The 72089-nt window shown below is 39.9% G+C and overlaps 1 protein-coding gene across 1 annotated transcript; it reads left to right on the forward strand.

Moving 5' to 3' along the window:
• Positions 1-15268: 15268 nt before the first annotated feature.
• On the forward strand, positions 15269-46266 carry LOC138902778 (uncharacterized). The gene is made up of 10 exons (XM_070190676.1): positions 15269-15448; positions 35680-35742; positions 35836-36241; positions 36326-36649; positions 38243-38307; positions 38434-38604; positions 39078-39135; positions 39237-39427; positions 44423-44486; positions 46163-46266. Exons 1-10 carry the CDS (start codon positions 15269-15271, stop codon positions 46264-46266), a joined length of 1626 nt encoding a protein of 541 aa, XP_070046777.1.
• The last annotated feature ends 25823 nt before the right edge of the window (positions 46267-72089 follow it).

Here is a 72089-nt window from a genome sequence, read left to right on the forward strand (position 1 = left end):
ATGCATGCCACACATGGCCAATGTTTATAAATAGCAACACTTTGCCTCACCAACCGTAAATCATAAATACTAAAAGTGAAAAATAAAAGCTTACCTGCTGACCTGCTAGCCTGAATAGAGCTGTGTTGTAGCATCCCATCTCGAGCCATATCTTCAGTTTGAAATAGGTGGGGGTATTTAGACTTTATTTCTTCCTCCGATTCCCATGTCATCTCTTCTACATTCTTGCTCCTCCATAAAACCTTTACGGAAGCTACCTCCTTATTTCGTAGATTGCGGATTTGTCGGTCTAGGATGGCAACTGGAATTTCCTCGTATGACAAGTCCTCTGTAATCTGTACATCATCCGTGGGCACCACTCGGGTAGGATCGCCAATGCACTTCCGTAGCATAGATACGTGAAAAACCGGATGGACAGACTCCAATTCTGAGGGCAACTCTAACTCATAAGCTACTTGGCCCACTCTCCGAATGATCCTATAAGGCCCAATATACCGTGGGCTAAGCTTGCCTTTCTTGCCAAACCTCATCACGCCCTTCATAGGTGATACCTTTAAGAATACCCAGTCATTAATCCTGAACTCTAAGTCTCGTCGCCGCACGTCAGAATATGACTTCTGACGACTCTGAGCTGTCAACAGTCGCTCCCGGATAAGCTTTACTTTCTCTATGGCCTGTTGAACCAGGTCTGGCCCATATAACCCAGATTCCCCAACATCAAACCACCCTATAGGAGATCTGCACTTATGCCCATACAAAGCCTCGTACGGAGCCATCTGAATACTGGAGTGGTAACTGTTATTATATGCAAACTCGATAAGAGGTAGATGTTCATCCCAACTTCTTTTAAAATCCAACACACATACTCGTAACATATCCTCGAGCATCTGAATTGTGCGCTCGGCTTGTCCATCAGTCTGTGGATGAAAAGCTGTGCTGAGATTCACCTGAGTCCCTAGACCTCTCTGAAATGACCTCCAAAAATGTGCTGTAAACTGAGCCCCACGGTCAGATATAATAGAAACTGGTACTCCGTGTAGCCGCACTATCTCCTTAATATATAACTTTGCATAATCTTCTGCTGTATATGTAGATCTGACCGGTAGGAAGTGAGCTGATTTCATGAGCCTATCGACTATCACCCATATGGAATCGAACTTACGATTAGAACGAGGTAAACCCGTGATAAAGTCCATGTTTATCGCCTCCCATTTCCATGTCGGGATCTCTATAGTCTGCATTAGCCCTCCAGGCTTCTGGTGCTCTATCTTCACTTGCTGGCAACTAGTACATTGGGCGACAAACTCAGCAATGTTCTTCTTCATATCATTCCACCAGTACACATCCTTAATGTCATGATACATCTTCGTTGACCCAGGATGGATGGAATACCATGAATAATGTGCCTCTGACATAATCCTGTCTCGTAGCCCTGCTACATCTGGAACACACAAACGACCCCTATATCTGAGAACCCCATCTCCCTTTAGCTCTAACAGTGGCTTCTTCTGCTGCGGAACTCGCTCTCTCAGCTCGACCAACTCTGGGTCCTCGTACTGCCTTTCCTTGACTTCCGCTATGAGGGATGATTTTGTAGTGTTTTGGAGTACAACTCCACCATCCTCAGAATCTACTAACCGAACCCCCAATGAAGACAATTGATGAATCTCTCTAGCTAATTGTCTTTTCTTGGGCTCTACATGTGCTAAGCTACCCATAGATCGGCGACTTAAGGCATCTGCTACAACATTAGCTTTCCCTGGATGGTAGAGAATGTTAACATCGTAATCTTTCAATAACTCAAGCCATCGCCTCTGTCGCAAATTCAACTCTTTCTGCTTGAAGATATATTGTAGGCTTTTATGATTAGTAAATACATCAACATGAACACCATATAAATAATGCCGCCATATCTTAAGTGCATGGACAACCGCAGCTAACTCGAGGTCGTGGGTCGGATAATTCCTCTCGTGCTTCCTCAACTACCTTGAAGCATACGCAATTACCTTCCCATGTTGCATCAGGACACATCCTAACCCGACACCTGATGCATCACAATACACGGCATAACCCTCTAGACCCTCTGGAAGTGTTAGAACTGGAGCTGAGGTCAACTTGTTCTTAAGCTCTTGGAAACTCCGCTCGCAAGCCTCTATCCATTGAAACTTAGTTTCTTTCTGTGTCAACTTCGTCAATGGTGCCGAAAGGGAAGAAAAACCCTCTACGAACCTCCGATAGTATCCTGCTAAGCCTAGAAAGCTACGAACCTCTGTCGGAGTGGTAGGTCTAGGCCAAGATTTCACGGCCTCAATCTTCTGAGTGTCCACCTTTATCCCTTCATCTGATACAATATGCCCCAAGAATGCTACAGACTTCAACCAGAACTCACATTTAGAAAACTTAGCATACAACTTACGATCACGGAGGGTTTGGAGTACCGCTCGCAGGTGGTCCGCATGCTCATCCTCTGAACGGGAATAAACCAAAATATCATCAATAAATACTATCACGAACAGATCTAAAAATGGTCGGAATAGGCTATTCATCAAGTCCATAAATACAGCGGGTGCATTAGTCAACCCGAAGGACATGACAAGGAACTCGAAGTGGCCATATCGGGTCCTGAAGGCTGTCTTCGGAATATCTTTTTCCCGAACTCTGACTTGGTGGTACCCCGACCTCAAATCTATCTTTGAAAAGCATCTAGCCCCCTGCAACTGATCAAACAAGTCATCGATCCTTGGAAGTGGATACTTATTCTTAATAGTTACCTTGTTCAGCTGCCTATAATCGATACACATCCTCAGCGAGCCGTCTTTCTTCCGCACAAATAGTACTGGTGCACCCCAAGGTGAGGTACTGGGCCTGATGTAACCTTTCTCCAACAAATCTTTTAACTGCTCCTTCAACTCCTTCAATTCGCCAGGTGCCATTCTATACGGAGGGACGGATATTGGTTGAGTTCCTGGAAGCAAATCGATGCTAAAATCAATCTCTCGCTCTGGAGGAATACCTGGAAGCTCATCTGGAAACACATCTGCATACTCTTTGACTACGGGAATAGACTGAAGTGTAGGTATCTCAGCATCTGCATCTCTAACTCGCACAATATGATAAATGCACCCTTTTGCGATCATTTTCCTCGCCTTCAGATAGGAAATAAACCTACCTCTGGGCGTTGGTGTATTACCTACCCATTCAAGGACTGGCCCACCCGGAAAATGAAATCTGGCTGCCTTTGTTCGACAATCAACTGTGGCATAGCAAGCTGCCAACCAGTCCATGCCTATGATAGCATCAAAATCCATCATCTCTAGCTCAACTAGGTCAGCTGAGGTCTGACGACTACAAATTGTCACCGTACAACCTCGGTAAACCCGTCTAGCAATAATCGATTCTCCGACCGGTGTAGATACCGCAAAAGGATCACTTAGTATTTCAGGCACTATACCAAACTTCCTCGCGACAAATGGGGTAATATACGATAAAGTAGATCCTGGGTCTATCAAAGCATAAGCATCGTGAGAGCAAATGGTTAATATACCTGTCACAACGTCTGGTGAAGACTCCTGGTCCTGTCGACCCGCTAAAGCATAGATACGGTTCTGATTACCACTTGAACTGGAACCTCTACCTCTGCCTCGACCTCTACCAGCCGAAGACTGAGACTCACGCCTTGAAGGATGCACGGACATAGACGATCCTGTTGCTGAACTCGCTGGTTGTGCCATTCCCCCAGAATCTCTATTTGGGCAATCTCGCATCATATGCCCCGGACGCCCACATGTATAACAAGCATCAGAACCTGCTCGGCATTGACCCAAGTGTCCTCTACCACAGATGTCACACCGCGGAGGAAATGACCATGTCTGCGCAGAACCTCATTGTCGCTGCAAACCCGACGCCCGTGAGCTCTCACCTGGTCCTGACTGAGTATAGCGGTCATACCTGTAACCCTGTAACTGAGGTGGCGGAGGCCTAGGTGGCCGTCCGAAGTACTGGGTCCTATAACTACACTGATATTTCTCCTGAGACCTGGGAAATCTCATCCTCTTACGTTGCCCTTGCTCAGCCCTCTCTGTACCCTGCTGCCGACGCCTACCCCTTACTATATTCTGGGCGAATGCCTGAATCCGGGAGATATCCATACTATCCTGCAATGCAGCAGTGGCACATGCCTCGGTTAACTCTGGGGCTAACCCTGCTATAAACCTGTGAATCCTGTCCCGCATAGTAGTAACTATGGATGGTGCATATCTGGCCAATGAGTCAAAACGGTGACTATACTCTCGAACACTCATATTACCCTGCTTAAGGGCTAGAAACTGATCGACTCGAGCCTGTCGGATCTCCCGTGGTAAGTACTGGTCAAGGAAGGCATCTGAAAAATTCTCCCAAATAGCTGGAGGTGCATCACGTCCCCTGGACCTCTCCCATCCCTCATACCAAAGGATGGCTATATCTCGGAGTCGAAAAGCTGCTAGCTCAACTGCCTCTTTCTCCGTGGCATGCATAACACGAAAGATCCTGTGAAGCTGATCTATGAAATCCTGCGGGTCCTCCCTCTGATCTATCCCCGTGAACTCTGGGGGACTTAAAGCAATAAACTCTCGGACCCTTGAACTCCCAGACCCCTCAGAAGTTCCTGCACTAGCTGATGCCCTAGCCTGTTGCTGGGTAGCTACCAACTGTGTCAACAAATGCACCGCACTCCTTAAGTCCTGATCTGATGGAAGTGGAGGGGGAACTGGATGTGCGGTTTCCCTAGGAATCTCCGTAGTTGGTGGAGGAGCCGGTAATGGCTGAGTAGGGGTCTCCCCTTGAGCCTCAGACTGGGCCCCATCTACTGGGGGTACCCTGCTGGTCCCCTCACCTACTGCTGTATCTCTCCTCTGGCTAGCCGTAGTCTTCCTAGTCACCGTCATCTGTGCATGCAAACACCAACACATAAGTTTAATTCAAATTTCCTATAACTCAGTTCTGTAGCACGATTTAGATTTCAAAGAAGGGTAACCAACTCCTAAATGCCCTGTAGTGCCCTGCTTATATAATGTGGTGCACAACACATCTATAAACAAGACTCTACTAGACACGGCTTGTAGACTCCCTAGGATAGAACTGCTCTGATACCAAGTTTGTCACGCCCCGAACCTAGGAGCGAGACTGGCACCCGGTGCCTCAACTAACCTAGTGTACCAAATTGAGACTAAGGGACTCTGAACACATAATGTCATACTTTGGCCCTGGGGCCACCTTGCAAGACAATTTGCGAAGCAAAATATAAAATTGAATGGAAACTAGCACTAACTAAACATCAATATAAAGCTAGGCTGAAAAGGCCGTCATAGCTACTACAGCTGACAAACCACCAAATTATACATACCAGGCCTATAAACCCAACATACTGCACTAACCAACAGGATATGTCTACAAGCCTCTACTGATAGATGTACTATGATCGGAACAGGGCCCCGACCTACCCATAACATATATACAGATATACATAAGATGTACACAAAAACTCTAGACCTGGCAACTCCGAAAGACGTGGAGCTTACCGATCAGGCTGAACTCTGGAAACACCTACTGAGGAGGTATACCCGTCTGCCTATCTGAACCTGCATGCATGAAATGCAGCATCCCCAGAAAAGGGACGTCAGTACAAAATAATGTACCGAGTATATAAGGCGATAACATAACTAAAAGTTGGAACTGAACTGATAATATAATAACTGGAAGTAACTGGGAGTCAAAGATGATCTGGAGATATACTTACCTGCTGATACTGACTCAACTCCTTCAATATAGTAAGTAAAATAATTATACGGCCTTATAAGGCTCGGTATATATAACTGCTCTGCCATAGTAGGCTCGCTCATAGGCGCTCGGCCATACTAGGCTATGTATCTCGACCATGCTGGGCTCGCTCATAGGCGCTCGGCCACAGTAGGCTCGGTATATAACTTTCCATCTGATCAGAGGTTGCCCAATAGGGGCCTGCCCATCGATTATAGCTCAATGGTAATGAAAATACTGTAATACTGTATATATAGGCTTGCTGCTCTCTTGACTGGAAGAAGACAATACTAAAATTGAATATAGAGTCTCGATAAGGAATAATATTGTAACTTATGAGACTAGAATAGTGTGAATAAATTCATGAAAATGAACTTCTCTTTTTGTCTCATTACTAACACATGTAGCTACGAGATCATGCCAAAATGAAGGAAGGCTTAGCCTTAACAAACCTTATCACAATCTTTGTAATAACCAAGTTGAACTCACCTCTTCGCACCTTAATCTACAAGAATGATAATAATACTATCGTTAAGTTACGAAAGGTACAACTATCACACAACGAACGACAAACTTATTTTGTATTAAAACGGGCAGCATCTCCCCTATAATCCTTACTTCCTCCAAATTCAAGATAACACCAACAATACAAGAACAGAACAATAACAACATATATACATCATTTTCCAGCCCTATATACACCATCAAATACTACAAAACAGCCCAACACACCCCAATCTCTTCGTACACAAAACGACCACCGTAGTAGTGTCAAACGACCCGAAAATGTTATGACGAATGACCACCCAATCACCCTACATTTATATGGTGTTTATAAACCCCCTTACTCCTCCAAAACTCCACAAAACAGTAGTAAAACACCCAGCCCAACAGCAACACAAAATTGTCCACAAAACAGTCCACTACAAGTGAATAACTCGAACTCACGACTTCCGATCACCGTCCCGTGAGTTCTTACAAGTATAGAACGACTTACCATGAATTTTCAGAAGAAAAACTGGATGAAAGAGAGCAGTAAACTCACCTTATTTGTTGGATAACTCAGCTCCTATCTTGGTTCTTCAAACTCTAGGTTTTACCTCCAATTAGAACTTGAAAGGGAGAGAAAATCAATTAGGGTTTGTGGGAAATTTTTGGGAGGATTCTTTGCAGAGCTTATGTCTGGTTATTATGCTCTATTGTAAGTCTAATATATGAAGAAAATAGGCCCTTAAAAGGCCTCTTTGGACGACCCGAAATGGCCCATTTTTTTGGGCTCTCATTTAAGCAAGTAGGTGACACACCTACTTGTCACCTAGCAGCTTGCGCAGTATCGCACAAATGCCCATATCTTTCTACTCCAATGTCGTATTGACAAACGGTTTAATGCGTTAGAAAATAGACTCATAGATATTTAATTTGATGGGTGGAACACCCCATAACTCTAAGTATATTGGGAGAAAATCGCAGTTATATTTGACCCAAAGTTTCAGTAAAACTTATGAATGTAACTTGTGATGACTTTCATCGACTTTTGTTCCACAACTCTCTTGACTTCAAAACATAACACACGGATGTCATACGACTAATATAAATCATAACTACATGTATTAGTAATGAGACAAAAAGAGAAGTTCATATTCATGAATTTATTCACACTATTCTAGTCTCATAAGTTACAATATTATTCCTTATCGAGACTCTATATTCAATTTTAGTATTGTCTTCTTCTAGTCAAGAGAGCAGCAAGCCTATATATACAGTATTACAGTATTTTCATTACCATCGAGCTATAATCGATGGGCAGGCCCCTATTGGGCAACCTCTGATCAGATGGAAAGTTATATACCGAGCCTACTGTGGCCGAGCGCCTATGAGCGAGCCCAGCATGGTCGAGATACATAGCCTAGTATGGCCGAGCGCCTATGAGCGAGCCTACTACGGCAGAGCAGTTATATATACCGAGCCTTATAAGGCCGGATAATTATTTTACTTACTATATTGAAGGAGTTGAGTCAGTATCAACAGGTAAGTATATCTCCAGATCATCTTTGACTCCCAATTACTTTCAGTTATTATATTATCAGTTCAGTTCCAACTTTCAGTTATGTTATCGCCTTATATACTCGGTACATTATTTTGTACTGACGTCCCTTTTCTGGGGACGCTGCATTTCATGCATGTAGGTTCAGATAGACAGACGTGTATACCTCCTCAGTAGGTGTTTCCAGAGTTCAGCCTGATCGGTAAGCTCCACGTCTTTCGGAGTTGCCAGGTCTAGTGTTTTTGTGTACATCTTATGTATATTTGTATATATGTTATGGGTAGGTCGGGGCCCTGTTCCGATCATAGTACATCTATCAGTAGAGGCTTGTAGACATATCCTGTTGGTTAGTGCAGTATGTTGGGTTTGTAGGCCTGGTATGTATAATTTGGTGGTTTGTCAGCTGTAGTAGCTATGACGGCCTTTTCAGCCTAGCTTTATATTGATGTTTAGTTAGCGCTAGTTTCCATTCAGTTTTATATTTTGCTTCACAAATTGTCTTGCAACGTGGCTCCAGGGCCAAAGTATGACATTATGTGTTCAGAGTCCCTTAGTCTCAATTTGGTACACTAGGTTAGTTGAGGCACCGTGTGCCAGTCTCGCTCCTAGGTTCGGGGCGTGACATTACTAGACTATTGTTGTGGGCAGACAATGTGTTGTTAGTCATATTAGGGGCATATTCCCTAATAACTATGGCCTTGACCTCGATCGGGTCTTCAATAGCTTAGTTGAGGGTACAACAATCTTCAGTGTCATGCCTAACTGTCCCTGTGCGGTACTCGCACCTTGCGGTTCGCTTTGTGTGAGGGGGACTAAAGATTTGCCTGATTCAGGGCTACTTGTTGCAATAAACCCATCCTAGTTTGTTTCTAGAAAAGACTTGAATTATTCTCCAATGGGGTAAAGTGGTTCCTTTTTGGAGGATCTCTTTGGAGAGGGTTGTACTGGGGAGCATTTGGTTGAGGGCGAGGGTTTTATGGTTCTTGATAATGTGTGTTTTGTGAATGGGGGTTTCTGGGAGGTGGTGCTCTTACTTGCTGGTTTTGAGGTCGCGCATAAGGTTGTGCGTTCATCACCACATATTGTGGTGGGGTCATAACATAAGAAATTTTCTGGTGAGGATAGTATTGTTGCGGGGTTATAGGCTGCATTTATGAGTGGTGAAAAACCCTCCGCGTACCCCTTGAATTTGAAGACATCATGGCTCTATTTTCCTTCTTCTTTCGATTTGCTTAGCCTCCAGAACCATTTTGGACAGCCTAAGACATTGAGAGAGCGGCTTGCCGCATGATCCTCCAAGTCTTCAAACCATTCTCGACCATTTCTCCTATCTTTATGGCCTCGAAAAAAGCTTTTCCCATGGCCGGTATCATGTTCTGAAGGTAATCTACCTTTTGGGCTTGAAGAAAAAAGGTTATCATTTTTGTCTCATCCATGGGCGACTCGACTCTTGCCACTTTCTCTCTCTATTTTATAGCATATTTATTGAAGCTTTACGTGGATTTCTTTTTTCAAGTTGGATAAAGAATTCCTGTCAGGTGCAATGTTTACATTGTACCGAATCTGCCAGACGAAGTCTCGGGCCAAATCATCCCAGACGTGCCAGTGCGAGTTTTCTAGATCCATATACCCTTTTGAAGCGCTCCCAATCAGACACTCACTAAAATATGCCTAACCCCGGCCATTCGAGGAACGATCTCTAGGAAACTAGGGCTCTTTCTTCCATTTTCCCATGCCTCACACATTTCCATCATTCGAACTGAGCAGCCTGATATCTTCAGTTGTAGCCGACTCTGGCGGAATGGCCGGTGCCGGGCTATTCTCTAAGTTTATAATAAGAGGGTTCCTCTTAGTTTCTATTGGTATACTTCCTTTTGAGCGTATGAAATACTGGTGAGAGGCGAGATTACCACAAACCAACCATCAAAAATAAACCTCATCTAGTATGCACAACAAAGTTGTTTGTATAGAGCATTTAGCAGATTGGAAATTACACGTAAGGATGCAATGCACCTAACAATTACACACTTCTATCATGCGTTCGAAAGATTGCATGCCTCATCCCAGCTTCATTTATTGTCTCACTTATGTATCTCTTTTCCTTTTCCCTTTTCAAAACCTCTCTTCTTGTTTTATTATGCTCTGTTTTTCTTGTTTTTGCTTCTAAACTCTTACATGGTTTTATTTGCATCCTTTGCGAACTGCTTATGTATCATGACGCCGCATGAATCAAACTATTACATAGTTGAGGGGAACGAAAAGAGGAGAATATTTTTGAGTTTCCGTTACTTTATTAAAACAAAAATATTTTTGGATTTCTCATTACATAACTCAAAGAAAAATCAAAACAAACTCAAAATGGAAAAACAATGCGAAAATAGACTCAAAGCGAAAAATACAAACATACTTGATAAACACAAATGTTAATACAAGGAAAACAAACCCTAGACTCAGAAAGGCAAAAACTTTGAAAACTCTAGTAAGAGCTTCCGGAACAACCTTGTGATTTGTATCCCTTAAGTCTTGGAACAACCTTGTGATTTGTTGCTCTCGGGCTTGCACCAACTGTAAAGCTCTATCTTTCTGATTTTTCAAGTTTACCATATCACCCTCTACTCTATTGAGCATTTTATAGCAATGCTCCCTTTTTGCCTCAAACTCTTAAAACGAAGAGCTCTGCATCGTGGTCCTGCTTTGCTTGACAGGCCAACCTCAAAATATTATCTATATCATCTTTTAATTGTATGATTATCTCTTTGGTTTTGTCCAATATTTTCTTAGTTTTTTCCAAGGCAATGTCATAATCTTGCACCTTTTCTAACATATTTACAATAGTCCTTTTCTCTTTCATACTTCTGACTGTACCTCAGAGGCTTTCTTTATTTGTTGGAGTTGAGCTCGAAGGGCCTCAATCTCCCAAACCAAGCTCTTTGTCATGACCCAGCCGAGGGCCGCGACGGATAACTGACACTAAGTGTTGATCATCACTAAGATTGCTAATAATCTACTAATCATGAATATAAACGGATAAAATGAATAAGCATAATCATGACTGATAAGAATTGTACAATCTAGAAAGTTGACAAGGCTAACACAAGCTGACATATAAAACATACTAACTATATAGGTGCATATCTACAGGCCTCTAGGAGTGTTGAACTGAAAAATTACTGGACGGAACAGGGCCCCATCATACACAAACTATCTGACTGTACACATACCAAAAGATAAGTAACTTCGAGAGTAAGCGGAGTGACTCCAATAGCTGGTGGATGGCCTACTAATATGGCTCAAACGCTGAACTATATGTGCCTGCGCGGCATGAAACGCAGCGCCCTGGAAGGGAAGTCAGTATGATATGTACAAAGTATGTAGGGTTAAAAGCATATGTAAAGCATACTAAAGTATGACTGTAAGATGGAAATCTGAAGAAAATATGAAATCTAAACAAGAGTCTGAACTAACAACTTATTAGGAACTGAACCGAAGTTTAAGTGAAACTATGCTGAAACTGAACAACTATCTGAACTAGTACCTGTCTGGTGTTATGGGCTATATCCCCCCAATCAGGTAACTGCAAAATTTAACTAGCCTCATATATAGTCATGCAATGCAAAATGTAGCTATGTACATATATATAACATGCCTGACTGGTGTTATGGGCTATATCCCCCCAGCAGGTAAATATATAATCAACAGGTCCGACTGGTGTTATGGGCTATCTCCCCCAGCATATAATCAATAGGCCTCGCTAGCGTTATGGGCTATCTCCCCAGCTTATAATCAATAGGCCTTGTTAGCGTTATGGGCTATATTTCCCCCAGCATAATCAATGTAAGCATGTATGAGGCATAACACATATGGTAACATCATATGGACTCAAGATATCATGAAGGAAATAAAAAGAATCACAAACGTAATCTGACGCTCGTCGTCCATAAGTTGGACGAAGGAGCCTATCCCTATTTTAGGGAGGAACTGAGTATGTACATGAGATACTAAGGTTAATTAACTTATTAGTATCCCTCTATAATCAATTTAGAACCAAGAAACTTAGATTTGTCCAACTTTTTAAATTTTCAAACAATTTGGCAGAATTTCCCCTAAAACTGGATGATCCCCAAAAACAACAGCAAGCACCATAATATACACGGGAATGGATACCCAACCAAGATGGTAACATCAAACTAAAGGAGATCCAGTTATCTACAATAGTGTTAATTGATCGGCAAAACAGAATTGTGAACGTAATGTCAACTCATAATGGCTAACTTGTGACAAGAATGTCTAAATATGATTTAGGAATAATATACGCATCAACACATGACAATTAAGCTTATATAATCATAAATGAATCTATTAGGATCATACGGGGGTTAGGTATACATAAAAATATCAGAGGAACATACCAAACGAAAGTCCGAATGGCATAGGCCAAATTTGCGATTTGCCTTTTATTTTTGTTGTATTTTGAAGTTCCAACCTAAACTATTTTATTCTATAATTCATATATGGAATTTAATAATATACAAGTATTCAATAAATGCTGATATTTACCTTGAAAAAATCTTAAAAGATAAAGAAGAAAGGCTAGAACATAGCTAAACCAAATCATGTCGAAAGCGAAATGAAAACCCTACATATCTCTTGTGTTCTTGCTTTCAAAAATAGTTCCCTTTGATAAACACCCTTACTTATGCTTGTATAACCAAAATACAGAGGTGAAAATCTTGCTTAGCCACGAATCTCTTACCAAAACTCGAATTATAAGGAGAAAGGAGGACAATAAAGTCTTACATATGTCGTAAGGATTACGTTGATGTGTTCGCTTCATGATTTAGAGTTGCGGATGATGGGATTACTTCAAAACCCTAAGGATGTGTTTAGGAGGTCTAGAGAGAGTTTTTAGGTCTGATTTGGGTCGAAATTATCCTTAGATACGAAGGCTACAATTTTATATATCAAGATAATCCTCAACCGACCTTGTGGGTCCCAAAGGGAGCTACTTGTGCAGTCTCGCGAAAACGCAAATATCTTTCCACTCTGTCATTGTATCGAAGAACGGTTTTATGCATTGGAAATTAAACACATATATCTTGAATTTTGTGGGTGTATCACCCCGTAACTCCAAGTAAATTGAGAGAAAAGATCAGTATCATTAGACCTAAATTCTAAATAAAACTATGAACGTAACTTGCGACAACTTTTGTTTCATAACTCGTTTGACTTTAAAATAGAACACACGACTATAATACAACTAAAATACCTCATAACATCACCTATTTATCATGTCAAGAAACCTAGTATCATCCTAAAAGTATGGGTTATAACATTCCCAACTTGCCGACTTTCGACGAAACGTATTTTCTTCGATTCGTTTAGTTTCTAAACCTTCCAATCCTCTTGGTGCTTGTAGTTCAAGATCTTAAATATTTTTAACCTCCAAGGTAACATGATAAACTTACTTTATACACTTTTAATGATGATCTCATTGCGGAGCTCATATCAATTGACTTACGACGTACTTTTACGTACGAAAACATGGGGTATAACACTCTTCTTTTCCCCTCAGCTTCATGGGCTTGTAATTCCTTTTCAAAACTAAAGTTTCTTTACTTTTCTTGCAAAGTGCCAATAACTACCTGATATTCGTTTTCTTTTTCATCCTAGGCCAAACGTTCTTTAAAACATTGGACATGTAGACATTTTGTAGGTCTCTCAGGCTCATCATTCATGCAGGACCTTTTCCCATACCTTATAGCGTATCCTGGGTCCACCTCACCCCTTGCCGGGTCTTGCATTTGCATATCATCTTTCAAATAGAGGCAACCATCCCAGATTTGCTGAATCAGAGTCTTGGCAAGCAGGGCCTCTAGATGTAGCTCAATCACCTGAATGCTCAAGTCCTCATATTCAAGTACCGCTTGTTATCTTCCCAGATGTCGTAGAACCCTATGCAGAGCATATGGTTGGATACTTTTGCGGACCATTAGTAACAAATAGCTCTTGAGGGCTGGCATGTGCATGACCTCACTCTCTAGAAGCCATCATAAGGTCCACTCAATCTGGTTTGCGATCAAAGACCATAAGTGGATATACAGGCTTCTATTCCTACAGGAGAGTTGTAGTCACTCACCCTTTCTTTATAGTTCTTGGTGTAATTATCTTTATTCGGACCATGACTCATAAACCTAGGGTGACGATGGAGATTTTTAATCAGACACATTTGCAGGAGAATATTACATCATTCAAAGAATTTTGTCCTAGCTTTCCACAAAGTCAATGCTCGATAAATATCAGACAAGATAATCGATGTGAGGGTATGCTGAGCCTTCGTTGTAAGAACCTATACAACCCTGGCTATACGAGGGTCAATTGTTTTCTCCTCGTTTGGGAAGATCCCGTGTTTCTTTGCTTCCTTTGTTATTAGGACATTTTTTATGCACTTCGAAACCATTTAGCTGCCCAAATTTGGTGTACAGGAAGTAGAAGGAATAATGTCCCTTATTTATATCTCCATGTTTGACTTGTTTGCTGATGTTCAAAGGATCTAAGAATAGGTATGCACTGACGGCTCTAGAGAATATGAGCTTCTCGTTCCTCAAATCCCCACCAAATCTAGTGTAGCATGCGATCTCTTCCAATGTAGGAGTGAGCTCGAAATCAAAGAAATTATGTATTATGGTTGAGATATAGACGGGGCCTTATTGCCGGCATTGTCATTGTACTCTTCTTTATCTATAGAGGCTCTGTAGACATAGTTTGGGTTGTGTATTAGTGTCGGGAGAGACAAACTATGCTATGTTGTAGTTGTATTACTTGTCCATTTGAGACTTTAAAAATGGTGAAGCATATGGTGAGAAATTAGTAATTGCAGACATGACTACTTTATTGTTTAATTAAGGAAAATATATATTCTCTTTATTAATGAATGAGTTTGGGTAGAAGGAATCTAACATGCTCGCTCGGTCGGGTTCATTCGGTTGAGCGCCGGTCGCGCTCCTCAGTTTTGGGGCGTGACAAACTTGGTGTCCAAGCCTAAGGTTTTAAAGTGTCCTAGGATGTATTGGAGCCGTGTCTAGTAGAGTCCTTACTATCGGTGTGTTGTCAACCATATCTATAATTAGGATGCTATATGGGCATTTATGAATAATACCCTTCTTTCACGTTCTTGATCGTGCGATATATCTGGTTGTAAGTTTGTTCCTCCTTTAACTCCTGCGTTGCTCTAATTTTTAGTACATGGCACCTAAGAAGAAGGCAAGAACTGGCCAAAGAGCCAATGTCACCCCAGGAGTGACAGTGGATCCTATAATTGATGATGCGGGTGAGCACCAGAGGAGTGAGAATATTCCTCCAGCTACTACACTAACTGACTCTACTATAACTGATCAGACCGCACATGTCCCTGCACCTACTGAGGGTGCAATGGTCCCTCCAACTGATATACCAGTTCCACCTCCAGTTCCATCTTCTGATTCTGGTGTTTCTGATGTTGATCTTAGAGGAGCCATATGGATCTTGGCTCAAGTAGTGGCTTCCCAGGCCCAGAGGCCAAATGTTGCACCTACTTCTTCCAATCAGCCAGGGGATTCTACTAGTTCCATGGTGAATAGGTTTCTTTAGTTGGATCCTTCACTGTTCACGGGTACTAACCCAGAGGAGGATCCCCGGGATTTCATTGATTAGATGCACAAGACTCTCTGAGTCATGCGTGCTACTGAGATAGAGGCAGTGGAATTGCTCTCCTACCGCCTGAAAAAGGTGGCATATTCTTGGTTTGAACTATGGGAGGAGTCTCGTGAAGAAGGGAGCTCTCCGGCGAGGTGGGGTGAGTTTGCCGATGCCTTCATTGATCATTTCTTGCCTGCCGAGACTAAGGCATCCCGTGCTGAGTTTGAGAACCTGATGCAAGGTAGCCTGAGTCTGTGGGATTACCATATGAGATTCGTGTACCTGTCTAAGTATACTATTTACATGTTGCCCACTATGGAGGCTAGAGTTCGCCGATTTGTATATGGCCTTAGTCCCTTGGTAATTAATGAGGCCGCTACAACAGCCTTGAATTCTGATATGAACTATGGAAAGATGGTGACATTCTCTCAAGCCATAAAGACCTGCAAATTAAGGAACATAATGGAGCAAGAGGGTAGTAATAAGGCCCGGTCTGCGGGCAACTTTGGTGGTTCTTCTGGTGGTGGCAAGTCAACATTCAGGGGAGGGTCATCAGGGCCATCCCAGTCCTTTTCTCAGTCTTCAGCTAGTGCACGACCATCAGGGCCCAGTCAGCAGCAGCAGTATAGCCGGTTTAGGCCCAATCAGGGCAACGGGGACTCATATCAGTAGGGTCGTCATGGTGATAGATTCCAGCAGCAGATGAGGCCCCCATGCCCTCGTTGTGGAAAGATGCACCTAGGAATATGCTACATGGACTTACCCATATGCTATACATGCGGATTGAGGGGTCACATTCAGAGGGATTGTCGTTCGTCTCGCCAGGGTGCAGGTAGGGGCCCAACACCGCCAGCCAGTTCTGCAACTACTACATCCGTAGAACCTCCTCCAGCTCGAGGCACTCCAACAACCATAGGGCATGGTGCAGCTAGGAGTAGAGCACAGAGTTCTGGAGGATATGGCCGTTTCTAGGCTATGAGGGGTCGCCAGAATTCAGAGGCTTCTCCACATGTTGTCACATGTATATTAACCATGCAATCTCATGATGTATATGCTCTTATTGATCCCGGTTCCACTTTGTCATATGTCACACCTTATGTTGCAATGGAATTTGGGATAGAACAAGAACAGCTTTATGAGTCGTTCTCTATATCTACTCCGGTTGGTGAGTCTATTTTAGCCGTGCAGGTTTATACAGATTGTGTTGTAATGTTGCATGGTCGGGACACCGTGGACGATCTTATTGAATTGAGAATGGTCGATTTTGATGTGATAATGGGGATGGATTGGCTTTATTCATGTTTTGCCAAGCTTGATTGTCGAACCCGAATTGTTAGGTTCGAATTTCCAAATGAGCCAGTTATTGAGTGGAAGGGTGTTGATGTGGTGCCAAAGGGTAGGTTTGTTTCTTATCTTAAGGCCACAAAGATGATCAACAAGGGATGTATTTACCATTCGGTCCGGGTTACGGACACCGATGCCGAGGCACCTACACTTGAGTCTGTGCCTATTGTGAATGAATTTCCGAGAGTCTTTCCGGATGAACTCCCTAGGATCCTAACAGACAGGTAGATTGATTTTGGGATTGATGTGATGCCATACACACATCCTATATCTATTCCACCCTACAGGATGGCACCAGCATAATTGAAGGAGCTAAAGGAACATTTAAGAGATTTGTTAGAAAAGGGTTTTATCCGGCCGAGTGTGTCGCCTTGGGGCGCACCGGTCCTTTTTGTAAGAAAAAAAGATGGGCCACTGAGAATGTGTATTGACTATCGACAGCTTAATAATGTAACAATCAGAAATAAGTACCCACTGCCAAGAATAGATGACTTGTTTGACCAATTGCAAGGTGCTAGGTACTTCTCCAAAATTGATTTAAGATCCGGGTATCACCAATTGAAGATCAGGGAGCGGGATATTTCGAAAATAGCTTTTAGGACCCGGTATGGGCATTTTGAATTTCTGGTGATGTCTTTTGGGCTAACAAATGCCCCAGCAGCCTTCATGGATCTTATGAATCGCGTTTTTATGCCATTCCTCGACTCCTTGGTGATAGTCTTCATTGACGATATTCTTGTATATTCACGAAGTCAGGAGGACCATGCTGACTATCTTAGGGTAGTTCTGCAAACCCTACATTAGCACAAATTATATGCAAAGTTTTCTAAATGTGAATTTTGGCTCGAGTCGGTCATATTCTTGGGTCATGTTGTCTCTAATGAAGGAATTAAGGTTGATCCTCAGAAAATTGCAGCTGTGAAGAATTGGCCGAGGCCTACAACTCCATCATAGATTCGCAGTTTCTTAGGCTTAACTTGATATTACAGAAAGTTCGTGGAGAGGTTTTATACTCTTGCCTCTCCATTGACTAAAATGATGCAGAAGGTAATTAAGTTCCAATGGTCAGATGCTTGTGAAAAGAGTTTTCAGGAATTGAAAGCAAGATTGACTACGACACTGGTGTTGACTCTACCAGAGGATATAGATGGATTTGTGGTATATTGTGATGCTTCAAGAATCAGGCTTGGGTGTGTATTAATGCAACATGGGAAGGTGATAGCTTATGCTTCTAGGCAACTCAAGAATCATGAAAAGAACTATCCAACACATGATTTAGAACTTGCAGCAGTAGTATTTGCATGGAAAATTTGGCATCATTATTTATATGGGGTCCATGTGGATATATTCACGGGCCATAAGAGACTTCAATATATTTTCAAACAGAAGTAATTGAATCTGAGGTAGAGAAGATGGCTTGAATTACTCAAGGATTATGACATTGATATTTTATACCATTCGGGGAAAGCTAATGTTGTGGAAGATGCTCTTAGCCGAAAATCTATGGGTAGTTTAGCACACTTGGAGGAATACCAAAGGCCATTGGCCAAGGAAGTTCATCGATTGGCTAGTTTGGGAGTTTCGTCTTACGGACTCTAGTGAAGGAGGTGTAATTGTGCAGAATAGAGCTGAATCATCGCTTGTTGTGGAAGTCAAAGAGAAGCAATACAATGATCCATTGTTGGTGCAATTGAAAGAGGGAATTCATAAACATAAGACCATGGCCTTTTCTGTTGTCATGGATGATGGTACACTAAGGTACCAAGGGCGACTATGTGTTCCAAATGTGGATGGTCTCCGTGAAAGAATTTTTACTAAAGCTCACACTTCTAGATATTCCATGCAACCAGGTTCTACAAAAATGTATCATGATCTTAAGGAAGTCTATTGGTGGAATGATATGAAGAGGAATGCGGCGGACTTTGTGGCAAGATGTCTGAATTGTCAGCAAGTGAAGGCCGAACACCAAAGACCCGGTGGGTTGGCACAGAACATAGAAATTCCAATATGGAAATGGAAAATGATTAATATGGACTTTGTGGTAGGATTACCGCGCACTTTGTGCAAGTTTGACTCAATTTGGGTGATTGTGGATCGACTCACGAAATCAGCACACTTTTTGCTGGTTAAGTCTACCAACACAGCGGAGCAATGTGCTCAGTTGTATATCAAAAAAATAGTTAGGTTGCATGGCACCCTAGTTTCCATCATTTCTGATCGGGGAGCACAATTCACTGCTAATTTTTGGAAGAAATTTCAACAAGGTTTGGGTACTCAGGTGAATCTTAGTATAAACTTTCACCCACAGACTGACGGGCAGGAAGAGCGGACTATTCAAACGCTTGAGGATATGTTGCGTGCTTGTGTGCTAGACTTCAAAGGTAGCTGGAATGATCATTTACAAATTATAGAATTTGCATACAACAATATCTATCATGCTAGCGTTTAGATGGCACCTTTTGAGGCTTTATATGGTATGAGATGTAGATCTCCCATTGGGTGGTTCGAAATTAGGGAAGCAGAGTTGATAGGGCCAGACCTCGTTCATCGGGCTATGGAAAAAATGATAATCATTAAGGAGCAGTTGAAGACTACTCAGAGTCATCAAAAATCCTATTCGAATATTCGCCGTAGGAATTTGGAGTTCAAAGAAGATGATTGGGTATTCTTGAAAGTTTCCCCCATGAAGGGTGTAATGCAATTTGGTAAGAAAGGGAAATTGGGTCCGAGGTATGTCGGACCATACAAAATCATTTAGAGGATCGGTGAGGTGGCGTACAAGCTTGAGCTACCACCTAAGATGTCATTAGTACACCCGGTGTTATATATGTCTATGTTGAAGAAAGTAGTTGGAGATCCGACACTCATTGTTCCGGTTGAGACTATTGAGGTAAATGAGAAATTGACTTATGAAGAGATTTCGATTTCTATTATTGATAGTCAAGTCCGAAAATTGAGAAATAAAGAAATTACCTCCGTGAAAGTGTTGCGGCGAAACCAGCAGGTTGAAGAGGCTATATGGGAGGATCCTTATTTGTTTGAATGACCATGTATTTATAAAGTTGTGATACTAGAAAAATTATAAGACTTACTTCTATGAATTATGTATTATTTTTACATTTGATGTTGAGGGTGTTCCGTTCTGGAAATATATTGCTTATGAGGCCACAGTTGGTGTTGTTTGATATTATGTTACGTCGTTGGATTATGTATATGATGTTAGGATGTGTTTCTGGGGCTCTCTAACAGGTGGATAGGCCAAATTACAAAGGAAACTCTAGCGAAATATTTGGAAATTTAGGGGGTTAGTCAAATTTGGGGCTACTAGTTTATGTTATAAAACAAACTAAGTTGCATAAGATGCTAATGAAGGATTTTTACCCTCATTCGAGGACGAATGATCCTAAGCAGGGGAGAATGTAACACCCCAAAAAATTTTGAAGTACTTAAGTATAAAGCCCAGTAAAATTTACAAAGAAAATAATGTTTCATGGTGCCGGACTAGGCTTACGTGGCTCGGACTTTTTGGGCTGAACAATGTACCGGAAAGTAAAAGAAACATTTTTGGCGGAAAAGCGCATTTATGCGGTCCATTATGCGACTGCATAATCACTATACGGGTCGCATAATGGCCACAGAAGTGAGCAGGAGAGGGCCAAATCTGGCAGCAGGTATGCGGTCGACTATGCGACCGCATAACTGTTATGCGGTGCATTATACGACCGCATAACGGTTATGTGGAAAGCATAGTGACCACATACACAGACAGATTTTTGATTATTTTATCAGCAATTCTGCGACCGATATGCGGTCGCATATGCGACGACAGAACCGTTCCGGAGCTCCATTTTTGGGTTTTTAAAACCCGACCCTATTTTATTAAATACACTCTTTGGGTCATTTTTGAGCTATAATCTAATATTTTAGAGTGAGAGAGAGAGTGCCCTAGAGTGAGAAGGTGTTGTTCAATAATTGTTCTTCAATTCTTGCCCAAGTTTTGGAAGATTAAGAAGGCAAACTCACTAGGTCTTCATCCTAGAGGTAAGATTCTACACCATAACCCTCACTTTCGAATTTTATGTAGAAATGGACAACTAGCAAGATAATTTCTGGGCAGGAGGGTTGTTTATTTACATGCATGTGCTATAAAAGGGTAGATTATTGAACTAAAAATGATAAAGATTGGGTTGTGGGATGAAGGAATTCTCCATAACAGGACCTTGGAACATTAATGCACACTTAGTGTTTGATAAAATGCTCAAATGAGCTAGGACCATGATCATCTTCCTAATTTTGATTCAATTTGTTATATTTCTACAATAGATTGAAGTTTCTAAGAAATCTGGAATATTTTAGAGTTTAAGGAAGCTCAATTGAGGTATGTTGGCTAAACTCTTCTCTTAGAATTGAATCCCACAATATTCATGTAAATGATGTAAGTCCCGAGTGATTCATTATGAAACTGGCTATTCCGAGTAAGATTGGGTTGAAAGATATATGTTCAACAAGCATCCCAAATGCTTTAATCATGTTATGTTACCAATTGAGGATGCGTTAAAATATGGGTTGTGCATTAATAATGTTTCGACTTTAAGTCAAGTTTAAATGAAGGCTATTATTCAAAATTTTGTGAAATATCTCTATGTGCCTTAGACTCTAAGTTGCTCACATGTGTAGTACACACCTTGATTTGAATTGTATTTGTTGTTGATGATGATAATGATATTTGAAATTGATAAGGTGAGCATGAAATACTGAATATGGCCAACGTGCCAAGAATGATCTTATAATTATGGCCATTAGTGCAAATGAAGTGAAAAGATGTGAAAGTAATATGAAATGCGATGATTGATATAAAAAGGTTGATATCTCAAATAAGACGGCCTAGCCAGTCGGGTCGTGATCGGACACCATGCCGCACACATGGTGGTGATTGTGCTGGAAATTGTTGTTGAAATGGTGATTATGGTTGATGTCCCTAATGGATAGCCTAGCTGATCGGGTCGTGATCAAACTCCGTGTTAAAGACGGTGGTATTGATATTGAGAGTAATTGTGGTTGATGTCTCTAATGAGATAGCCTAGCCGATCGGGTCGTGACCGGACTCCATGCTAAGAGTACGGTGGTATTGGTATGGGGAATAATGGTATTGTGAATAATGGCATATCGATACTAAAAATCTCCAAATGTGAGATATGGAAATTAATTTGAACAGTGTCTTCATCCTAAATTGAGGTTTGATGTTAATTAAAGCTTCCTTTGATATTATGATAATCTTGTATGTATTATTTGTCATTCTATTGAGAGAGTGTTTAGTTATACATACTAGTGCTATTCGACAGTACTAACGTCCCTTTTGCCGGGGGCGCTACATCTTTTAATGGATGAAGGTGACTCCACAGTAGGTGAGCCCCACTTCATTCTGGGGTCATGAATCTTTTGTAATTTGTGTATTCTGTTTGAGGTATAGTCGGGGCCTTGTTGCCGATATTATCATTGTACTCTTCTTTATCTATAGAGGCTCCGTTGACATAGTGTGGGTTGTGTATTGGTGCTGGGAGAGACAAACTATTCTATGTTGTGGTTGTATTACTTGTCCATTTGAGACTTTAAAAATGGTGAACTTATGGTAAGAAATTTGTAATTGCAGACATGACCACTTTATTGTTTAATTAAGGAAAATATATATTCTCTTTATTCATGAATGAGTTTGGGTAGAAGGAATCTAACAAGCTCGATCGATCAGGTTCACTCGGTTGAGCACCGGTCGCGCTCTTCAGTTTTGGGGCGTGACAGCAGACATGTCCAGTCAAGCCCATTTCCGGGCATCGATTTTGCGGTGCATTTTGTGACCCGCATACCCATTTTGCGATCCATTATGTTACCGTAGACCTGCTTTTGGATGGTTAATTTTTCTATTTTCATAACCAGACCCCATTTTGATAAATAGGCTTTGGGGTTTATTTTTGGGCAATTATCTGAGGCTTTTTAGACAAAAGTAAGAGTGTTCTAGAGAGAGGAAGTAGATGAAGTATTTTGTTCATCAAGATCTTGTCCAAGCTTTGAAATCCAACAAGGAAATCTCACAAGTTCTTCATTTAAGAGGTAAGGTTCCATACCCTAGTTTTCAATGTCGGATTTAGGTAGAAGATGGTTGATTAGGAGTATGATTCTTGGGTATGAGAGTATTATTTATACATGCATGTACCAATAAGGTTTGTGGGAAGATTGTTGAGCTCAAATAAGTAAATATTGGGTTGTAGAATGAAGAACATCTTGTAGAAGAACTTTATAGCCAAATTTGCACACTCAGTGTTTGATAAACTGCCCAAATGAGCTGAAACCATGAATACATTCCTAATTTGTGTTCAATTTTGTTATGTCTCAAAATAGATTAGAATTTCTAGAATTTCCGGAACATTGTAGTAATTTAAGAAAAGATCAAAGCAAGGCATGTTGGCTAAACTACTATCTTAGAATTGAATTCAATGATGTTCTCATAAGTTTCAAGTATGGTTGTCTCAAGTTCCTTATTCTATGTTTCGAGTCATTCCCAATAAGTTCGATTGCCCCGAATAAGCAAAGTGTCGAGAATTATGTATTCAAAACGTGTTCCGAATGTGCCTATCACATTATGTTATCTTTTGGAAATTTGTTCAAGAATGATATGTGTATTAAAATGCTACGTCTTTGAGTTGTGTTTCAAATAAAGGTTATGATGCCAAATTGTGTGAGAAAACTCAATATGCTTAAGACTCTTAATTGCTCATATGTGTACCTAAAGTCTTGATTGGAAATGTCTAATTGTTGATAACCTATAAAGATGGTTGGAAGTGAAATAAGTGAATTAGGGATACAAAGTGTGACCAACGTGCCAAGAGTAAAAATTATACTTGTGGACAATGGTGCCAATGAAATGAAATGATGTGAGAAAGATTATGGAATTAGTTTTGACTCAACTATTCCAAAATTGACTTCGATAATATAATTGGCTAAAAGCTTATGAACTCAAGTGATGCCCATATGTGGCTGTATTAGCTAATGTTATGCTTTGTGAGTATTTTCAATATGTTTTGCGTTCTTACATATTCGTGAGTGAAAATTGTGCATTGTCCTTTTTAGGGAAAAGTATTTGAATAATGAATGATGTGTTAATTGTGTATGATTTTAACTTGTGCTTCGATTGCCAATCATTTTACTCCATTTCTTGGAAAGAAATCCATTGTGTTTAAAACCTTCATTACTAATGAACTTAAAGTTGTGATTTCCGAAATATTCTATTTGTTGATAATTATGATGATGATGATCTATGAAAGGGAAGAAATAAAAGCGTGAAATATATAATACGGCCATTGCGCCATGAATACAGAATCATATGTATGGCTAAGAGAGCCAATGAAATAATAATGTTGTAAGTGATTGAAAGTACGGATTAAGTGATATGTGGTGTGAAAGGTTATGAGATGTACGTATTTGTACTTTTGTTTCCAATGTGTTATATTCCCCTACGTTCTTGCGAGTAGAGACTATAATGTTCCTAAATGTTCTAAATGCTCTTAATGTTGTATGATCACCCATAGAAAGTACAAGTAAGTGATAGTATAGACATGAAATGTAGTCGTTGCCTAAATGAGAATATTGACGTATTGTATGTCCTAATGGTTTCAACTATAGTTGTATGTTTCTGAAATAATATATGTAAATGACTTCGATTGTTAAGTCCCCAAGAGTCATGAACCTAGATAATGACCTCAAGAGGTCAAGGGAGTGAATAATGAGATGGAAGGGAGATGTCCTTTGTTAAATGATGATGAACCTTAAGAAAAGGAATTGGGCCCATATGCCATTGAAATCGACTTATTGATTTACCTGTATGTGCTAATGTAATGAGTTGTGTTTCTCCATGATGAGCATGAACATGTAGTATTCCAATGATATGAGTAATTACGACCTTAAATGTAATGACAAACTATGTCGCTTTGAGCTTATATATAGTATTATGTAATACACCTCCACCCGCATATATTGGGGTGAGGCGGCATGACCGCTTTGTGTATGGATTGTGTTATTGTGACACACATCCACTCACATATATTGGGGTGAGGTGGTGGGGCCGCTTTATGTAGGAATTGTGGTATTGTGGAATACAGCTCTACCCGCATATATTAGGGTGAGGCGGCATGACCACTTTGTGTAGGGATTGTGGTATTGTGACACACATCCACCCACATATATTAGGGTGAGATGGTGGAGCCACTTTGTGTAGGGATTATGGTATTGTGATACAACTCCACCCGCATATATTGGGGTGAGGCGGTGGGGCCGCTTTGTGTAGCGATTGTGGTATTGTGATACACCTCCACCACTTATATCGGGGTGAGGCGGCATGGCCGCTTTGTGTGAAGGTGGTTATAGAGGATCCCCGTCTGAATATCTATAAATATTAATGGAAGCTCTAAATAAATTTGCTTGACATTAACGGCTATCTAAGCCCATTTATTGTTGCTATAATTCATCATATTCATGTCGTATTTCCAATCCCTTGAATAGGTATATTTGTATCGTGTAAGTGATCACTGTGAATGGTCTATTAAATACACAGGTGTATTGTATAGGTGATACTGTGAACGGTCTATTAGACGCATAGGTGTATAATATGATATGTGAACACTAACGACGGTCTATGAAATGCATATGTGTAAAATAAGGGAGGAAGGTGCCACTTTCATTGGCCTTGTTTGTACATGTTGTTACAATTACATTATATTATGTATTCCACGTATAGTTCATATGGCTCAGTTGATTCTAAAAGAAGTTTAGAATGATGCAAGTATAATAAAACTTGAAATATGAACCTATGGGATGTTTCGTAGTTTCTTGATGTACTTTATTTGTCTCTTATTTGAGTTACCGTATTTTCATATATTGTTTTGACTGCCTTACATACGAGTACTATTTCACATGTACTCATGTCCCTTTTGTCGGGGGCGCTGCATCTTTTAATAGATGCAGGTATACTTCTACAGGATGATATGGATCTTTGATAGGGATCTTCTTCACTACTCAGCTAATGGTGAACCCGCTATAGTTCTAATGGGTGTTTGGGTCTAGTTCGTTTTATGTATATAGGTATCCATTGTCATAGAAACTCCATGTACACTGTGGGTTATGTACTTAAAGTTTTGAGTTTTGCCATGTATTTATGTTTACAGTATTTACAGCTATTTATAAAGTTGTGTACCCACCATGAGAAACAATTTTAGGCCATTGAACCAAATATATTCATTATGAAAGTCAAGATCTAATTATGTTATGGTAAATGATGCATGAGTAATAATGAGAGGTTAATGTAAATTAGGCTTGCTCGACTGGATTTACTCGGTTGAGCGCTGGTCGCGCTCCTCGATTTCGGGGCGTGACAATAATTATCATTGAAGATCTTTCAATATCTTGTGATATCTGTGTTTACTTTAAGAAATCCACACTTCTAAATATTCTTCTTGCATTTTACTTTTGGATTCGGTCTTTTAGACAGAATATTTTCAAGAAGGCAATTTTCTTTTTTAGATTCATCGTTTCCGGTATGATCATTGCAAGCCATGACTTAGAATATTTGGCTTGTGAATTTTTATGTCTTTCAACACGTTTAAAGATGACATCTCATCTTCATTCGGGCATAAAGCAAATTTCAGGGGAAACGGTCAGAATAGATGATTATTTCGAAATAAGGTACATAAAATGTGTTGAAAGTAAAGCAGAACATGCAGTCGAAAGAGTAAAACTTTTACATTCATTTGAATAGGGTAATTAACCCAAATACATTGCTGAGTCACTTTTCACTTATTAAATAGGAAATAATCTGAGTGGGTACTAGAGCCACTAAGGAACCCTTTCAACTAGAATGGTCTCTATTGGAACGTGTATAAAAATATGATACTTTCTGGAATGATCTTGTTCCAATAGTTCAAAAACTTTTTGAAACTTTTGTAGTCTTCTAATCTTCGAGCTGCCGTCTTTTTAAGACAGTTTTTTGGTGGTCTTTGCGACTTCAGTCTTCATGACTCTATATTTGTGACTTTGATCTTTTTATTTCTATCTGGTGTAGTCTCCCAAATGTCCGAGTTTCTCGAACGCTGGTATTGTATCTTTGACTGTCTTCAGCTGCGTATTCGGCCTTTCGCAACCTTACTTTTAAATGTTCTTGTTCCTGAAAAGGAAGTGAAGGGACGGGAAATGTTATTATAGATGAAAGCAGTGTCGGAGCCTTTTCAAACAGATATTTTGACCTTGATCAGGAACTACTGGGATTTTTATATATTGTTGAAGTTCGGTATAGTCATTATTCTGGTCGGGCTAAAGAAGATAAATTTGTAAAGCATGCATCGGAAGGAAGACAAAATTGTTGCGGTTCTCAAAAGTAGAATCGTTTTCCCGTATCTTGACTATCCAACACGGTCTTTCCTAGTTGGGTAAGAGTTTCCCTGCATTAGGTTCCTGGGTTGCCAAGAGCACATTCTGAAGTACATAGTCCCCCATTTTGAAGGTTCAAAGGTCGGCCATCTTGTTGTAGCACTTCTCGATCCTTTGCTTCTGACTCGCCATCCGAATTAAAGCTATTTCTCACTGTCTGTTAAGAAAATCCAACTCGATTGCTGAGGATTTGTTGTTTGATTCTTCAGTGGCATGAGCGAACCTCAAGCTCGATTGTTCCATCTCGACCTGAATGAGTGCTTCAGACCCATATATAAGGGAAAGGGAGGTTTCCCCGGTGCTCGACATTGTCATCGTGCGGTATGCCCATAACACTTCATGCAGCTCTTCTAGCCACCTTCTTTTGGATGCTTCTAGCCTTTTCTTTAAGTTGTTCAGCATGACTTTGTTGGAAGACTCAACTTGTCTTTTTGCTCCCGGATGATACAGAGTGAAACTGATCCTTTTGATATGCCATTCTTCGAGGAATTCTGTTATCTTGGCTCCTATAAACTATGGTCCATTATCACATGTAATTTCCTTTGGGACACTGAATCTGCATATAATTTCGTCCAAATAAAGTCTATAACTTCTTTTTCTTAGACATGCATGGATGCACTTACTTCTGCCAAATTTGAAAAGTAGTCCGTCAAAACTAGAAAAAACTTTACCTGCCCTATAGAGTATGATAATAGTCCTATTATTTTCATTGCCCACTTTATGAAGGGCCACAGAGTAAGTATGGAATGATGTGGTTTGGCCGTTTGGTCTAATCAATGAGCAAACCACTGGCACTTGTCATATTTTTGACGAAATTAGTTGTGTCCTACTACATTCGAGGCAAGTAATATCTGACCCTAATCAGCTTCTAAACTATTGACCTATCTCCGCAATGATTACTGCAATGTCCTTCATGGACCTCTCTCATTACTCAATATGTGTCCCCAGGTACTAGACACTTAGCTAGCGGACCACTGAAGGTTTTTTGGCATAAGTACCCTCCGATGAGATAATATCTTGTCGCTCGAATTTTGAGTTGTCGAGCTGTCTTTTTGTCTTCATGAAATGTTCCGTTCTGCAAATAGTTAATAAAATCTTTATGCCAGTCCTGGGTTAGGTTAGTCGCATTTACCTCGTCTTTGGACTTGTCAATGGATGACTAAAATAGATGGACAACCGATTTGCTTCCAGACTCGGTGATGTCTAATACTGAACTGAGATTGGCTAAAGCATCATCTTACATGTTTTCTTTTTGAGGTATTTGAGTAGCTTTACATTCTCGAAATATACTAGGAATCGTGTATCCTTGGTCAAGTATTTTTGCATTCGAGCTTTTCGTACCACATAGGTTCCTTGCACTTTATTTATTATTAATTAAGAATCACTCTTCAGTTCTATATGCTTGGACCCGAGCCACCTGGCAAATTCGAGCCCTGTAACAATGATGTCATATTCGAATTCATTGTTAGTTATAAAATAATATTTAATATATTGCTATGATATTTTTCCAATTGGTGTGATAAGTAATCCTCCAAGCCCGGAGCTTTTCATATTCATTGAACTATTTGCATAGAGGGTCCAAATCCCAGGGTCATTCTAGAAGTAATGATTGCTTCCTTATCTGCTTTGGGAGGTACGCTCGTTCAGTCAGCAACAAAGTCGGCTAGGACTTGTGACTTGATGGCAATAGGAAGTTGATATGAGATATCATATGTGCTTAATCCAACTGCCCATTTGGATGGTCGTCTTGAGAGTTTCGACTTGTGTAGGATACTTTGTAACAAAAAAGTAATAACGACAGAAATAGGATGACACTAAAAATAGGGTCTTAATTTTCGGGCAGCCACTATAAGTGCCAGAGATAAGTCTCTAAGTGTGGATACCTCGTTTTGGTGTCTAGTAGTATTTTAATAACATAATAAATTAAAAACTATGTACCTTGATCTTCTCATACTAAAATCGTTCTGGCCGAGACTTCAGATACAACTAGGTATAACAACAATCACTCCCTCTCACGAGGCTTTGACATCAATGGTGGATTTAATAAGTAACTCTTCAAATCTCTTAATGTTTGTTGGCATTCTAGAGTTGATTCAAAATTCTTTTGCTTATTTAATATGGAGATGTAATTCTGACACTGTTCTGATGATCGAGATATAAATTGACCAAGGGCTGCTATCCGACCTGTCAGTATTTGCACATTTTTCTTGCTTGTTAACATATCAGGTATATCTTCGATGACTTTGATTTGAGCTGGGTCGACTTCTATTCCTCTATAGGAAACCAAAAAATCTAGGAATTTAACTGAAGCCACTCCGAAGGCACATTTTTCGGATTTTATTTTATCTTATACCTCCGAAGAGTGACAAGTATTCCCTTATATAATCCAGGTGGTCCTATGCATGCAACGACTTGACTAACATATCATTGATATAAACTTTCATGGATTTTTCGATATAGTTTTTGAGCATCGTTTTAACCAATCTCTGATACATCTCCCCTACATTTTTTTAAACCGAATAACATTACATTATAACATTAAGTCTCCTTGTAGGTGATAAAGGATATTTCTTTACTGATCGTTTCGGCCTATTCTTATTTAGTTATATTCATAATAAGCATCTTAAAAACTTAGCAACCCATGACCAGTGGTTGTATCTATGAGTGTAACGACCCGACCGGTCAATTTACTTTCTAGAAACCCGTTCCCATAGTTAAGACTTTCGTATGTGCTTTTCCTATTTTATGACTTGCGGGGGGCAGTTGGTTCAATTTTGGAATGGTTCGATTTGAATTCGGAATACTAAGTTCCAAAATAGCGGCTTAATGTGGTCAAGTTTGACTTAAATCAACACTTAGTATAAACAACCTCGAAATTGTGATTTGAAGTTTTTAATAGCTTTGTATGGTGATTTTAAGCTTGGTAGTGTGTTCTAATCGAGTTTCGGCCGATTCGGGAGTGATTCACACTTTTTGTTGCAAATTGGCATTTTTGAGGTTTTATAGTTTGCTAAGTTTGACTTGGAATGGACCTTGCTGATATCGGATCCTGTTTGGTATTTTGACCCTAGGGATAGGTTCGTATTGTCATATCGAACTTGTGTGTGAAATTTGGTTCTATTTCGATTTTTCTAGGTATGATTCCTCGCGTTCAGTGTTAGTTGATAAAAGATAGAAGCTTGGAAGATTGATAATTTGGTTTGGGGTGTGATTCTTGGTTGTGATGCTATTTTAAGCATTTTGAGGCCTCGAGTAGGTCCAGGTTATTTTTATAGACTTGTTCGTATAATTGGACAGGGTCTCGGGTGGTTCGGTTGAGTTTAGGATCACCCGGAACATATTCAAAGTCGGTAGAATTTTGCTGGTGTTGGTATGCTTCACGATCTTGAAGGAGGTCCTGCGATCACGAAAAAGGAATTTGGAGCGGGTAGATGTTGCTTTTCAGGAATGCAAAGTTGGCCCAACGAACGTGATTGAGAACCTGGCTCCTCTTTGCGAACATATAGGAGCCTACGCGAACGCGAAGAAGTAAGAGAAAGGGAAGCGCGGGCAGGCTCTGGCCTTCGCGAATGCGGCAGTGGTTTTGCGAAAGCGAAGGATTGGCGGAAGTGATCTTCGCTAATACGACAGGGTTTTAGTGAATGCGAAGAATGAAGCCTTGGTAGGAGCATCGTTGGCCTTCACGATCGAGTGGGTGATTCCGCGATCACGATGAAGGATGCTTGGGTAGATTATAAGTCTCATTTCAGTACTAAGGCTCATTTTATCATATTTTCTCTTGGCTTGGGCGATTTGGGATCTTGTTTAAGGGTCATTTTCATCAACTATCACTAGATAAGTGATTTCTACTTATTGTGAGTAAAATACATGGATTATGTCTGGATTTTAACATGAAAAATAGTAGAAATGGTGGGGATTAGTTGGAAAACCTAGAATTGGTAAAATTGGATTTGACCACGAATTTTGGCATGATTTTTGAAATAAATTATATATTTGAGTACGTGATGCCATGGATAACATTTAACTTAAAACATTTTGGGAATCCAGGTGCGTGGGCCTGTGGTTTACTTTTGTTGACTTTTCGAGTCGGGTTGAGAATTATTTCTAATTGTTAAATTATGAGTTCTTGAGTATATTTTGATTGGTTTGCACATTCCTTTGACTGGTTTCAAGTTACTCGATATCGATTTGAGGTGTTAGTGAAGTGTTGGAGTCAAGTATTGGGATAGGAAGCAAGGTAAGTCTCTTGCCTAATCTTGTAAGAGAGAATTATTCCCGTAGGTATTATTTTTTTTATGTGCTACGTGTTATGGGTGTTACGTACGTACAAGGTGACGAGCGTCCGCGCGTAATCTAGATTCTTGGTTATGTCCGGGTAGACTTAGACTTACTTCATTCCTTAACTGTACTACTTGAATTTATCTTGCCTGTTTGATTACTTGAATTCATAACTGAACTTGAGACTAGAATGTACGTATTTGATCGAGCGTCTTTACTTTAAGTTTTGACGAGATACTTGATTGTCGGTAAAAATTATGTTTTCTCTTGCATTCATATCCTCGTGTTATGCTTATGTGATTGGTAGTTTCGTGATTTTGTGATGCGGATGTACATTCGAGTATGGGGCTAGTAACCCGATGAACGTTTCTATATTTCTATGGGATCGGGTCGTTCGTCTCGACAGTGTTATGAAATGTTATTATGGGAGCGGGTCGTTTGCCTTAGCAGTATTATGAGATGCATCTATGGATCGAGCCGTATGACCTTGGCAGTATTGTGTAATACTATTCTCTTGGGATCGGGTCGTTTGCCTCGGCAGAATAGTGCATAATATTCGATAGGGAGTTAGAGCACATGAGTTTTCCTGATTTGGGATTTGACATTGTGTCTTATATTTGTTATCTTTGTTTCCTTCGAGGCAGTGTATGATATTGAATGATTTTGTAATTATTTTTTTGCTGAGAATCATGTTATTTATATTTACCTATATCGTTACTACTTGTTGTGCTTGATACCTGTCTACTTTTATGTGCATTATTATTGGACCACTAGTAAGTGTCGACGTCGACCCCTCATCACTACTTCTTTGAAGTTATACTATATACTTACTAGGTACATATTGATATACGTACTCATACTACACTTTTGCACTATCTATGTAGGTACTGAAATAGGTACATCAGGTGATAACTTAGGCGCGTGAGCGTATCAGCTGGAGACTTAGTGGTGAGCTTCTTTCCATGCTTTAACCCGCAGTACTCGGAGTCTCCTTCCCCTAAATTTATTTCATTCAACCTACTTTTATTTTAGACAGTAGTTGTAGTGGTTTGATATGTTCTATTAGTTGCTCGTGCACTAATGACACCGAGTCTTGGGGATTTATAGTAGATGTTCATGATTGTATTTGATATTTATATCTTTTCGCCTTATGTTTTGTTCATATTTTGTGACTTAGTAAAAATTAATGTATTTTTATCACGGTTCCTAAATCTCTCTCCGCTTCATTATTTCAATGCTTTATTTTAAAAAGTATTATGAGAGGTTGTTTGTGTTGATCATTTATCGTTGGCTTGCCTAACGGCAGCGTTGGGCGCCATCACAACCTATGGTGGGAATTGGGCCATGACAGCTTGGTATTAGAGCACTAGGTTCACATAGGTTTCACGAGTCATGAGCGGACCTAGTAGAGTCTCGCAGATCGGTGCGGAGACGTCTGCACTTATCTTCGAGAGGCTATAGGGTGTCAGGAAACTTCTTTTTCTTCATTTCCTATCGTGATGTCGATGTTGTTGTATGTCTAAATCTTTCTCTTATTCACTCACAGATGATGAGAACATGCGTGATGGCATCATCCGACAGCAAAGGGGCTACTTAAGTGGTAATCCCAGTAAATTTTGCAAAGAAAATAATGTTTCATGATGTTGAACAATGCACCGGAAAGTAAAGAAATATTTTTGGCGGAAAAGTGCATTTATGCGATCCATTATGCGACTGCAGAATCACTCTGCGGACCGCATAATGGCCGCAGAGTGAGGCAGTTAATTGGGCCAATTGGAAGCAAGTATACAGTTGACTATGCGACCGCATAACAGTTATGTGGTGCATTATGTGACCGCATAACGGTTATGCGGACCGCATAGTGACCGCATACACAGACAATTCTTATGGCTATTTTGTAACCAACTATGCGATCGATATGCGGTCCGCATATCGGTTATGCGATCACATACCTTGTTCCGGAGCTCCATTTTTGGGTTTTTAAAACCCGACCCTATTTCATTAAATACACTCTTTGGGTCATTTTTGAGCTATTATCTGACATTTTAGAGTGAGAGAGGGTGCCCTAGAGTGAGAAGGTGTTCTCCAATATTTCTTCTTCAATTCTTGCTCAAGTTTTGGAAGATTTAGAAGGCAAGCTCACTAGGTCTTCATCCTAGAGGTAAGATTCTACACCCTAAACCCTAATTTCAAAATCATCTGAACATGGGTAATTAGCAAGATAAAGTTTGGGCATGAAAGTTGATTATTTTACATGCATGTGATATCAAGGGATGTAGGAAGATTGTTGAACTAAGCATGGTAAAGATTGGATTGTGGGATGATGGAATCCTCCATAAAAGGGGCCTTGAAACCTTATGCACACCTTGTGTTTGATAAAATGCTCAAATGAGCTAGAAACATGATCATTTTCCTAATTGTGGTTCAATTTGTTATATTTCTAAAATAGATTGAAGTTTCTAAGAATTCTGGAACGTTTTAGAGTTTAAGGAAGCCCAGTTGAGGTATGTTGGCTAAACTCTTCTTTAAGAGTTGGAATTCTCATTATCCTTGTAAGTTCTGAGATGTTGATTATAAATCGAGTATTCCGATAAGTTCTGTGATGAAGATATATGTTCAATTCATATTTCAAATACTCTTATCATATTGCATTATAAATTGAGGATGTGTCCCAAACTATGGAGTACAAATCCACATATTATAATTTCTAGTCGTGATTTATGTAAAAGTTATTATGCCAAGTTGTATAGAGATTGTGATTGTGATATACCTCCACCCGCATACATTGGGGTGAGGCGGCATGACCGCTTTGTGGGGGGATTATGGTATAGGGATTGTGATTGTGATACACCTCCACCCACATATATATTGGGGTGAGGCGGTAAGACCGCTTTGTGTAGGAATTATGATATTGTGGGACTGCACCTCCACCCGCTTACATTGGGGTGAGGCGGTACGACCGCTTTGTGTATGGTTTTGGTATTGTTGTGGAACCACCACCCGCATACATTGGGGTGAGGCGGCATAGCCGCTTTGTGTTGGTATTGGTATCGTTGATGCATTTCCACCCGTATACATTGGGGTGAGGCGGCATAGCCGCTATATGTAGGTTCTTGGTAGTGTGGTTACACCTCCACCTACATACATCGGGTGAGGCGGCAGGGCCGCTTTGTGTGAAGATGGTTATATAGGATCTCATCTTAAATCCTATAAATGTTTTTGATAGCTTTTAATAAGCTTGCTATGGTTGAGATAGTTATCTATATTATTCTATTGCCGGACTGGTTCATCATAATTATCTTGTATTTCTAAATTCTTAAATTGGTGTTTAGTTTTCATACAAGTACTATTCGACGATACTAACGTCCCTTTTGTCGGGGGCGCTGCATCTTTAAATGGATGCAGGTGGTTCCATGGTAGGAGACATTGATCAGTGATAGCAGTGCACCTTCTTCCCAGCTGACTTGGTGAGCCCCACTTCATCCCGGGGTCATGTATCTTTTGATCTTTATGTATTATGGTTGAGATATAGCTGTGGCCTTATTGCCGGTATTGTCATTGTACTCTTCTTTATCTATAGAGGTTCCATAGACATAGTGGGCTGTGTATTGGTACTGGAAAAGACAAACTATACTATGTTGTGGTGGTATTACTTGTCCATTTGAGACTTTAAAAATGGTGAAACTTATGGTAAGAAATTGGTAACTGCAGACATGACTATTTTATTGTTTAATTAAGGAAAACATATATTCTCTTTATTCATGAATGAGTTTGGGTAGAAGAAATCTAACAGGCTTGCTCGGTCGAGTTCACTCGGTTGAGTGCCGGTCGCGCTCCACGGTTTTGGGGCGTGAAAAACTTGATATCAGAGCCTAAGGTTTTAAAGTGTCCTAGGATGTCTCGTAGCCGTGTCTAGTAGAGTCCTTATTATCGGTGTGTTATCGACCACATCTATAATTAGGATGCTACTTGGGCATTTAGGAATAATACCCTTCTTTCATGTTCTTGATCGTGCGATAAAGCTGGTTGTAAGATTGTTCCTCCTTTAACTCCTGCGTTGCTATAATATTCAGTATATGGCACCTAAGAAGAAGGCAAGAACTGGCCAAAGAGCCAATGTCACCCCAGGAGTGACGGTTAATCCTATAATTGATGATGCGGGTGAGCACCCGAGGAGTGAGAATATTCCTCCAACTACTACACTGCCTGGCTCTACTACAACTGATCAGGCCGTACCTGTCCCTATCTCTACAGAAGGTGCAACGGTTCCTCCAACTGATATTCCAGTTCCACCTCCAGCTCCAGCTTCCGATTCTTGTGTGCCTGATATTGATATTAGGGGAGCCATACAAATGTTGACACAGTTAGTGACTTCTCAGGCCCAGAGATCGAGTGTTGGGCATACTTCTTCCAGTCATCCAAGAGAATCTGCTAGTCCCAGGGTGAACAAGTTTCTTCAGTTAGATCCTCCGGTGTTTACGGGTACTGATCCCGAGGAGGACCCCCAGGACTTCATTGATGAGATGCATAAATCTCTCATTGTTATGCATACTACAAAGATAGAGGGAGTAGAATTGGCCTCTTACCGCCTGAAAGGGGTGGCCTATTCTTGGTTTGAGTTGTGGGAGGAATCCCGTGAGGAGGGAAGCCCTCCCGCAAGGTGGGGTGAGTTCGCAGATGCCTTTATGGATCATTTCTTACCTGCAAAAACTAAGGCAGCTCGTGCCGCTGAGTTTAAAAGCATGAAGCAGGGTAGTATGAATGTGTGGGAGTACCATATGGAGTTTGCGCGCCTGTCCAAGAATGCTATTCACATGTTGCCCACTATAGAAGCTAGAGTGTGCCGGTTTATACAGGGCCATAGCCCATTGGTTATAAATGAGGCCTCTATAGCTGCCTTAAATTCCGATATGAACTATGGTAAGATGGTAGCATTTGCTCAAGCCACAGAGACCCGCAAATTGAAGAACAAAATGCAGCGTCAGAGTAGCAGCAAGGCCCGGTCCGCGGGCAACTTTGCTGGTTCTTCCAGTGGTGGTGGTGGTAGGTGTGCATTCAGGGGAGGGTCATCAGGACCATCCCAATCATTCGCCCAGTCTTCGATGGGTGCACAGTCATCTGGACCCAGTCAGGGCAACAGGGGAACCCACCAGCAGGGTCGGCCTGATAGAAGGTTTCAGCAGCGGAGGCTTCCATGCCCTAAGTATGGGAGGATGCACTTTGGGTCCTGTTTCATGGACCTACTAGTATGCTATGGGTGTGGTTTGCGGGGTCACATTCAAAGAGATTGCCGCTTGTCCCACCGAAATATGGACAGAGGCGCGGCACAGTCAGCTAATTCTGCAGTTACTACATCCACAACACCTCCAGCTCAAGGCACCCCAGCACCCATAGGGCGTGGTGCAGCTAGAGGTGGTGCACGAAATTCGGGAGGACCCAGCAGATTTTATGCTATGCGGAGACGTCGGGAATCAGAGGCTTCTCCAGATGTTGTCACAGGTATATTGACTGTCCAATCTCATGATGTATATGCTATTATTGATCCTGGTTCCACTTTGTCATATGTCACTCCTTATGAGCCGTTCTCTATATCTACTCCGGTTGGTGAGTCTATTTTGGCCGTGCGGGTTTATAGGGATTATGTTGTCATATTGCGTGGTCGAGACACCGTGGCCGATATTATTGAATTGAGAATGGTATATTTTGATGTGATAATGGGGATGGATTGGCTTTATTTTTGTTTTGCCAAGCTTGATTGCCGAACTAGGACTGTTAGGTTCGAATTTCCAAATGAGCCAGTTATTAAGTGGAAGGGTAATGATATAGTGCCAAAGGGTAGGTTTATTTCCTACCTTAAGGCCACAAAGATGATAAACAAGGGATGTATTAACCATTTGGTCCGAGTTACGGACACCGATGCTGAGGCACCTACACTTGAGTCTGTGCCTGTTGTGAATGAATTTCCAGGAGTCTTTCCGGATGAACTCCCTGGGATCCCACCAGACAGGGAGATTGATTTTGGGATTGATGTGATGCCAGACACACATCTTATATCTATTCCATGCTATAGAATGGCACCGATAGAATTGAAGGAGCTAAAGGAACAATTGAGAGATTTGTTAGAAAAGGCTTTTATCCGACCGAGTGTGTCCCCTTAGGGCGCACCGGTCCTTTTTGTAAGAAATAAAGATGGGTCACTGAGAATGTGTATTGACTATCGGCAACTTAATAATGTCACAATCAAGAATAAGTACCCACTGCCAAGGATAAATGACTTGTTTGATCAATTGCAAGGTGTCAGGTACTTCTCCAAGATTGATTTAAGATCCGGGTATCACCGATTGAAGATCAGGGAATGGGATATTCCGAAAACAGCTTTTAGAACCCGGTATGGGCATTTTGAATTTTTGGTGATGTCTTTTGGGCTAACAAATGCCCCAGCAGCCTTCATGGATCTTATGAATCACATTTTCAAACCATTCCTAGACTCTTTTGTGATAGTCTTTATTGACGATATTCTTGTATATTCACGAAGTCGAGAAGACCATGCCGATTATCTCAGGGTAGTTCTACAAACTCTGCATCAACACCAGTTATATGCAAAGTTTTCAAAGTGTGAATTTTGGCTTGAATCAGTCATATTCTTGGGTCATGTAGTTTCTAGTGAGGGAATTAAGGTTGATCCTCAGAAAATTTCAGCGGTGAGGAATTGGCCGAGTCCTAGAACTCCAACAAAGATTCGCAATTTTTTAGGCTTAGCTAGATATTATAGAAAGTTTGTGGAGGGATTTTCTGCTCTTGCCTCTCCATTGACTAAATTTATGCAGAAGGCAATTAAGTTCCAATGGTCAGATGCTTGTGTAAAGAGTTTCCAGGAATTGAAAGCAAGACTGACTACGACATCAGTGTTGACTCTACCAGAGGGTATAAATGGATTTGTGTTATATTGTGATGCTTCAAGAATCGGTCTTGGATGTGTATTAATGCAACATGGGAAGGTGATAGCTTATGCTTCTAGGCAACTAAAGAATCATGAAAAGAACTATCCAACACATGATTTCGAACTTGCGGTGGTGGTATTTGCATTGAAAATTTGGCGTCATTATTTATATGGGGTCCATGTGGATATATTCACAGACCATAAGAGCCTTCAATATATTTTCAAACAGAAGGAATTAAATCTAAGGCAGAGAAGATGGCTTGAATTACTCAAGGATTATGACATTGATATTTTATACCATCCGGAGAAGGCTAATGTTATGGCAGATGCTCTTAGCCGGAAATCTATGGGTAGTTTGGCTCACTTGGAGGCATACCAAAGTCCATTAGCCAAGGAATTCACCGATTGGCTAGTTTGGGAGTTCGTCTTGCGAACTCTAGTGAAGGAGGGGTAATTGTGCAAAATAGGGCTGAATCATCGCTTGTTGTGGAAGTCAATGAGAAGTAATACAACGATCCATTGTTGGTGCAGTTGAAAGAGGGGATTCATAAACCTAAGACCATGGCCTTTTCTCTTGGCATGGATGATGGTACACTAAGGTACCAAGGTCGACTCTGTGTTCCAAATGTGGATGGTCTCCGTGAAAGAATGTTTACTGAAGCTTACACTTCTAGTATTTTGTGCACCCAGGTTCTACAAAAATGTATCATGATCTTAAGGAAGTCTATTGGTGGAATGATATGAAGAGGAATGTGGCGGACTTTGTCGCAAGATGTCCGAACTGTCAGCAAGTGAAGGACGAACACCAAAGGCCCGGTCGGTTGACACAGAACATAGAAATTCCAATGTGGAAATGGTTAATGATTAATATGGAATTTGTGGTAGGATTACCGCGCACTCTGCGCAAGTTTGAGTCAATTTGGGCGATTGTGGATCGACTCACGAAATCAGCACACTTTTTGCCCGTTAAGACTAATGACACAGTGGAGCAGTATGCTCAATTGTGTATCAAAGAAATAGTCATGTTGCATGGCACCCCAGTTTCCATCATTTCTGATCGGGGGGCACAATTCACTGCTAATTTTTGGAAGAAATTTCAGCAAGGTTTGGGTACTCAAGTGAATCTTAGTACAGCCTTTCATCCGCAGATTGACGGGCAGGCAGAGCGGACTATTCAAACGCCTGAGGATATGTTGCGTGCTTGTATGCTAGACTTAAAAGGTAGTTGGGATGATCATTTACAATATATAGAATTTTCATACAACAATAGCTATCATGCTAGCGATGGCACCATTCGAGGCTTTATATGGTAGGAGATGTAGATCTCCTATTGGGTGGTTTGAAATTGGGGAAGCAGAGTTGATAGGGCCAAACCTCATGCATCAGGCTATGGAAAAAGTTAAAATCATTAAGGAGCGGTTGAAGACTGCTCAGAGTCATCAGAAATCCTATTCAGATGTTCGTCGTAGAGATTTGGAATTCAAGGAAGATGATTGGTTATTTTTGAAAGTTTTTCGCATGAAGGGTGTAATGCAATTCGGTAAGAAAGGGAAATTATGACCGAGGTATGTCGGACCATACAAAATCATTTAAAGGATCGGTGAGGTAGCATACAAGCTTGAGCTACAACCTGAGATGTCATTAGTACACCCGGTGTTTCATGTGTCTATGTTAAAGAAAGTAGTTGGAGACCCGATGGTCATTATCCGGTTGAGACTATTGAGGTAAATGAAGAATTGACTTATGAAGAGATTCCAATTTCTATTATTGATCGGCAAGTCCGAAAGTTGAGAAACAAAGAAATTGCATCCGTGAAAGTGCTATGGAGAAACCAGTAGGTTGAATAACCATGTAATTATGAGTTGTGCCTTATGAAAATGCTAAGGGATATTCCTATGAAATATGTATGACTTGTACATTTGGTGTTAAGGGTCTTCCGTTCTGGTAATATAATTGCTTGTGAGGCCACAGTTGGTGTTGTTTTGTATTATGTTACGATGTTGGATTATGTATATGCTGTTAGGATGTGTTTTTGGGGCTCTCTGACGGGTGGATAGACCTAATTACAAGGGAAACTCTGGCGAAATTTTTTGAAATTTAGGGAGTTAGTCAAATTTGGGGCTGCTAGTTTGTTATATAAAACAAACTAAGTTGCATATGATTCTAATGACAGATTTTTACCCACATTCGAGGACGAATGATCCTAAGCGGGGGAGAATGTAACACCCTGGAAAATTTCAAAGTACTTAAGTGGTAAGCCGGGTAAATTTTGCAAAGAAAATAATGTTTCATGGTAAGCGGCTCGAACTTTTTGGGTTGAACAATGCACCAGAAAATAAAAAAAACTTTTTGGCAGAAAAGTGCATTTCTGCAGTCCATTATGCGACCGCAGAATCACTCTGCGGACCTCATAATGGCCGCAGAGTGTGGTAGTTAATTGGGCCAATTGGAAGCAAGTATGCAGTCGACTATGCGACTGCATAACAGTTATGCGGTGCATTATGCGACCGCATAACGGTTATGCGGACCGCATAGTGACCGCATACACAGATAGTTCTTTTGGCTCTTTTGTAACCAACTATGTGACCGATATGCGGTCTGCATATTGGTTATGCGATCGCATACCTTGTTCCGAAGCTCCATTTTTGGGTTTTTAAAACCCGACCCTATTTCGTTAAATACACTCTTGGGGTCATTTTTGAGCTATTATCTGATATTTTAGTGTGAGAGAGGGTGCCCTATAGTGAGAAGGTGTTCTCAAATTTTTGTTCTTCAATTCTTGCTCATGTTTTGGAAGATTAAGAAGGAAAGCTCACTAGGTCTTCATCCTAGAGGTAAGATTCTAGACCCTAAACCCTAATTTCGAAATCATCTGAACATGGGTAATTAGCAAGATAATGTTTGGGCATGAAAGTTGATTATTTTACATGCATGTGATATCAAGGGGTATTGGAAGATTGTTGAACTAATCATGGTAAAGATTGGGTTGTGGGATGATGGAATCCTCCATAAAAGGGACCTTGAAACATTATGCACACCTTGTGTTTGATAAAATGCTCAAATGAGCTAGAAACATGATCATCTTCCTAATTATGGTTTAATTTGTTATATTTCTAAAATAGATTGAAGTTGATAAGAATTCCGGAACATTTTAGAGTTTAAGGAATCTCAATTGAGGTATATTGGCTAAACTCTTCTTTAAGAGTTAGAATTCTCATTATCCTTGTAAGTTACGAGATGTTGATTATAAATCGAGTATTCCGATAAGTTTTGTGATGAAGATATATGTTCAATTCGTATTTTAAATACACTTATCATATTGCATTATAAATTGAGGATGTGTCCCAAACTATGGATTACGTATCCGCATGTTATAATTTCTAGTCGTGATTTATGTGAAAGTTATTATGCCAAGTTGTGTAGAGATTGTGATTGTGATACACCTCCACTCGCATACATTGGGGTGAGGCGGCATGACCGCTTTGTATGGGGATTATGGTATAGGGATTGTGATTATGATACACCTCCACCCGCATATATATTGGGGTGAGGCAGTATGACCGCTTTGTGTAGGGATTATGATATTGTGGGATTGCACCTCCACGTGCTTACATTAGGGTGAGGCGGTACGACCACTTTGTGTATGGTTTTGGTATTGTTGTAGCACCACTGCCCGCATACATTGGGGTGAGGCGGCATAGCCGCTTTGTGTAGGTTCTTGGTACTGTGGTTACACCTCCACCTGCATACATCGGGTGAGGTGGCGGGGCCGCTTTGTGTGAAGATGGTTATATAGGATCTCATGTTAAATCCTATAAATGTTGTTGATAGCTTTTAATAAGCTTGCTATGGTTGAGACAGTTATCTATATTATTCTATTCCCGTACTGGTTCATCATAATTATCTTGTATTTCTAAATTCTTAAATTGGTGTTTAGTTTTCATACTAGTACTATTCGACGGTACTAACGTCCCTTTTGCCGGGGGCGCTGCATCTTTAAATAGATTCAGGTGGTTCCACAACAGGAGACATTGATCAGTGATAGTAGTACACCTTCTTCCCAGCTGACTTGGTGAGCCCCACTTCGTCCCGGGGTCATGTATCTTTTGATCTTTATGTATTCTGGTTGAGATATAGCCGGGGCCTTATTGCTGGCATTATCATTGTACTCTTCTTTATCTATAGAGGCTCCGTAGACATAGTGTGGGTTGTGTATTGGTACTGGAAAAGACAAACTATGCTATGTTGTGGTTGTATTACTTGTCCCTTTGAGACTTTAAAAATAGTGAAACTTATGGTAAGAAATTGGTAACTGCAGAGACGACCACTTTATTGTTTAATTAAGGAAAACATGTATTCTCTTTATTCATGAATGAGTTTGGGTAGAAAAAATCTAACGGGCTTGCTCAGTCGGGTTCACACTGTTGAGCACCGATCGCGCTCCACGGTTTTGGGGCGTGACATCAGAGGTAGAGACAGAATCCGAGGGAGGGACAGAGCTCCCTCTTGGGGATTAGGGCATCCCAGAGTTTCCCTAATGGCACCACTAGTGGATCTAGTGGAAGATCCTATTATTGAGGAGCAGGATGAGATACCTACAATCGAGCAGGCCGTGACACAGTTCATGACTATACCAGCCTCTAGGAGGTCATGGGGCATATATTGTAGTTCATGGACCTTATGACTCAGGTTATTTCTAGCGGACTCGGCCACATCTTAGGTTGGAGGGGGAGCAAAGACAACTATATCTCATGTGCCAGGGCACGTTTTTGCCATTTATCAGACCCCAGGGGTACTACCTATAGGCGGAGTTCAACCGGTTGTAGTGGCTAGGGTAGAGACCAGACAGGCTGCGAGTATTGAAGAACAGAAGCAGCTGGACAGATTTACTAGGCTTTATCCTCCCCCTCTGGCGGTAAGCCATCAGAGGACCCATTAGATTTCATTGACATTTGTAGGGAGAGGCTGTATAATTTGGGACTAGTGGAGTCCGAGAGGCTGTATAATTTTGGACTAGTGGAGTCCAACGTGGTAGACTTCACCACTTTTCAACTAGAGGGGAAGGCCCGTAGATGGTGGTAGTCTTATCTTACGAGTACGCCAGCAGGTTCACCTCCCTTCACTTGGGATCAGTTCTCGCACATCTTCATAGAGAAGTATATTCCAGCTTCATAGAGGGAGGAGTTACGGGGTTAGTTCGAGCGGCTCCAGTAGGGTCAGATGTCTATGACCGACTATGAGGCGAGATTCACTGAGTTGTCTTGCCATGTTGCTGTATTACTTCCCACAGAAGCAGAGATAGTATTGTGGTTCATTGCGGGCTTGCACTATGGGATTCGGGTTACTATGGCCCGAGAGGTAGAGTTGGAGACTTCTTTCCTCGAGGTCGTAGAGATAGCTCGGAGGATCGAGGGTATCCATATTTAGGGCATAGATTTCATTTCAAGGGACAAACGGCCTCGTCAGTGGTCAGTTCGTGAGAGGCCATCCTAAAAGGCGCATGTATTCATCACTACAGCCTATTCGGGATGCTTCAACGTGAACTTACTTCAACGCTATTCCAGAGAGTACCTATCATCCACCAACTATTCAGGGTTCCTCCAGTGGCTACTCAGGCTATTAGGGCTAAATCTAGAGTCAGCAGTTTCCCAAACTTCAGGGCAAGGCAGTGCAGCAAGGCCATCAGCCCATGATTACCATATCAGCTGCCACACCGCCCGTCTAGTTGGCCATAGGTAAAGGGGAGGTGTTTAGACATCTCCCTAGAGGTGAAGGCCAGACATGCGGTGCTCCGGATAGATTCTATGCCTTTCTAGATAGACCTAAGGCAATAGCCTTTGACGTTATGGATCGCATGTATTATTTTCATTTGTCAGAGAGATGCATCAGTACTATTTGATCCAGGGTCTTCTCTTTTCGCTCCTTATCTTGATGTATCTGGTGAGTCCTTGGATGCTCCTATATATGTGTCCATGTCGGTAGGTGATCTGTTGTCGTGGATCGGGTTTACTGGTCCTGTGTGGTGATTTATCATGGTATGACACCAGATCAGATCTTCTATTACTCGTTATGATTGACTTCGAGGTTATCCTGGGGATGGATTAGTTGTCTCCATATCATTCCATTCTTGATTTCCATGCCAATATTGTTACCTTGGTAATGCCAGAGTTTCCTAGGCTAGAGTGGAGAGGTTTATATAGTAGTGCATCCAGTCGGGTTATTTCTTTCTTGAATGCTCGGCATATGGTCAAGAAGGGGTTTTTGGCCTATCTGGCCTTTGCTCGAGATACTACTGTGGAGACTCATACGATAGATTTAGTGTTTGTGGTGCGAGAGTTTTCCAATGTATTTCCGGCTGACTTATTAGGTATACCGCTGGATCGTGATAATGATTTCGGTAATTTGGCACTAGGCACACGCCTAGCTCAATTCTTCCTAATCATATGGCTCTTGCGGAGTTGAGAGAGCTGAAGGAGCAGCTTCAAGAGTTGCTGGAGAAGGGATTCATCTGGCCGAGTGTGTCGCCTTGGGCACACTTGTGTTATGTGTGAAGAAGAAGTATGGGAGTATGCAAATGTGCAATTATTACCGCTAGCTGAATAAGGTCACCATAAAGAATAAGTACCTGTTGTCGTGTATTGATGATTTATTTGATCAACTACAGGGTTCTAGGGTGTTCTCAAAGATTGACATGAGATCTGGGTATCATCAACTAAGGATTAGTGGTTCGGATGTTCGAAAGACAGTTTTTCAAACTAGATATAGGCATTACGAGTTTCTAGTGATGTCCTTCGGCTTGATTAATGCTCCGATAGCACTTATGGATATGATAAATTGGGTGATCAGGCCATATATTGACTCATTTGTCATTGTCTTCATTGAATGACATATTGATCTACTTGTGTAGCATAGAGGAGCACGAGCAGAATTTGAGGATAGTGCTTTAGATTATGAGGGAACAAAAGTTATATGCTAAGTTTTCGAAGTGCGAGTTCTGGTTAGATTCTTTGTCTTTCTTGCGACATGTTGTATCAGATGCGGGTATTAAGGTGGATCCCAGGACGTTTGATGCAATTCAGAGTTGGCCTCGTCCTAACACAATGACCGAGATCACAAGTTTCTTAGGGCTAGCAGGTTATTATCGTTGGTTTGTTGAGGGCTTCTTGTCTATTGCAGCTCCTTTGACTAGATTGACCCATTAGGGTGTTTAATTTAGGTGGTCTGATGATTGTGAGGGGAGCTTTCAGAAGCTCAAGATCGCATTAACTACAACATCATAGTTGGTTTTGCCTTTAGATTTAGGGATGTACACAGTGTATTGTGATGCTTCATGCATTGGTTTGCATTGTGTATTGATGTAGGAGGGGAGAGTTATTGCGTATGCTTCTCGTTAGTTGGAGCCCCACGAGAAGAGTTGTCATGTGTACCATTTAGAGTTTGTTACGATAGTTCATGCTATCAAGATCTAGCGACACTATCATTATGGAGTGTTGTGGAGCTTTAAACCGACCACCACATCTTTCAACATCAATTTAATCATAAGGACCATAATCTTAGACAATGCAAGTGGCTTGAGTTACTAAATGGCTATGATATCACCATTCATTGTCATCCAGGCAAGGCGAATGTGGTTGCGGATGCCTTGAGAAGAAAGGCTGAAAGTATGGGTAATTTGGCGTTCATTCTAGCAGATGAGAAGCCATTGGCTTTGGACATTTAGTCCTTAGCTAACCGACTTGTGAGATTAGATATTTCAAAGCCCAAGTAAATTTCTTGCGTGTGTTTTGGCTCGGTCTTCTTTATTCGAGCGGATTAAGGCTCGTTAATACGATGATCTGCACTTGCTGATTCTAAGAGAGACGGTACTATGAGGTGATGCTAATTAGGTGACTATCAGAGATGATGGTGTTCTGCGACTCTAGGGTTGCTTATAATTTCCTACTGTTGATGGCCTGAGGGAGTGGATTCTAGAGGAGGCACACAATTCGTGTTATTCCATTCATCCAGGTGCCACAAAGATGTGGCAGCATAACTGGTGGCGGCAGATAAACACGCACATAGTTGAGTGTCACGCCCCAAACCTAGGGAGGCATGGCCGTCACCCGATGCCATACTCGGCCCAAAAATACAAATCTATAACTGTGAACTCTTGCAAAGTAGCCCTCAACTTAGGCTGATGAGGCCTACCTGCAAGCTGACAATACCAATCAATGCCGATGAGTCCATATTCTGAATCATTTGAAAATAACGTCTATCTCATCTGAAGGGTAGACATACCCAAAAGCTCATATACTTAACTGTGCAGGCTGACGAGGCTGGCATGAACTTCTACAACCAGCAATGCCAAACTGAACATTCACACAGGGCTGGCAAGGCCATAATACTAACGTACAAACTATACAGGACTTGTCTAGAAGCCTCTAGAGATAACAGAATTGTATCATAGTCGACACAGGGCCTCGACTTACCCATCAAACCAGTATATACAAAATGGACTCTAAAGTCTAGACCTGGTAATTCTGAGGGAGTAGAGCTTACCAATCAAGCTAATGTCTGGATCTGTCAACTAGGAAGGTCTATCCGGTTGTCTATCAGGACCTGCAGGCATGAAATGCAACGTCCCCAACAAAAGGGATGTCAGTACAAAATAATTTACCGAGTATGTAAGGCAATAGAATAAGTGAAAGCTGAAACTGAACTGATAATATAAAAACTGAAAGTAACTTGGAGTCAAAGATGATCTAAAGATATGCTTACCTGCTGATACTGACTCAACTCTCTCAATATAGTAAGTAAAATGGCAATCCGGTCCTATAAGGCTCAGTACGTATAACTGCTCGATCGTAGTAGGCTCGCATAAAAACACTCGTCCATACTAGTCTTGGTACATGTAACTGCTCGACCATAGTAGTATCGCTTATAGGCGCTGGGTCATACTAGGCATGGAATCAAAATTATTACTCGGCCATTCTGGGCTCGCTCTAGGTGCTCGGCCACAGTAGGCTCAGTATATAACTTACCATCTAATCAGAGGTTGCCCAATAGGGGCCTGCTCATCGATTATAGTTTGGTGGTAATGAAGACACTATAATATTGTATATATAGACCCTATGCTCTCATACCTGAAAGAAAATAGTACTTAACTGAGTATAAAGTCACGATAAGGGAGAATAATATAACATATGAGACTAGAATAATGTACATTAATTTAGGAGTACGAACTTCTCTTTATGTATCGTTATCAAACGTGTTTAGTTACGGGATCATGACAACATGAAGGAAAGGTTTAGCCTTAACATATCTTTATCGTTTACTTAATGACTCAATGTATATCTTCCCGACGACTTCAATCTACATTAAGACAGTAGAACTTGTAGTTAATGCCATAGAATGACTTATAAACATGCTTCTAAGCTAGTAGGTTACTTATAGAAAATCGGACAACATTTTCCCTATAAAATTCCACTTCCATCCAACTTAAACCAGTACCAAAATAATAGAAACAACATCACCAATAACTTATACAAGATATTCCAACAAAATCATATCAAAACCAATCTCAAAACCCTTGCGAAACAATACACATACACAAACACCTTAATCTTCACTTTCAATCTCAAGTTTCATATGTTTCATTCATCAATTCACTTGATAAACATATAGATATGCATAACTATAAAAACCATATCATAATCAAGTTATTTTCCAAACCTGTAAGTGCTTGGCCAAAGTAGGCTCGCTCATACATGCTCGGTCATACTACGCTTGGTATCTATATTATTACTCGGCCATTCTGGGCTCACTCTAGGCGCTCGGCCACAGTAGACTTAGTATATAACTTACTATCTGATCATAGGTTGCCCAATAGTGGCCTTCTCATTGATTATAGTTTGGTGGTGATGAAGATACTATAATATTGTATATATAGACCCTCTGATCTCTTTCCTGAAAGAAAATAGTACTTAACTAAGTATAAAGTCATGATAAGGGAGAATACTATAATTTATGATACTAGAATAACGTACATAAATTCAGGAGTACGAACTTCTCTTTATGAATCGTTATCAAACGTATTTAGTTATGGGATCATGCCAACAGAATTACACCTCAAAAACATGTAATTTAGTCAGAATATTTGATGATAATTCAATATTATTGATTTATATTATTCCTAAATCATATTTAGACTGTCATGTCACAAGTTAGCCACTATGAGCCGACATTACTTTCATAATTCCGTTTTGTCGATTGTTTGACACTATTATGGATAACTGGATCTCCTTTAGTTTGTTGTTATAATATTGGCCGAGTATCCAGTGGCATGTATATTGTGGTGCTTGCTATTTGTTTTGGGATCATCCAACTTTAGGGGAAACTCTGCCGAACTTTTTGAAAATTCGAAGAGTTAGACAAATTTCGAGTTCCTTGGTTCTAAATTGATTCTAGAGGGATCCTAATGAGTTAATTAGCCTTAGTATCTCATGTACATACTCATTTTCTACTTAAAATGGGGATATGCTCCTCCGTCTAACTTATGGACGAAGAGCGTCATGTTACATTTGTGATTCCATTTATGGTTTCCTTCATGATCTCTTGAGTCCATATGATGTTGCCGTATGTGTTATGCCTCATACATGCATACATTGATTATGCTGGGGGATATATCCCATAACGCTAGCGAGGCCTATTGATTATATGCTGGGCGGAGATAGCCCATAACACTAGTCGTGCCTATGATTATATATTTACTTGCTAGGGGGATATAGCCCTTAACACAAGTCAGGCATGTTATATATACGTATATAGCTACAGTTTGCATTGCATGACTATACATGAGGCTAGTTCAGATGTACAGTTACCTGATTGAGGGGATATGGCCCATAACGCTTGGCAGGTACTAGTTCCGATAGTAGTTCGATTTTAGCATAGTTTTAGCTTAAACTTCGGTTCAATTCCAGATCAGTTTCTATTTCAGACTCTTGTTTAGCTTTCTGCTTATGTTTAGATTTCTAGCTTACAGTCATACTTTAGTATGCTTTACATATGCTTTTCACCTACCAACTTTGTATATATTGTACTCACGTCCAATCGGGGGCACTACGTTCTATGTCATGCAGGTACTGATAGATTAGCGCTTGAGCCACATCAGTAGGCCATCCACCAGCTGTTGGAGTCACTCCGCTTAATCCTTGAGTTACTTATCTTTTGGTATGTGTACAGTTATCTAGTTTGGGTATGGCGGGGCCTTTTCCCGTCCAATACTTGTTCAATTCAACACTCCTAGAGGCCTGTAGATTTGCACATGTGCAGTTAGTATGTTTTTATATGTCAGCTTGTGTTACCCTTGTCAGCTTTCTAGATTGTACATTTCTTATCATCTACTTATGCTTGTTCGGTTTATCCGTTTATATTCATGATTAATAGATTATCAGTAGATTTAGTGATGATCGGCACTTAGTGTCGGTTATCCGTTGCGGCCCTAGGGTGGGTCGTGGCATATCCAAGGTCGGAGTCCTTAAATATAAGGGACAGTTATGTGTGCCCGATGTCGGGTGACTCCGAGAATAGGTCGTAGCGGAGATTCACCAATCCCAATACTCTATTCATCTGGGGTCAACCAAAATGTATCATGACATTCCACATATATATTGGTGGAATGACATGAAGAGAAACATTGTTGAATACATTGCTCAGTATCCAAATTGCCAACAAGTTAAGGTTGAACACCAAAAGCCAGGAGGATTGCTTTAGAATATGGAAATCCAGACCTGGAAATGGGAGATAATCAATATGTATTTTGTTACTGGATTACCACGTTCTCGCTGGAAGTTTGATTCCATATGGGTTATTGCGGATAGACTCACCAAGTCAGCTTATCTCCTACCTGTCAAGACTATCTTCTCGACTGAGGAGTATGCTAAGTTATATATTAAGGAAATAGTTCGACTTCATGGACTATCGATTTCAATTTTATCGGATAGAGGTGCTTAATTTACAGCTAACTTATGGAGATCATACCAAGAATCATTGGGTATAAGGATCAACCTTAGCATAACCTTTAACCCATAGAAAGACTGACAGATCGATCGTACCATTCGGACACTCAAAGACATATTGCGAGTGTGTGTTCTAGACTTCAAAGGAAGTTTGGAAGATCATCCACTGCTCATTGAGTTTGCTTACAATAACAGCTACCATGCTAGCATTCTGATGGCTCCATAAGAAGCTCTTTACTGACGGAAGTGCAGATCTCCTATCAGTTGGTTTGAGGTTGGCGAGTAAAAATTATTGGGTCCTTATTTGGTGCAACATGCTATAGAGAAAGTGAAAATTATTCAGGATCGATTATTAACCGCTCAGAGAATAAAAAACTCTTACCCTGATAATCGGCGTCGAGACTTAGAGTTCGTTGTAGGAGACTGTGCGTTTTTAAATGTGTCACCTATGAAAGGCGTAATGAGGTTCGGCAAGAAAGGAAAGACTAGACCCCGATATATTGGACCATATCAAATTATTAAGAAAATCTGAGCAGTGCCCTGGAGTTAGGAGGAGTGCACCCAGTGTTCCATGTATTCAGTCTTCGTGAGTGCTTGAGTGATCCTTTCCGTATTACTCCCATTGAAGGTGTCCAAATCACATAATATCTATCCTATGAAAACATTCTATTAGCTATCTTGGATCGTCAAGTTCATAAGATACGAACAAAAGAGGTGGCTTACATTATAGTACTTTGGAGAAATAACAATATAGAAGAAATGACATGGGAAGCTGAAGAAGATATGAAGTCCAGATAAGCATGCGATAATATTGAGACCAATATAGTAGGCACAACTTAAAGTACCATGGAAGACGACTGAAGAATTTTGAGAGATTGACTACGATTCAACATTCCAGGACGAATGTCCTGGGGGGGGGGATAATGTTAAACCACATACTTTTATCCACCCATGAAGTTGAAGATTGATAAGTTTAGCTTCTAGCGTGGCCGGCGACATGTTATGGGGACAAATGGTGCTTAAATATTCCATAGATTATGCCAACTTCTCCATCGGGAGTAGTGGCCGGTGCGGGGCGACTTGTTTGGCACTCGAGGCGATTGAATTTCTATAACTTGTTTAAAAGGAGCGCAGCTTCTTTCTCTTTCATTATACACAATCTCATGAGCTTCAAGCTCTCCTAAAATACTCTCAGCTCCTTCTAAGAACTCTCAACAATTCAAGACCAAATCAAAGGCGAACCTAGTAGGATTTAATGTAAAGGGTCTTGTGATCGTCACGGTATCATCTATCATCTTGTTATGCTGATTTTTGAAACCCCTTAGAGGTGGAGATAATCATCATAGAAGCGTAAGAATTCAGGAAGCGTAGTTAGTTCTTCAACAAGGTATGTAAGGCAGCTTTTCTTCTGGACATGTCTTGATGTAAGCGTTTCCTTCTAAACGATTCTCATGTTGTAAATTTGAATTATTGTAAGCCTTCTTGATAACATTGTTCATGTTTTAAAGGTTGAGATGTTCCTAGATGGTATATTGAGGTTGGAAAATGTGGTTCATTCTGAGTCAATCTTGATATCTCTTGAAATTGATCTTACATCACACACACACACACACATATATATATATATATATATATATATATATATATATATATATATATATATATATATATATATATATCTATTTTACTTTATCGAGCTGGGCTATAGTCGAACGGGGTACGGCACTTACTGTGCAACCAGTGATCAGTTGGGTATGATGAGACATGATGTGAAGCAATTACTGATCCCTTGTATGGTAAGGTACGACCGAGACCCCTATGAGGCCGGGTACGTGATGATGTGTTATGAGATATTACGATCCCTCTTGAGACCGGGTAGGCCGCGTTCTATTGAGACTGGGTACTGTTGAGTTCTTCTGAGGCCGGATATAACCGAGACATCTTAAGTCCGGATACACCGAGTCTTGTTGAGGCCAAGTACAACCGAGATCTCTTGAGGCCAGGTACAATGTGATGAAACACATGAGACATTACCGAGTCCTCTATGAAGCCGGTAATGATATGAGATGATATGCCCCAAGAGTGGCTGAATAATATTATATTACATCAAGGTATGGGGCTAATGAGTGGCTTGATTTTTATAAAATTTTCATATCCTTATGATTCATGGTAATAGCAGTGTACGCACTCAGTGGCTTGTCTTTGGTATTCAGGTTAAAATTCTGCATTCATATCCCTTATGATATCTTTATCCATCTTACATACTCAGTATATCTTTCTTACAGATGCCTCTTCCTTCTGGGCATTGTGCTCATGCCTACAGGTAGAGATAGACCAGGTGATATTCCTCCTCAATAGGGGGCATGTTTCAGCGGTTGGTTATCGGACTCCACTTTTCTGGAGTAGCTGAAAAGAAGTCGATAGGTATTGGAGTACATATCTTTGTCATTTTGGCTATGGTGGGGCCCTGTCCCGACCAATTTGTATATTATGGCACTCTTAGAGGCTTGCAGACTAGTGTTCAGTGTGTAAATAAATGTTGTTATTACTTGTGGGCTTTAGTTAACCATATGCTCAGTATTGTTGTTCTTCCGCTTCTCAATTGTGAACTTTTTTTATATTATTAATGTATTTGGAGGCCTTTTTGGACGAAGTTTCATGTTGAATGATCTAAGTATTGATGTTAGTTCGCACGGGCCTTCGGGTGTCATGTGACGGTCGCACCTCCTGATGTTGGGGTGTGACAATTCTCATATTTATATTCTGTGTAACCTCTCTTGGGTTATTTCTTTTGTATTATCTTACCTCTCGCACTGACGCCTTATGTATCAAGTATCCATTCGCACTTATTTATCGGTTAATATCCTGGCCGTGAACCATTACTGTCTATTACCGACATTGTGCTTGCATAATATTCTGGAGTCATAACATATCTACATGATCTGAATAAATGCAATCTCATTCCTATCGCCTTTTTACCGCATTCTTCCATTTCCATTCTATATTTACCTAAACCACTTAAATCCGATGTAATAACCTATCACACCATAATCCCCCTTTATGGGAGTACTAACATTTAATGCTATGAAGTTTTGCCTATAGATGTTTTACCTCTTCATCTCCGGAGTCTTTCACATCTTTAATGACCCTTACTCGCTCTGCGGTAAACTTTTTATACCAGGGATAACTGAATTTCTTACGCACAAGGTTGACACCTAGTGTAACTGGCATACTGAGTCCCTTAAGCTTAACTCTACTAATATCGCTTGCTAAAGGGAAGCGTCTTCTTGAATGACCTTTAAAGGTTATTCTTTTGTTTTCCATTCTATTATTGTCGGAATGCAGTCTCTGAAGTTCTCACGATGTCGACTATTATCAAATCATCCGGTCCCTAATTCATGTTCGGTTTATCTTGTTTGCTAGCCCATATTGATTTCTATTACTCCGGAGGGTCTCATTTAACCTTCTGGTAATCACGTTGGATAAACCAACTCATTTCTCGAAATGAGAATATGACTTTATGGCTTATACTCTTTTATAGTCTCAAGGCTTGTCTCCTCCTGTCTTTTCCTTTACTTGACTATAGACGCTGTCATCCTTTCATACTTTGATTTAACGTTATCACCCATTTATCACATCTTGCTCATAATGCTTCAATTACTCTTTTCTTATTCTCCTGCTAATGTTCTTGTCTATCAACTTATTTTGAAAACTTCAACAAAACATTCTTTCACTTTTAGCTCCCCTTGCTCCATCTCACTAGCTCTTCTAGTCGCCTAAGATTCTCTCTTTACTAGGGACGGGAATCATACTAAGCTAAATATTTATCCCTTCTAGGATTCTAGGGTTTATCTTTTGAATTTTTTGAATATTCTAGTATTCATATCGGATTGTACTATTTTAGAGTACACCACCTGGGTGTCTCACAAAGAAAACTATTATCACGTTTGCACCATCCTTTGGAAATTTCAGCTAATGTTAACAATCCTTCCACCATTTTGGGTTACTCTAACTCCTGCTGGATCATGATATCCTATACTTCTCTTAGGCTATATCTGTTAGCTCCTATAGGGTATAATTGAGATAGGCGTGGCCAATTGTACATACCTCTGTTATTGTTGAAAGTAACTCAGAATGCTTATATTTCTCTTCTTGAATTGTAAATATTGATAATCTTCACTAACTGGGTACCTCGAACCCTTCTTCACCTTGCTTCTTTTACCTGTTGAAACTTATACTCTTACCTTTTGATACTCACATGGCCTGCTATTCGCAGGGTGTGTTACATATTCCCATATTAGGATCTTAAATATGAAATTTGCACATCTGATATGAACGATCTGACAGGGTCTCAAACTGGATCACGTCGTCGAGAACTCTCTCTCTACTAGTTCCCTTGCTTGCTGCTATATTAGCTCTCTGGCTAGCTATATCTTTCTAATTGTAAGCATCTCTATATCATTAGCAAACATATGTCCTAACTTAAACTTTTATGACTCAAATCTATAGCACGATTTGAATTTGAAAGAAGGGTAACAAACTCCTGATTGCCTTGTAGCTTCCTCTTTATATAATGTGGTGCACAACACATCTATAGTTAGTAAAATAGCTATTCATCCCAATAAGGCTCGGTACGTCTAACTTCTCGGCTGTAGTAGGCTCACTCATAGGCGCTTAGCCATACTAGGCTCGGTACGTGCAACTGCTCGATCGTAGTAGGATCTCTCATAGGCACTCGGCCATAATAGGCTCGATATCTGAATCATTACTCGGCCATCTTGGGCTCACTCATAGGCGCTCATCCATAGTAGGCTCAGTATATAACTTACCTTCTGATAAGAGGTTGCCCAATAGGGGCCTGCCCATCGATTTTAGCTTGGAGGTGGTAAAAATACTATAATACTGTATATATAGACCCTCTGCTCTCCTGCCTGAAAGAAGATAATACTTAATTGAGTATAAAGCCCCGATAAGGGAGAATACTATAACTTATGAGACTACGATAATGAATATAAATTCAGGAGAACGAACTTCAAACTATGTCTCGTTATCAAACGCGTTTAGTTGCAAGATCATGCTAAAATGAAGGAAAGGTTTAGCCTTAACATACCTTTATTTTTTACATGAAGACCCAACGTATATCTTCCCGAACACTTGAATCTACATAAGATAGCAAAACTTGTAGTTAATGCCAAACTTACAAACATGCTTCTAAGCTAGTAGGTCACTTATAAAAAATCGAACAATATTTATCCTATAAAATTCCACTTCCATCAAACTCAAACCAGTACCAAGACAATAGGAACAACATCAACAATAATATATCCAAGATATTCCAACAAATCATATAAAAACCTTGCTCAAAACCCTTGCAAAACAATACACACGCACAAACACCTTAATCTTCACTTCTAGCCTCAAGTTTCATATTTCTTACTTCATTTCACTTGATAAACATATAGACATTTATAACAACATAAACCATATCATAATAAAGTTATTTTCCAAAATTTCTGGGCTATATCAACGTATATATATAGCCTAAAAACAATCCAACAAAAGATAACTACATATCTTTCCCTTACAAGTGCTATCTTGTAATCTTTCACTCCAACACCACAACCAAAATGTAATTAACCTTAAACACAACCAACATGATGCTAAACATACCTTAGGTAGTAGATACATTCTAACTCCAAGCTTAACTTAGCTCACATCATCCTTATTCACATCACAACATCATAGAGTGGTTAATTCTTCACCTTTGGCTAACTTTGATATTGGGTTATGGTGTATTTTTGTTTTTTGAATTTGTTTGGAGCCTTAGGGAACTGTTTGGAGGGTTTGGAGAGTGTTAGGATGGAAGGAGGTCAAAAAATTAGCAAATCGCATCCCAAAAATGAGATAAAAATAGGTGATGGTTGGCCACCGACCAAGTGGGTCCCATAGGGGCTGCATGTGCAGTCTTGTAAAAATGCGATTATCTCTCTACTATAATATCGTATCAATGAACAGTTTAATTATTTGAAAACTAGATGTGTAGATCTTCAATTTGATGGGTGGAGAACCCCATAATTCTAAGTATATTGACAGAAAAGCTCAGTGACATTAGACCAAAATTTAGTAAGATTATGAACGTATCTTGCGACAACTTTTGTCGACTTTTGTTTTATAAATTGTTTGACTTCAAAACTTAACATACAAATATTATATGATTCAAGTAACTTAAAACACGACCACCTTAGCAAATTAAGAACTCCTGAATTTACCCCGAAAGTACTGGTACATCTTTGATTTATTTAGCCTCCAACCCTCACGATACTTCTATAACACCTATGTTAACTCATCATTATCTTTGTAAAGGTCCTTAAACTCTCTGGCTTATATTGATTCACTTAAGTATGAGCACTAGAGGCCAGGTGGCTTACTTCAGGAGATGGTTATATCGAAGTGGAAATGGGAGTAATTTCACATTGTTTGGTCATTGTCGATAGAATGACCATATATACGCACTTATTATGTTGATGAATAGATATACTTCAGAGAGGTTAGCCCAGATTTATTTCTAGGAGATTGTCCGGTTACATGGCATGCCTTTTTATATTATCTTAAATTGTGGCACTCTATTCATTTTGCATTTTTGAAGAGCGGTACAGTGTGCGTTTGGGTACCCGGGTAGAGCTCAGCATGGCCTTTCATCCATAGATCGATGGGCAGTCGGAGCGGACAATTCAGATTATGGAGGATATGCTTAGAGCATATGTGATTGACTTCAGGAGGCAATTGGACCGATTCATACTATTAGCCGAGTTTGGTTATAACAATAGCTATCAGTCCAACATCAATATGGCTCAATTGCAGGCTTTGTATGATCGGCAATGTCATTCCACCATGGGTTGGTTTGAGCCCAGTGATGCAAGGTTTTATGGTATTAATTTGGTGAAGGAAGCCTTAGATAAGGTAAAGTGGATACAGGAGCGACAACGCATAGCACAGTCCAGGCAGAAGAGTTACGCGAATTAGAAATCATGTGATTTATCATATATGGTAGGCGAGAAGGTAATTTACAAAGTCTCGGCATGTGAAGGGTATCATGAGATTCGGGAAGAGAGGCAAGTTGAGTCCGAAGTTCATCGGTCCATTCGAGATTTTGGAGCGAGTTGGTGAGGTTGCATATAGGCTTGCTTTTCCTCCTAGCCTATCGGACATTCATCCAGTATTTCATGTGTTTATACTCCGGAGGTACTATGCCAACAGGTCCCATGTGTTGTATTATAGCAAAATTCATATGGATGAGATCTTGAGTTACGAGGAGGAGCCGATTGCCATTATTGATAGGCAGGTTCAAAAGTTGAGGTCTAAAGAGATTTTATCTGTAAAGGTTCAATGGAGGGGTCAGCCAGTCGATGAGGTAATTTGGGAGACTGAGGAGGACATGCAGAGACGATATACACACTTCTTCGGCACATCAGGTATGATTCTAAACTCAATCGAGGACGACCGTTTGTTTAAGAGGTGGAAAACGTAACGACCCGTCCTGTTGTTCTGCTTTCTAGAACTCTGTTCCCCTAGTTAAGGTATCACGTATGTGCTTTTCCGTTTTTATGACTTTCAGAGGGGCGGTTAGTTTGGTTTTGGAAGGGTTAGTTCCATAATAGTAGCCTAAGCTGGCCAATTTTGAGTTAAGTCAACACTTTGAGTAAACGATATCGGAATCAGAATTTGAAAGTTTCAATAGGTCCATATGGTAATTTTGGACTTGAGCATATGTTTGGATCTAGTTTTGGGCAACCTGAGAGTGATTTAATGCTTATTGTTTGAAATTGGCATTTTAAAGGTTTTATAGCGCGCTAAGTTTGACTTGGAGTGAACTTTTATGATATTGGATCCCATTTGGTATTCTGATCCTAGGGATGTTCATATTTTTAAATCATACTTGTATGTGAAAATTTTGGCTCCATTCCAATTTGTGTAGATATGACTCGTCGCGTTCGAAGTTAGTTGACAAAAGATAGAAGCTTGGAATATTGATTAATTTGGCTTGGGGTGTGATTCTTGGTTGTGATATTAGTTTATGTTTTTTGAGGCCTCGAGTAGGTCCGGAATAAATTTTTGAATTTGTTGGTATGATTGGACGGAGTCCCGAGTGGCTAAGGTGAGTTTCGAATCACCCAGAGCATGTTCAAAGTTTGCATGTTTTTGCTGGTGCTGGTGTGCTTCGCGATCGCGAAGGAGGTCCCGCGGTCACAAAGAAAGAATTGAGAGAGAGTAGTTGTTGCTCTTCACAAACATGGAGCGGGCCCCGTGAACGCAATAGGGGACCTATCTCCTCTTCGCAAATGCGGAGGAGCCTACGCGAACGTGAAAAAGGAAGAGGAGGGGAGGGGCTGGCAGACTTTGGCCTTTGCGAACGCCGCAGTTATTCCACGAATGTGATGGTTGGCTGAAGTGTTCTTCGTGAACACGACAGGGTGTTCGCGAACACAATAAAGGAGGCTTGGGTAGGGGCAGTGTTGGCCTTCGCGATCGTGAGGGTGCTTCTGTGATCACGATGAACGATGCATGGGCAGATTATAAGTCTCCTTTCAGGATTTAGGCTCATTTTATCATATTGTCTCTTGGCTTGGGCAATTTGGGAGCTTTTTGAATGGCCATTTTCATAAGGTATCACTAGGTAAGTGACTTCTACTTATTGTGAGTAATATACATGAATTATGTGTGCATTTTAACATGAAAATTAGTAGAAATTGTGGGGTTTGGTTGGAAAACCTAGAATTGGTAAAACTAGGATTTGACAACGAATTTGGGTATGAAATTAGAAATAAATTATAAATTTGAGTTCGTGATGCCATGGGTATTATTTATCTTTGAAAATTTCCAGAATCCGGGCGCGTGGGCCAGTGGCTGAGACTTTTCGAGTAGGGTTGGGAATTGATTCTAATAGTTAAATTATGAGTTCTTGAATATATTTTGATTGGTTTGCACATTACTTTGTCTAGTTTCGAGTTGCTCGGCATCGATTTGAGGTATTAGTGAAGTGTTGGAGCCGAGTAGTAGACTTGGAAGCAAGGTAAGTCTCTTGTCGAATCTTGATTTACGTACTCATACTACACTTCTACACTAATTGTGCAGGTACTAAGATAGGTACATCGGGTGGTCACTAGGTGCGTGAGCGTATCAGCTGGAGACTTCGTGGTGAGCTGCTTTCCGTGCTTCGACCTGCAGCACCCGAAGTCTTCTTACTCTATGTTTATTTCATTCTATCTTCTTTCATTTCAGATACTAATTGTAGTGATTTTGTATGTTCTATTAGTTTCTCGTGCACTTGTGACATCAGGTCTTGGGGATTTATAATAGATGTTCTTAGTTGTATTTGATATTTATATTATTTTACCTTATGTTTTGTTCAAATTTCGTGACTTAGTAAGAATGAAAGTATTCTTATCATGGTTCCTAAAACTATCTCCCTTTATTATTTCAATTCTTGACTTTAAAAAGTATTATGAGAGATTGTTGGTGTTGATGATTTATCGTTGGCTTGCCTAATGGTAGCATTGGGCGCTATCACGACCTATAGTGAGAATTGGATCGTGACAATCAGTTGATCCATATGAGACACAGGGAAGGAGTCTTTAGAACATGCTTGGTTTAGGTCAATATAGTCGAAGCATACCCTCTTCTTTAATTTTTCCTTGGTACAACTATGATGTTGGCCAGCCAGTTCAGATATTTAACTTCTCGAATTGAACCGATTTTTAATAATTTAAATTTTTTGTTGTTTATGATCTTATTCTATTGTGGTATCTGCTTTCATTTTTTCTACTTGACTGACTAATAACTCGGATCTATATTGAGTTTGTAAGTCATTACCTCCGGAGGAATTCCTGTTATGTTTGCATGTGATCACAAAATATAATCTGCATTAGCCCCGCGGTGGGTGCCAAACTGTTTAACCCAAAATTAATTTTAGAATAAAGAATTGAATTTATATCATAAGGTCACTAGCAAATGGATTTATCCAATGTATTGGAATGGAATATGAAATAATAATGGAAACCAGAACAGAGCGTAACAGAGAGATTCTTATTTAGCTCTCAATACTGTTACACTAGAACATGATTCTATTCTTCAAAAATATATCTGAAATAGTACTCTGTAGAATATTATGAGTTGTCTAGAATATATGTGTTACAAGTGTATGAAGTAAAATATTTTATAGCTTATTTGGAATATAACCATTTCGGATGTCAAGCCTATACGTTATGTACATGGCTAATAGGTGGCTAGATTCCCCTGGTCATAATATTATGTATTGTCTAGAATATGTATGTTATAAGTATATGAATAAGGTATTTATAGCTTATTTGGGATGTAACTATTCCATATCTCAAGCCTACACATTGCATGGCTAAAAGGTGGATAGATTCCGCTGGTCATAATTATGAGGGAATAAGGGATGAAGGTCGTGATCTTGGGAAGATCTGGGGTCTCTAGAAGTTTGGCACCAAAGGCTACAAGTTTGTTTCGGACATATGCTTGGTGAATTCCCTTCAGATCATTCTCGTTTTGGATTTGGATAAATAATCCCGGTCTTGTTTCTTTTAGCTTTCCCAGCTTTAGCTTCCGTGCCTTTAGGTACCGAACTATTCCCACTACGTGTCACTGCACAGATGAGCCATATGTTATAACCGGAATTTACCAATATAGGAATGGTAGAAATAGGTCACTTCAGTGGCACTATTGATTCGTTAACCTCAGTAATAAGTCTTTGGAAAATCCTCTGTCTGAATTTTGGGAAATTCTCCTAGCAATCGGTAGAGTTTTTTATATGATAATTATCATAATTTGCTATAAAATATGGCAATCGCCAGAAATTTTCATATGATAATTAGCAGGTTTTGCAAAAAATAGAAATTGCTAGAAATTTTCATATGGTGATCACCGGAATGTTTCAGAAAATATGACAATCGTCAGAATTTTTCATATAGGAAAATTCTAGCAGCATTCTTCAAAAATCTGGCAACAACAACAACAACAACAACAACAAACCCAGTGTAATCCCATAAGTGGGGTCTGAAGAGAGTAGTGTATATGCAGACCTTACCCCCACCTAAAAGTTAGAGAGGTTAATTTCGATGACCCTCGGCTCGCTTCAAAAATCTAGCAGTGATTTCAAAATTGTGGCAATGGGACTATTTTAGCAATGTTTTTCCAAATGGGTCAAAATATAAATAGTTGTTCGAAAAAGATCCATCCAACATAACTTCTTAAGAATAGCAAAGAATCTTTATATATTATTAGGCTAAAACTGCACAAAGATACTCTTAACATAGTGTAATATTGTCCGTTTTGGCCAAACCCACTTATTTTCCCAAAAGGCCTTACACCACTTAGAGTAGCCAACTCCTTATAAGTAGCTTCTTTTTCTTTTCTACTTTCCAGGTGGGACTTTATTCATACACTTCCAATAAACTTCCCCGTAAATTAAGTTCCACATGACACATCACTATTCATCGGCTAATTTGGAGGGAAGTGCAGATATATCAGATTTTGGAGCCACTATTGAAGTCATATAAGCATTGCACAAAATATTATCAAAATTTTTCACTTCGAAACAGATTTCACACATACGCGTTTGAAGTTTCAGAAATCAGCATCTAAATTTGTGGAAGTGCAAACATCAGACAATCGAGTATAAATTAATCCTTCGTAATGCGAATTTCGGAAAAATTAGTGTTGTGGGTCCGTCAAAATGTTAACTTCAGAAAAAATTGAGTTTGAAGTTCAATCGGATAATCGGGTCTAAAGTTCTTCCGCCGTAGTTCGAACTTCAAATAAATTACTTTAAAATTTACACTGTCGAAGACAAACTTCAGAAAAAATAGTCTGAAGTGAAGCAATCAATAGAACATAATACATACATTGGAACTTCAAATAAAATAAGTTAACTTCCTAATACACGAGCTCGCCCATTTGAGCAACTTTTGCTTTTAACACCAAGAGGTGCTCGACAATTTTGTCTCGTTTGGCAGTAAAGCTGATCTCGTTAAGCAGTAAGCACGTCTTTGTCCAAGATCATTTTTTGTAAACCCTCGGAGGCAAGGTGATTAGCCTAAAAAAGTTACAAATTAAAATTTATAAGGACAAGGTTTAGCAAGAAAAAAATAATAAAAACAAAATTAAATTGATACATGAGCCAAAAAGGTGCATATTATTATTGATGAGACACTCAACATAAAGTGCATCCATCTTTCTCCAATGTTTGTTCGACGCCAGGGGCTTCAAATAGTTGGTGACCCCCACCGGCTTGGAGAGTACTTGGCACTCAATTGAAACCATAAGAATGACACTACCCTTTCTATTGGGGTTTTGGATGAGTGCTGGGTAAGTGTTCTCTAAATTCTCATGGTTGGGTGACCGGGGGAACAAACATCTTCTTTTTGTTCAGTTGGGATCGGTGCGGAGCTATCCATTGGTGGTATTGCAGTTGGTGTAGAAGTTGATGTCGGAGGAATGCCAGGGGTAGAACTACTCTGACCAAAAGCAATAATGGGAATTCAAAAACGAGACTCATTATTTTCAACTTTCTCCATTTCCGTGAAGAGTCCTTGAATTACGGGCGGTGAAGAATCCAGTTGAGCTGGAGGAGATCTTGTTCTTCTTTGAAGAAGAATCGCTTCATCATCGATTCCTTCTTTTTCAAGGACCACCGTGTTCGGTCCAGTCAGAGCTTCCTTTGTTGAAGTCATCTCCCGAGTCTCAGCCGTAGAGGTATGTCTTCTTTTTAGTTTTATATCCTTGGGCTAGGATCTCGGGGAAGAGAGACCTTCACCCGAAGCAAGAGCGGATTCACGAGTCCTGTTTCAGTTATGGAGTTCTTGCAATTGTTGGTGGACCTCCACTAGGTCGTATGAAACCTCAACAATAGGGGAAATAGAAGACCCCTTCCGAAGGCCAGTGTATTATGAAAGGGAGTTGGTAAATTGGTTCTAAATCATGCGGAAGATTGAAAGGAAAAGAGAAATTTTACTTATCATAATTTTTGGCTTTCTAATTAAATTTGAGTCCAATTTCTTTCAACCTATGGGACTCCACTGTGGAAACATCTAAAAGTTTTTTTTACCCAATGGATCAGATTCTTAACCAATGGTGGTTCCCAATAGGTAGCTGAAATAAGAGAAGTAAAAGTTAATAAAGGAGGAGATTCACTTTAGAACAATAGAAAATTTATATTTGAAAACTTACGAGCAAAATTCCAAGATTCAGGAATAGAAGGGGTTGTTGCCGGAAGGATGTCCCTGGTAGCAATGACAATGAACCATTCCATCCAACCACGGTCACTGTCGTCATTGATACTTGTGACAATAGCAGGATGACCACATTTGCTTAGTTTGATCACGCATATACGAAAAATCTTTAGGGAGTAGAGGTTGATCAAATGGGCAAGAGTGAGGGTTTCTCCGGCCTGGAAATACAATTTCAGAAGGTAAGTCACCATATACCATATTGATGGGCTTACTTGAGCCAAGGAGATTTGGTAATGGAGGCAAAATTCTAAAATAATGGGATCAGTTTCTTGACCTAATCTTAAGGTAAAAGGGTGTCACGACCCAATTTCCCTTCCGTTGGGTATCGTGATGGCACCTAGTCTTAGGGACTAGGTAATCCTAACATTTATTGAATAACAACCATAATAAATAACATCTAACAACTTGAAATGGAATTCTTTATAAAAACTTACAATTCCCAAAGTCGGTATTACAAGTCATAAGCTATACTGAGTTACTAGAAAGCCTATAAATACAATTGTTTTGAAATAGAGATAAAACAATGCAAATACATCATCAGAAGGTAACTCCAAAGCCTGCGAATGCAGCAACAGGTTTACCTTGAGTTTTCACAGCAAGATCCGTACTGCTAGCGTTCGGTCAACTAGCTCCACATTACTTGGCCCTGCACAAAAATGTGCAGAAGTGTAGTATGAGTTCACCACAGTCGGTACCCAGTAAGTATCAAGACCAACCTCGGTGGAGTAGTGACGAGGTACAGTCAAGACACTCACTAGTTAAATAACCTGTGCGATATAGCAGTATACAATAGTACTAAAAAATAACTAGCAATGATAACAAGAACATCATAATTATTGCTCAGACAAATAAGCAACATAAATACAACCAATTAATCAAATCCTTCAAATATAAATTCTTCACATATAATTCTTTAAAATAAATATCTTTCGAATATACGTCTTTTGAATAAATATATTTTCAAGTAAAAGTCACCATGTGACACCTCATTTCAATATCATAAAAATTACGGGTCTCAGCCCACTTTCATATTTTTCATGGCACCTCGTTCCCATATTTCTATCACAACCACACGGATAACTCACGTGTCAATAATAAAATCATCATATTTTCCTCGCACCTCATGCCCATATTTCTTTCATAACCGCACGGATAACTCACGTACCAAAATATCAATGTATATAAGATCCGTAGAATCAATTTATTTTCAATAAAGTAAGTTTATAATTTTTGAACCAAGTAAGAAATCATCAAAGAAATAAGTTTATTTTTGAAATAGTTTGAGTAAGGAAAAATGACATTTCAATTTAAATAAAGAATCAGATAATCTATTACTTCGGATGTAAAACTTATTAGTTTAAAACATAATTGTAACTTCTTTTATTTAAAACTACCTAGTCATCAAAAACCGGTAAAAACTAGGAATATAAATCTTTAGATTCTCTTACTAATACATCACGGCAGATCACAAGGATTGACCTATCACGGAAATAAAAAATAACCAAACACAAGTGCAAACATAGAGAGATGTCTGCAAGAGGGTACTTCCGAGAGACCGTCTCGTAGTCCCAAAAGTAAATATGCAAGACAGGGGATCTCCTGAGGTACCGCCTCGTAGTCCCAAAGTAAATATGCAACAACAACAATGCCCCCAGGCTATCACAAGTCATCACAATTCAATTCCCGACATAGCCCACCTTGTCTCGCCACGTGCGCAATAATAATATAAATGTCCCCCTTGTCTTGCCGCACGCACATAATAATATTTTCACCTTGTCTCGACACATGTGAAACCCCCCCCCCCCCCCCCACACACACACACACACACATATATATATATATATATATATATATATATATATATATATATATATATATATATATCCCGCCTTGTCATGCCGCATGTGCATAAATCAATAGTAATAATAGCATGGCAGAAACCTCGTGCAAACACCCGAACAAAACTTTCCAACAATATAACGTGCCAATATCAAATCTCATAAATTGCACCTCAAGTGCTCAAATATTATAAAGATTTGCACATCAAGTGCTCAAATATTATAATTTATCACAGATTGCACATCAAGTGCTCAAATATTATAACATATCAAAGATTTGCACATCAAGTACCCAAATATTATAATTTATCATAGATTGCACATCAAGTGCTCAAATATTACAACTCGCCACCAAATTCAACAATATATTATTTTTCACAACAAGGAGCCCATGGCTTGACCACAATGTGCACAAAATCTTAACAAATATATCCAGGAGTGAACAACTCAACAAAATAATATTTCACATAAAAATCAAGGTGGCAATCACACCACATCATCATATAAAAACAAATCCAACAAAAACAATGATTTAGGCAAGACAATTAAAGGATTTAATAAGTGCCAACAATTTTCAATTTAATACAGAAGGGCGTCGAAGGATCTTAACCAATATAATTTGCACATATAAACCAAGTACGTACTCGTCACCTCGCGTACTTAGTTTTTAATTACACAAATTGCAATAAGACTCAATGCCTAAGGTGTAATTCCGTCACTCAAGGTTAGACAAGATACTTACCTTTTTAAGTTTTGCCGATATTCCAAAATATCCTTCTTGCCTGAATTGACCTCCGAACCGCTCAAATCTATCCAAATTAATTGTATAACTTTATTAAAATTCATCGGAAATAATTTCGGATAATAAAAATGTCGACTTAAAAATTTATTTTGAAAAGTCAACAAAAGTCAATACGGGACTCGCCTCTCGGAACCCGACATAATTTTCACGAAATCCGAATACCCATTCCGATATGATTTCAACCATACTAATTTTATCCAATTCAAATAACAACTCGTCCTCCAAATCGTAAATTTCGTTTTTGGAAGATTTTGCAAAAAATCTTAATTTCTTCCATTTAAATCCGAAATAAATGATGAATATAACCATAGATTCATGAAATATAATCACTTTAGGATATAGAACACTTACCCAAGTAAAAGTCTTGAAGAACTCCAAAATCGCCCAAAAATCGAGCTCCAAAATCTCAATCAAAAATGGCGAAATGACCATTTTTGGTCCTTAAATGTTTCTGCCCAGTTTCGCACCTGCGGACGAGTCGCCGCATCTGCGGAGCCATTTCTGCGAGCCAAGATGTGCACTTGTGCTACCTCTGCTTCTGCGAGCACACTGGTCGCACCTACGCTTGCACTTCTGTGCAATTGTTGCCGCACCTGCGGCTTTCTCTCCAGCCCCCCTTCACTCGCTTCTGCGATGAAGCATCCACAGAAGCGAGAATACCAGTAATCCAAATTCCAGTAGTTCCAATTGTTCAAAAATCGATCCGTTAACCATCCGAAATTCGTCCGAGGCCCCCGGGACCTCAACCAAATACACCAACATGTCCCAAAATACAATACAAACTTAGTCGAGTCTTCAAACTATATCAAACAGCGCCGAAATTATGAATCGCGCATCGAATCGAATTATGAGTTTTTAAATCTTTCAACTTCTATATTTTGCGCCAAAACGTATCAAATCAATCCGGAATGACTTCACATTTTGCACACAAGTTATAAATGACGTAATGGACCTATTCCCATTTTCGTAATCGAAATCCGACCTCATAATAAAAAAATTCAACAATCGGTCGGACTTTCCAAAAATCTTCTATTTTCCAACTTTCTCCAAAATGTGTCGAATTGTCCTACAGACTTCCAAATTCAAATCCAGACACACGCCTATGTCCAAAATCATCATACAAAGCTATTTCCATCATCGAAATTCTATTCCGGGGTCGTTTGCTCATAAGTCAACTCTCTGGTCAACTCTTTCTATTTAAGCTTTTAAATAAGAATTGTTCTTTTAATTTAATTCTGAATCTTTCGAAAATCAAACTCAACCACACCCGGGGGTCATAATATATATTACGAAGCTGCTCGAGACCTTAAGTCACTGAACGGGGCTTTAATTCTTAAATCGACAAGTCGGATCGTTACATTCTCCACCTCTTAAACATACGTTCGTCCTCAAACGTCCAAAGAATCTTTCTGAGGATATTAAATTATTGAGTGTATTCTTACGCACATAAACGCAGGTGATTCTACGTTCCCGCAATTTAACACGGGTCCGACAATACCATCTCAATTGAGATTATTTCTTTCATCCAGTCTTATAAGCTTTAAAGCCAATTCCTTACTCTCTAATAAATTTCAAATGCCTGATTTTTCATATTAACACACTATGTTTGTCTCAACCGGCTGTAGCAATTTCGTGCCCACACACACATTATATGTATGCCCATAACCACATCTCTGATCACAATAGTTGTTCATAATCAATTTCAGCATCATCAGTTAACCTCATATTAACCAAAACCTAGTTTTGAATTTTCGCAACACTGACAACAAAATGTGAGGCATGAAGACTTCATAACTAATTACCCGACTTAACGAGTAACATTTAACGCCGCCTGGCACTCACATCGTAGGCTAAAACTCAATATTTGCCTAACAATTATGGATAATATGCACAGAAACACATAAAAAATATTATCAAATAAGCCTAACTGGCATGACTTCCTATCAATACAATAGTACATTTTTTTAAAATTTCACAAAGGGAGAATTTAAACACATAAATATTTCACCACAAGGACCTCGTCCTTATATAACTTCCACCGCGTCTTGTAGCCCAGTTTAAATATTTTACATCGTATAAAAATTAAGAGGATCTCGTTCTCAACTCTGGATCACAAGTATTTCGCACATTTTGCCAACTAAAATTTTCAATTTCCCTTCTTTATTCTTTTCAATAAATTTCATAAACAGTTTTCATAACACATAATGAACCCTCATCCCGGTAGGGTATATAATTCATAAAATTGAATTCAATTATTCCGAATTCATATCAAAACCCACTGTAGTGAGTAATAAAAAGTCACATTTGGACTTATAGCCCTCAATGGTGTACACAAATAAAAATTATAGACACGGGCTAATATCATCAAATCTCCCAATAGGGATAACATATAAGTGGGTCATAAAGTTACGAAGCTCACCCATAAGTGGAGCATAATAGGAGGACCTACCTCGATATCTAGAACCGAATCAAATTAAGGAGAATTATCCTTTTATAACAAATCGGGATCGTACCTGTAACGACACCATCTGGTGTATTGGCCTCAGCCACACCATAGCAAATATATCAACGGGCTGGGCCTCCCCCTTCTAGGGTGCCCTCTACCCGCATGTCCTCCATCCCTAACTGGCTATGCACGTGGAGTATTAACTGAAGCACTACGAGTATTCTGAATTGCGGACTAGGCTGACCGACTATCCGAGCCTCCGCCATGATGAGCCACAATTACAGAGTAGAATCCACTGAATTCTCAAAAATTTCGAGACCTCTTGGCCTCTTTAGACTCATTTTCTTCATTTTGAACACGTTCTAACATCCTGAAAATCTCTACTACTTACTGAAATTGAATGTCAGTCTGCAAAAATCATAATCAAGCCCTTCAATAAATCTGCGGACTAGCTCTCTAACTGGAGGAACCAAGATAGTTGCATGACGGGTTAACTCACTGAACCTGATGGCATATTCTGACACTGTCATGGTGCCCTGACGCAACCGCTCAAACTTAGTGCGCCACGCATCCCGGAGAGTCTAGGAAATAAGCTCTTTCAAAACATCTCTGAAAATACACTCCAAGTTGGTGGTGTTGCATCGACTGGTCTAGCCTCTTCATAAACTTGTCACCATTGATACACTTCTCCTGACAGCTGAAATATAGTAAAGGAAACTCCGCTGACTTCTACAATACTTATGGTATGGAGAATATGGTGACATTGTTCTAGAAATCCCTGGGCATTCTCTGTAGATGTGCCACCAAAAGTAGGTGGACTATACCTTTTTAATCTCTCAAGTCTCTTTTGTTCTTCTTCTGACGTCTCTGGCCTGACCTCAGGCTGAACCGGAATAACAGGTTGTACCGGTACTATATCCGGAACCTGACCAAAGTGAACCTGCTGCTCTGTCAGGAGATCTGGAGTATGGGCGGTAGGAGTCTGAGCTCCTCCCCCAATCTGTGAAATAGTTGGTGCAACGGAGATCAATCCTGCCTGTGTTAATGTACCAAACATGCTATGGAACTGTGCTAAGGCCTCTTGAAGTCCAGGGGTAACAGCAGGTGCCTCCGGTACCTGACCCCCAACCGGAGCTACTGGCGGCTCCTCAACTGCTGCTCGGGTAGACGCTCTAACTGCGGCACGTGCTCCTCTTCGGCCTCTGCCCGTAGCGACACCTTCTCCGGGGCAGCGTGTTCAGTAACTGCAGCTCGTGTCCTCGCCATCTGTGAGAGAATAAATGATAAAAACTCATACACCAAGAACAATAAACCCGCACGATAGGAATGAACGAAGTGAAACTGTCCTAATAGTTATGTAGCCTCTCGAAGATAAGTACAGACATCTCCGTTCCGATCCGCAAGACTCTACTAAACTTGCTTATGACTCGTAGCACCTATGAATCTAGAGCTCTGATACCAATTTGTCACGACCCAATTTCTCCTCCGTTGGGTATCGTGATGGCACCTAGTCTTAGGGACTAGGTAAGACTAACATTTACTGAATAACAACCATAATAAATAACATCTAACAACATGAAATGGAATTCTTTATAAAAATTTATAATTCCCAAAATCGGTAGTACAGGTCATAAGCTCTACTGAGTTACTAGATTGCCTATAAATACAACTATTTTGAAATAGAGATAAAACAGTGCAAATAAAATATCATAAGGTGATTCCGAAGCCTGCGAACGCAGCAACAAGTTTACCTTGAGTCTCCATAGCATGATCCGTACTGCTAGCGATCAGTTAACTGACTCCACAATACCTGCCTCTGCAAAAAATGTGCAGAAGTGTAGTATGAGTACAGCACAGTCGATACCCAGTAAGTATCAAGACTAACCTCAGTGGAGTAGTGACGAGGTACAATACAGACACTCACTAGTTAAATAACCTGTGCGATATAGCAGTATACAATAGTACTGAAAAATAACTAGCAATGATAACAAGAACATCATAATTATTGCTCAGACAAATAAGCAACATAAATACAACCAATTAATCAAATCCTTCAAATATAAATTCTTCAAATATTATTCTTTAAAATAAATATCTTTCGAATATACGTCTTTTGAATAAATATATTTTCAAGTAAAAGTCACCATGTGACACCTCATTTCAATATCATAAAAATTACGGGTCTCAGCCCACTTTCATATTTTTCATGGCACCTCGTGCCCATATTTCTATCATAACCACACGGACAACTCACGTGTCAATAATAAAATTATCATATTTCCCTCGCACCTCATGCCCATATTTCTTTCATAACCGCACGGATAACCCATGTACCAAAATATCAATGTATATAAGATCCGTAGAATCAATTTATTTTCAATAAAGTAAGTTTATAATTTTTGAACCAAGTAAGAAATCATCAAAGAAATAAGTTTATTTTTGAAATAGTTTGAGTAAGGAAAAATGACATTTAAATTTAAATAAAGAATCAGATAATCTATTACTTCGGATGTAAAACTTATTAGTTTAAAACATAATTGTAACTTCTTTTATTTAAAACTACCTAGTCATCAAAAACCGGTAAAAACTAGGAATATAAATCTTTAGATTCTCTTACTAATACATCACAGCAGATCACAAGGATTGACCTATCACGGAAATACAAAATAACCAAACACAAGTGCAAACATAGAGAGATGTCTGCAAGAGGGTACTTCCGAGATACCGTCTCGTAGTCCCAAAAGTAAATATGCAAGACAGGGGATCTCCTGAGGTACCGCCTCGTAGTCCCAAAGTAAATATGCAACAACAACAATGCCCCCAGGCTATCACAAGTCATCACAATTCAATTCCCGACATAGCCCACCTTGTCTCGCCACGTGCGCAATAATAATATAAATGTCCCCCTTGTCTTGCCGCACGCACATAATAATATTTTCACCTTGTCTCGACACATGTGAAACCCCCCCCCCCCACACATATATATGTGTATATATATATATATATATATATATATATATATATATATCCCGCCTTGTCACGCCGCATGTGCATAAATCAATAGTAATAATAGCATGGCAGAAACCTCGTGCAAACACCCGAACAAAATTTTCCAACAATATAACGTGCCAATATCAAATCTCATAAATTGCAC

The sequence above is a fragment of the Nicotiana tomentosiformis genome, chromosome 12 (genome assembly GCF_000390325.3).
Source record: "Nicotiana tomentosiformis chromosome 12, ASM39032v3, whole genome shotgun sequence".
Classification (NCBI taxonomy): Eukaryota; Viridiplantae; Streptophyta; class Magnoliopsida; order Solanales; family Solanaceae; genus Nicotiana; species Nicotiana tomentosiformis.

What these genes read in the sequence shown, in the direction of transcription:
- LOC138902778 (XM_070190676.1), top strand. Translation starts at nt 15,269, where the DNA reads ATGGTCCCTCCAACTGATATACCAGTTCCACCTCCAGTTCCATCTTCT. An exon ending in GGGATTCTACTAGTTCCATG is followed by an intron (nt 15,449 to 35,679) that starts GTGAATAGGTTT and finishes TATAATATTCAG; the next exon opens with TATATGGCACCTAAGAAGAA. An exon ending in TATTAATGCAACATGGGAAG is followed by an intron (nt 38,605 to 39,077) that starts GTGATAGCTTAT and finishes TTGTTGGTGCAG; the next exon opens with TTGAAAGAGGGGATTCATAA.